At 33.0% G+C, this 71,170-nt stretch overlaps 10 protein-coding genes, 1 non-coding gene and 1 pseudogene across 11 annotated transcripts in view; 2 read left to right on the top strand and 10 right to left on the bottom strand.

Annotated features, from left to right (window-relative positions):
* LOC134231656 (ubiquitin carboxyl-terminal hydrolase isozyme L5-like) overlaps positions 1-7,450 on the bottom strand; it is a 27,447-nt gene extending 19,997 nt beyond the window's left edge. Inside the window, exon 1 of the mRNA XM_062713640.1 lies at positions 7,335-7,450. Coding sequence (XP_062569624.1) covers positions 7,335-7,410 — 76 coding nt within the window. The 5' untranslated portion in view covers positions 7,411-7,450. The remainder of the gene's footprint in view (positions 1-7,334) is intronic.
* Positions 7,451-7,466: 16 nt separating this feature from the next.
* On the top strand, positions 7,467-9,188 carry LOC134231641 (CDGSH iron-sulfur domain-containing protein 3, mitochondrial-like). Its single transcript, XM_062713623.1, has 3 exons — positions 7,467-7,523; positions 8,088-8,178; positions 8,494-9,188. The coding sequence occupies exons 1-3, from the start codon at positions 7,467-7,469 to the stop codon at positions 8,724-8,726; spliced, it is 381 nt and encodes a 126-aa protein (XP_062569607.1). The 3' UTR covers positions 8,727-9,188.
* A 379-nt stretch (positions 9,189-9,567) lies between these two features.
* Positions 9,568-18,245, bottom strand: LOC134231655 (AP-3 complex subunit mu-2-like; annotated as a pseudogene).
* On the bottom strand, positions 10,408-10,480 carry Trnay-aua (transfer RNA tyrosine (anticodon AUA)). Its single transcript has one exon. It is a non-coding gene; the product is annotated as a tRNA-Tyr (tRNA).
* A 4,129-nt stretch (positions 18,246-22,374) lies between the features above and the next one.
* On the top strand, positions 22,375-29,814 carry LOC134231665 (uncharacterized). Its single transcript, XM_062713647.1, has 3 exons — positions 22,375-22,576; positions 27,007-27,069; positions 27,255-29,814. The coding sequence occupies exons 2-3, from the start codon at positions 27,044-27,046 to the stop codon at positions 29,035-29,037; spliced, it is 1,809 nt and encodes a 602-aa protein (XP_062569631.1). The 5' UTR covers positions 22,375-22,576; positions 27,007-27,043; the 3' UTR covers positions 29,038-29,814.
* A 1,578-nt stretch (positions 29,815-31,392) lies between these two features.
* On the bottom strand, positions 31,393-31,794 carry LOC134231640 (complement C1q-like protein 4). Its single transcript, XM_062713622.1, has one exon. It carries the CDS (start codon positions 31,792-31,794, stop codon positions 31,393-31,395), a length of 402 nt encoding a protein of 133 aa, XP_062569606.1.
* On the bottom strand, positions 31,789-32,404 carry LOC134231664 (uncharacterized). Its single transcript, XM_062713646.1, has 2 exons — positions 32,003-32,404; positions 31,789-31,862 (listed from the first exon to the last, which is right to left on the bottom strand). The coding sequence occupies exons 1-2, from the start codon at positions 32,373-32,375 to the stop codon at positions 31,801-31,803; spliced, it is 435 nt and encodes a 144-aa protein (XP_062569630.1). The 5' UTR covers positions 32,376-32,404; the 3' UTR covers positions 31,789-31,800.
* Positions 32,405-34,087: 1,683 nt separating this feature from the next.
* On the bottom strand, positions 34,088-36,463 carry LOC134231663 (complement C1q-like protein 4). Its single transcript, XM_062713645.1, has 2 exons — positions 36,102-36,463; positions 34,088-34,736 (listed from the first exon to the last, which is right to left on the bottom strand). The coding sequence occupies exons 1-2, from the start codon at positions 36,349-36,351 to the stop codon at positions 34,285-34,287; spliced, it is 702 nt and encodes a 233-aa protein (XP_062569629.1). The 5' UTR covers positions 36,352-36,463; the 3' UTR covers positions 34,088-34,284.
* Positions 36,464-39,694: 3,231 nt separating this feature from the next.
* Positions 39,695-40,819, bottom strand: LOC134231659 (uncharacterized). The gene is made up of 2 exons (XM_062713643.1): positions 40,419-40,819; positions 39,695-40,208 (listed from the first exon to the last, which is right to left on the bottom strand). The coding sequence occupies exons 1-2, from the start codon at positions 40,807-40,809 to the stop codon at positions 39,757-39,759; spliced, it is 843 nt and encodes a 280-aa protein (XP_062569627.1). The 5' UTR covers positions 40,810-40,819; the 3' UTR covers positions 39,695-39,756.
* Positions 40,820-42,715: 1,896 nt separating this feature from the next.
* LOC134231639 (uncharacterized) lies at positions 42,716-44,668 on the bottom strand. The gene is made up of 2 exons (XM_062713621.1): positions 44,278-44,668; positions 42,716-43,317 (listed from the first exon to the last, which is right to left on the bottom strand). The coding sequence occupies exons 1-2, from the start codon at positions 44,666-44,668 to the stop codon at positions 42,866-42,868; spliced, it is 843 nt and encodes a 280-aa protein (XP_062569605.1). The 3' UTR covers positions 42,716-42,865.
* Positions 44,669-45,522: 854 nt separating this feature from the next.
* On the bottom strand, positions 45,523-48,034 carry LOC134231660 (heavy metal-binding protein HIP-like). The gene is made up of 3 exons (XM_062713644.1): positions 47,650-48,034; positions 46,877-47,346; positions 45,523-45,601 (listed from the first exon to the last, which is right to left on the bottom strand). Exons 1-2 carry the CDS (start codon positions 47,951-47,953, stop codon positions 46,895-46,897), a joined length of 756 nt encoding a protein of 251 aa, XP_062569628.1. The 5' UTR covers positions 47,954-48,034; the 3' UTR covers positions 45,523-45,601; positions 46,877-46,894.
* A 2,585-nt stretch (positions 48,035-50,619) lies between these two features.
* Positions 50,620-58,258, bottom strand: LOC134231658 (acetylcholine receptor subunit alpha-L1-like). Its single transcript, XM_062713642.1, has 8 exons — positions 58,190-58,258; positions 53,490-53,647; positions 53,079-53,123; positions 52,802-52,911; positions 52,373-52,603; positions 51,923-52,142; positions 51,708-51,804; positions 50,620-51,419 (listed from the first exon to the last, which is right to left on the bottom strand). Exons 1-8 carry the CDS (start codon positions 58,233-58,235, stop codon positions 51,004-51,006), a joined length of 1,323 nt encoding a protein of 440 aa, XP_062569626.1. The 5' UTR covers positions 58,236-58,258; the 3' UTR covers positions 50,620-51,003.
* Between the last annotated feature and the right edge of the window lie 12,912 nt (positions 58,259-71,170).

Here is a 71,170-nt window from a genome sequence, read left to right as displayed (position 1 = left end):
TAAAACAAGTGAAAATAAATTTCTAACTTGTCTAGGCCTTTTTCTGATAAAATAAATGGACAACGCCAAAATCCTCGTATCTGATATATATCTCTTATAGTCATTTCGGTGAAATCTGAGACAGAAGAGCTTGGAATTTTATGCTTCATTTCAAATGCATTTAAACTGTAATCAACAGGTTGGGGGGAAACGTAAATTCCGCTATAATAGTGGTATCTCACTATTATAGTGAAATTACGCTATATTTCCTGCCTTGGATACCCTCAGTTTCATTCGATAACTTGCAAGGCGTTGGAACCGCAAGTCATGGTGGGTATTAAAATGAACAAAAACTGTCATGCTTTCATGTTTTGAATTTTAATAAATTTTCTACCGTTGCATTTAATAATGCGAGCACTCTTTTTTTTACCGGAAGTTGCATTTTTAACATAGCAACCGATGATTGCGGGGATATTTAAGCCTGTTTAAATCTCACTTATTGCTCATAAATGTGCACAAATTAATGCTTGTTGCAATTGTCAACTCGCACTGGAAAGGGTTTATGGAATTATAGAAGAAAAAGATTATTTTTGTCTGCATGGTTACAAGTATGGAGGGCCGTTATGGTAAACGGAAAGACACATTATGGCAAACATAAAAAAGGGTATATTGATTAACTCGATATCTATCCTTTTAACAAAATCAATTTATTATAAATAATAAAAAAATACTAATATAAACAATCCTAGAAAATCTATCGAATTTTTAATTTCCGCTGGTTTAATAATTGCTTATTTCAGAAAAAAAGTCAATTTATTTCGGGAATATTTTACAAGAGTGCCTGTAACCTTATTTTAACACATGTTCAAATAATTATGAATTAACAATCTTTTTAACTCCGCACAAATGTATCTTAGTTATGCAGTAAGGCAAGAATGATTTAACTTGGAAATCTGACAGAAATAGCTATAATAGTTTTTTTCTTGTTATTTGAAAAATATTTTTATATAGCAAAAAATCACACTAAAACTATTAATTTTTCAGACTTTTAGATTTATGCCATTGTTTTATTGTTTAAACCACAAGGAAACTTCAAATAACCAATCACCACTGCTCAATATTCAGCATAAGAAGTGCCTAAAACATCCTTGACTCAGTTAATATTTTCCACAATTAAAAATTGATGTAAAGCATCAAATCGGCCGCAAACAATTTAGCATTTGAAAAAGTACTTTCACAATTTTGAAAGCATATCCATGCAGTGGAAGTACAAGATATTCAAAGCTGAACTAGAATCTTGAGAAGCGTATACTATAAACGTAAATAACTACATTTAGCTGTGTATTCTACTGTATTTAGCAATTTTGGTAGAAAATAGAGTCCGCTAATTCAAGTACATCGCTAAATGTCTTCTATATTAACTTTTATAACTAGCAACTTCAGACAGCGATAAATCAAACCTGCTTTAACTTGTTGAAAATTGAATTTCCGCCAAATATTGTACATGCCAAATGTAATACATTCACAGTATTTTCATTTTCAATCATTTCTTTTATCATTGACTTCATAGGCGTCAGAACCGGGGGAGGGGAGCTGGGTGGGGGGGGGGGGGGGTAAGATAATTGAAAATTGGGGTTTACCTTTTCTGTTGGTTTAACCCCCCCCCCCCTTCAATTTGCTTCTGACTCCTATAGACTTTATTACATCGATGAATTCATCTGATGAGCAAATGCACTAAAATATCTATGTACATCCTTATTTTAAAAAAATATTTATTTATAATGCTTTGAAGACAGTCTGAAATAAAAATGACCGAACCACGTGCATCCTGGATCTTGATCATGTGATAATCCCTATGGTTTTGCAGAATAGGCTATGCTGCAAGGCGCTGGGCAAAATATGGAAACGAAATATTCCTTGTATCAGTCGCATCATTCGTAGCTGTATCATATTCAAAACAATTTTTACGAGTTGAACAGTTTTTGATTTTTTATTAACCCCCATCCCCGCAATCACGCATTTTAACGCATATACCGTTGCCCCGCAATCACGCATTTTAACGCATATACCTTTGCCCCGCAATCACGCACTTTAACGCACATTTCGTTTTTGACGTTTTATGCCCTGATTACGCGTAAAGTTTTGATGGTATGATAATAAATTATTAGATAATAAATTTTGTTATTCCATTCTAATATATTTCGCAAATAATATTATTTTTCCTCAATTTAATATGTCCGAGTCGTTCGATTTATTGGACGAAACTTGGGATGCCAGACAAATTAAGAAGGTTTTTCTCTTGAACTAAATAAGCTCACCATTCACTGGTGTGGTGATCTGGAAAGGAAATCACTCAATCTTGTGTGAGATGGAACCCTTGATTCAGAATTTATCGAATTCGGCGAATGATTTTTTTATGTAAGTTTTTGATAAAAACCTGTGCAGAAATCGACACAAGGAATGTATAAAATTACAAAAGAATTGTTAAGTTTATACATACTCATACAACCGTAGAGAAAAGCAGTTTTGTTCATAGAATATAGCTTGTTCCAGTTTACATGTAATCTTATGCTACATGTAGTCTCATGTTGTCTTATTTCTTGTTCTATTTGAATTCAAATTCGTAAACCTGATTATTTTCCCACCTTACACATGTTACACAGCAATAAAAAAAATACACATACACAAATAAAAAGGAACAGAATAAAGGAACGACAATATCATGTTGAAAAAGAGGTTAATTTAAATTCGAATTATTTCATTATCAAGTCAACGTTTCCGATATTGTTAAAAAAAACTTACTCGATCGTTCGTTTGATTTCTAAACAAATACGTACACATGTATACATAAAACAAGGTATTCGGGAAAATTTTATGCAAGTATACTGTATACTTGTTTGATATTTTTTTTTTTTAAAAAGGCAGAACAAACAAGAAGTCTGTGAGCCAATGCTCACCAATATTGCCCCACTCTGATGTGAATTTGCACATGTTCAGTAACAGGCAGATGCACGGAAAAAAATATGAAGTTGACATCAGATTCATATACAAAAAAAATCCCATTATATGACATGTCTCAACAAAGATTGTGTTAAAATTTAAAGAATCTGAATAGTTGCCTAGAAAAATGCGATAAAAATTTGTTACATGTATGTATGCATGGTGCGGACAGACGCACGGAAAAACAGGAAGTTGACATCGGATTTGAACAAAAATGAAACCACCGTATGGCATGCCACAGTAACGAATGTGCTAAAATTTTAATTAAGCATCTGTAATGAGTGCTGCGTACTTGCTGAGAAAACTGCGACCAAAAACTTTGTTACGGACAGATACACAGCTAGACAGACGAAAAACACACAGAGTTAAACAGTATACCCCTTCTCCTTCGCAGCGGGGGTAAAGTTAAAAGACATGTCTACTGATTAGTTTTATCAGTGGGTATATGGTCCCTAATAGGAATATTCCTTGACCCGCCTTGAGTACGTTTATATCGTCAGAATATTATTTGAAAATATTCACTAAGTCGTTTTCACATGTTTAAGAAAACATATATACTCTGTAGGTTCATGTATGTCAATACTGCATACTCTAGAAATAATAAGTTTTGAAAAATCTTAATTGGCGAAGTAAACTTTCAAGAAGAGGACGGCGATGTGGTCTGTTTGATTCTTCCACTGGATATATTTTTTATGTTATACACAAAAAATAATTTTGGCATCCACTTGTGTATGGACAGTTAACTCGTGACTGTTTCAAAGGGTAGTACAGCTGGTAAATACATGTACCATGAAGATACATAAATGATGAGCAATGCTTTTGGACGCTTACAACTTCATTCTTTCGGGGGCAGGGGGTGTTATACATCTTTGACCAACAGCGATCTAATTTATTCTCCCCATTAATTTCATTTCCGGAATTATTTTTTTACATTCAAAATTTCCGGCATTTTTTTTTTCTTCGATCACCAGCTAGCTTGTTAAATAAAGGGACTGATTATAAATTATATATGCATTTCATTTTACCACAGGAATGCTGTTTTTTTTTTTTTTTTTTTTTTTTTTTTGGTGGGGGGGGGGGGGGGGGTGGTTATGCATCTTGTCTACTAAGTTATTGAATAATCGATCAATAAAAAAGAAAATCAGCTACACTTCAACAATATTATGTCAGTGATGTCCGACACACATGATACTGATCTCAAATTTTACATCCATGTTTTTTTTTAAGAAAACAAAGCATTTGATGTCAATGATTTGCCGGTATTGTTCGAAGATAATAATTTCAATTTTCAATTAAGAAATTCTTCGGTCACAGTTTTATTTCCTGAAATTTACTCTTCAATAAATGTCTGAAAATAAAACTATAGTTTGTCAATAAAACACTTATTCAATGACTACTCGGTGAAACAGTCAAACTGTTGTCCCTCGGCTGAAGGCCTCGGGCAACAGTTTCCCAGATCTTCCCCACTACCTCAGGACAACAGTTTGACTGTTTACCTCGTAGTCATTAAATAAGTGTATAATGTAATGTCGGAAATAAAAAGTAGAATATAAATAATTTTTACTGGAAAAAAGATTGCAGTCAAATTATTGAGATAATCTGTTTATTCTCCTGTCTGATCTATATGAATATTTATTTCGGTCAGAATTGTACATCTTTTACAAACACAATCAATTAATTTTCTCTGTCGTTAACTTGTATTTTTTAATGCTATAGTAATATCATGGGATATCACAAAAGTATATCGTGAAAAAATTGTATATCCACTACGCACTAACTCCTGATAGATCCTGAGTACTAGTAATTGATTAATTTTTATTGTATACCATGTTATTAATTTGACTTTTTTCTGCAAGTTTGATTAAATTGATATAAATACGTAATTTTCTTAATTGAAGCGGACAGGTTTTCGTGTACATCGACGCTGCATGTTCATAAAGTTCATCGTGTCATAGAAATCTAATATAGCAACCCTTGGAAAAATTGTGGAAATGCTTAATATATTTCTCAATAAATAAAGCTATAATTAATGCATTTTCATAGAAACATTTTTAAGAGTACTGTCTCATTTGCTCCACAAATAATCGGAATACTTATAGGACAACATCGGGAAAATGTCGAGTACTGATCGCTTCGTCCTAGGAGTTCATGGACTCGTTTGTAAACTATTCTATTGTTTTTAAAAATATGTAAAAATTCCATTACAAAGAAAAACTTCTTTTCGATGTTTTTTCTTTTCTTTTTTATTTATTGCAAATTCGCCTACAGCCCCATATCTCCCAAGTTTTGTTTTTTATTGTTAAAGTGCTATATTTTAGTAGCCCACATGTACCTGTATGTGTAAAGATTCTGCAATCTTCACTATAGCCAAGGGGTTCCGATACGCTTCACATCTCCACCATGCCATGCACTAGAGTTTGGATCGGAAACCCTTGGCTAGCAAGGTTTAGATATATATTGCTAATTTAAGACTGATTATTTTAATGCCGAGTCCCATGGCAGTATTTCATCCGTAAATCGGCCAAAATATTAATAAGAAGATGCGAGCAGTTAAATTTTATCACATGTATTTTAATAATTAAAATATTTTCCATCGACAATGCGCTATTGTATTGTTCAATAGAAATTAAGCGATATTCCAACAATATTCATTAATTTAAAAAAATTTACCTCTCGAACAGATAAATCAAGTTAAATGTGCTGCAAGCTACAAATCCTTTTTGTCCTAAAAAATTTATTTAAAAAATTTTCTCAAGTGATTATCCTTCTCTTCTAGACCTCATTTCTATTTTTATTTATAATTGAAAGATTCTGCAAGTTTAGATATGATGGTAATGCATGTAACTAAAGAAATTAAAAAAAGGGGGGATGTCCGTCATTTTAACACGAGCAAAAAAATGACACCCTGAATGGAAACTCAAACAATTATTTTGAACGAAGTTTGCGATTTAAATAGATTTAAAATTGATAAGAAATTACTTGCAAGCTATGATAATATATCAAGTCTGTAAAAGTCCACATAAAAGAATTATTTAAACAAAATAAACAGGATTAATTCATCATCAAAATACTTGAATTCATTTTACAAATGATTGTACAAATATTAGGGCGATGTATACGGCAACAGTTCCTTATTATACACCGTGTTAATGCATCCTCAAAAACACGTTTTTTCAGCACGTTATCGCAAGTGCGCTGCGGGGAAAAGGATAACGTCATCCAAAAGTAACAAATGTAATGCTACTATTACGTCACAGACAGCGCAAGGGGCAAAGAGTTAACCATGCACTTTATTTACTACGTCATGATAATGCGACCGGAAAATCATAATTTCCCTATATCTATACATATTAGTACTTTTGTAAACTCTTTTTATATCGTCAAAAATTATCAAATATCTTGATGATCAATGACAATGAAATTGAAACATTACAACAATAACATTTTAAATTTGTTTCTAAATTTAAGCGTTTATAAAAATATTTTACTTATGATTTTCTACATGTTATCAATGAATTATTATAGTGAACGATTAAAAAAATAATTTTTCTCAGTTCCCATGTTCACTATCTAACACAACCATGCACAAAAAAAATCGGTCGCGGTAGCGTCGGATGATAATGGGTCTTTCCGTTTACCATAACGAGCCTCCATACCCGTTACCATGCAGACAAAAATAATCTTTTTCTTGTTTAATTCAATAAACCCTTTCGAATGCGAGTTGACAATTGCAAAAAGCATTAATTTGTGCACATTTGTGATCAATAAGTGAGATTCAAACAGGCTTAAATACCCCCGCAATCATCGGTTGCTATGTTAAAAATGCAACTTCCGTTAAAAAAAGAGTGCTCGCATTATTAAACGCAACGGTAGAAAATTTATTAAAATTCAAAACTTGAAAGCATGACAATTTTTGTTCATTTTAATACCCACTTTGACTTGCGGTTCAAACGCCTTGCATGTTATCGGATGAAACTGAGGGTATCCAAGGCAGGAAATATAGCGTAATTTCACTATAATAGTGAGATACCATTATTATAGCGGAATTTACGTTTCCCCCCGACCTGATCAAGGTAAAATGCTGAAGATTAAGTTTGGTGACACCGTGTTAAATAAACATTTAAAATAATTTGTTTATTTGTTTCATTTACAATCAAACATATTCATGTACATTACAATCCAAACACCTATGTACTTGAAACCTCAATACCCATTTCAAATGCATTTTTTATACTGCATTCGAATTTCCTCTGATCTAGATTTATACTTTAAAATAATTAGGAGTAACTTTAAGAATTTAAAAATTCACTAAAGATAATATAAGAATAAAAGTTGGACCGCTCGTCATATCATACCGAATCCCTTGATAAGTTCCGTAAATACGCCAGGGTCACTCTCGATCAGGCACCAGTCTCCTGCACTTGTCGCCATTTTCAATTTTCAAACCGGAAGTAGCACATGTTTCTTGACAACATCCGGAATTGCAAATGACAAACAAGACAGGTGCGGAAACTGACAATAGACACTTGCCCGCTGTTGCAATGGTAATTTGACTTATATGATCAATGCTATGTGTGTAGATCAAATATTGGCTGAGACGTTAACTAAAGTGTCAAACAGTTAAGAGGTCGGAGACTGTTCGCACCTGTTCATCTTTCACAGGGGGTCTTTTTGACCCACATGAAATAAATGTGGTCCATATTAAGGTCCTCTTAATGAACGTGTGTTCTTTTATTTTAATGTGAAGGCAATTGAAAAAAAAAATGAAAATACTGATTTTTTAATTTAAAAAGAAATTTTCAAATTGAATTAATTCATCTGCATGGGCCTTCTTTATGTTTCATGCAAATTAGGTCAATAAAATCTATTTGCTCTCCTTATAATAAAGCTAAAAATGTAAAAAATTATGTGACCATTCAGCGGCATTGTCCCTGCTACTATGTAAATGTTCTATACATGTTTGAGTTTGCTACGATCATTTATCAAAGTTAAATACAGTTAAACTTTATTTTGCTAAGCCCCACCCACTTTTCTTCTATATTTATTTTGGCCCTTGACATCTTGAATCATTGAATATATCAGTTTTTCTTCTTTGTTCCAATTTTCAGTATGGTCCTTGCACAGTCTCGGGCGTCAAGAAAGGCGATGTCAAACTTTGGTGTGCTTGTGGACTGAGTAAAAATCAGCCATGGTGTGATGGTAATTATTTTTGGTGCTGTAATGGTTTGGGCTGTGGAGATCAGTCTGGGTAGCTCAGTTGGTAGAACAACTGACTAGTGATGTAGCATTCGGCAAACCTTGGCTGTTTCTGTGGCCTTCAAGTATGAATCAGCTGAGGTGTGCCGAGTGGTGATGCAGGGGTCCCATGTTTGATTCCTGGTCCATCCACACATTTACTCTTTCCCTGTTACACTGAATATTTATGAAGCTCACTGTATTATACACTGTATCATTTTAACAAGTACAAATAATGTGTGATACTCCTAGATAGAATCAAGCATTTTCTTTATTTAGGATCTCACAAAGGCACAGGGATAAAGCCACTGAAGTGGACAGTGTCTAAAGAGCAGAGACTTTTTCAGATCTGTGCCTGTAAGTACACCAAGGACCCACCCTTCTGTGATGCCACCCACACCAATTTACCTTCTCAAGTCCTACACCAACAGGAAGTGTGTCCACGGCAACAGGACAATCACCATAGCAACAATAAACTCTGTACAGGATGTGGCTGGGTGCCAGATTTCTGATTTTAGTTACACTGATTACATGATACAAATTGTGAGGCTGTGATATAAACTGGATGGATGGGAGATTGGGAGGAAAGGGGATTCTGAATCTCATTTAATTTTAAGTCATATTGCCTCTCAAAATAACATCATTCAATTTAAAAGTTAACATATCATAATATTTTTCATCAGTGAAATCATGGTAAATGTTTGGGGGCAATGAAGTATAGCATTCACATATTATTGCTAGTGAAATCACTGTTGTAAGCAAGTATGAAACGTCAAGTTGACCTACATTGTAAATGTGAATCAATTTGATCATTTTCCTGTCAATATTCAGTTTGTGAAGAATTGTACATGTATGTGAAAAGGTATAATAGAAACTGATTACAAACCAACTGTACATTTGCAATTTTTAGTTCTAATACATGTATTTCTATGTGCCAAAATCTTTGCCAAATAAAATAAAATAAATTCAATATACACTGTAAATTGTAGAACTTGATCCATAGATTGAAGATGTACCGGGTACATATTTATGAAAGGTTTCCCAAGTATCAAAGTTTTTTTTTTCCAACATTACTTTTCATGACAAAATCGATAAAAATGTTGTCAATAAGAAATACTAATAAATGTGCACATGTAAACATACTGTAACATATTATACATGTATTTGGCTGTTGCAGAAAGTTGTGTTATTATTTTATCTCCTCCAACTCTGTTGTGAGGGGATAAAAAAGCAATTGCTATTAAAACCATCAAATCTATGCTAACTTGTTGAAAATTTAATTTCAGCCAAATAAAATACATTTACAGTATATTACACCTTAATAGACAATCAATGTAAAATAATTAAGTCAAATTGATAAATATAAGATTATTTTAATGTCTAAAATTTAGCACTTGCTCCTTTTATCTTCTATGCAATAACAATTCATAATTCAGTTAGCCATATTTTGAACATAAACTTTGGTAATCTTCCATATACAGTGTATTATAAATGTCAATTTAAATATATATAAACAACAATTATGATAATAATAAAAAGCTCACTTGAGCTTTCAACTCTGGTGAGCTAAAAAGACTAATGCACAAGAATTCATTTCTGTAATCCAATACATGTATTATATCCATTGCTGAATTTTTCCTGATGAAATTATTATTATGGTGTGAACATAAATTGCACAACAGCAGGTGAGTACCAGTATAAATAATCATATCATCGACTCCTTTTTGTCACTTCCTTCAATTAAAAATTTGTTCTCCCAAGTCCTATCACCGACATATGTCATGGCTATGTCCTGAACTGAAACTTTCCAGCTCGTGTGATGTATTTGACTCCTTTAAATGGTTTGTATTTCTACAAATATTGAAAATGAGAATATGATAGAATAACCCCTATGTATAATTACAAATTAAAGGTAAACAAGAAAACATAATTACTTGTAACGGGAGAGGAGAAAATGCTGAGGACCAGACCGGGATTCCAACCCGGGCCCCCTGAAACTCCGGTCAGGTGCTCTACCAACTGAGCTATCTGGCCACCAGTGATCAAGCCCGGCTGACCACCACATTCTTCCCTCCTTAAAGGTCTTTGGTCCTCAAAAGACCCCAACCCAGGCTCATCCCTAGCAGGTCTTTCACCTGTCAATTCCAGGACATGGCACAGCACCAAATGTAACGGGAGAGGAGAAAATGCAGCGGACCAGACCGGGATTCGAACCCGGGCCCCCTGAAACTATGGTCAGGTGCTCTACCAACTGAGCTATCTGGCCACCGGCGATCGAATCCGGCTGACCGCCACATACTATTACATGTACTAGTATACACATTGCAGTCATAATTTGGTTATACATGTATTCAATAAAATTAATTTAGTGATTTTAAAATTAAAACAAGCAAACCCTAATCTAAGTATACATGTACTACAATCTAAACTAAAGATACTGATAGTAAACTTTAAAAAAAATTAACTCTGTTGTAATTTATTTTCTGAAATCAAACTTTCTCTCATTGAAAGCTTTAAGCCAGATAAAATGTTAACCCTTTTTGGTTACTGACCCTGAACTTTCTCAAGTCAAGGTCATAGCACAAACAAATTCAAGTCAAAGTCACATCACACCTTAAAGTAACAAGCAATCATTTTCTCTCTATGAGCTTCCAATGTTTCTTTAACAAAGTTATAGGATCAGGCATACATGATAAACTTTTCTGTAAGTGACCTTGACTTTGGCAAAATGACCTTGGATAAAGATCATGACTTATCCTCATGTTATAAGTAGAGTTTCTCTTACAAGATATGTCCAGGACATGAATTATAAATGATCCCGAACTTGTTCAAATGACCTTGGATAAAGGTAATGGCACAAATTACTTTGGAAAAACTATGAATTTCCAATCTTATGGTTCACTATTAAAAATCTTAATATACACTTTTCCTGCTAGTATCTTGCATAAATAGAAAAGGGTATTAAGAAAACAAAACCTCAAGTACATGTAGTAAGTGATTTTTTGTAAAGAAAAGCTTCCACTTTTTCTTCATTTATACAAAGTTTAAGTATAAACAAGACAGACAGAAAAGGTCCCCAAGCTTTTTTGTTATCAAGGAGTATGTGTAATAAACAAATGTATTAAAAGAAAATGCAAAGTGAAATATTTTAAGAAGTGAGTATTTATAGATTCCACAGCTTGACCTACCTCTCCATACATGTCCAGCCTGTTGACCTTGATCCCAGATATAGCCATCTGACTAATGGTGAAATTTATCTGCAGCAATAAGGAGACATTAGGCCAGAACCAAGCAAAATACATAATTACATGTGTTTAAAAAGATCATTGCTCAACATAATGCAAAATGAGGAACATGTACGTTCATTTAAAAAGGCACCATTTACAATTTTACACATATTATGGAAATAGGAGGCTTACATTTATTGTAGGGTTTGACTCTGGTATGGGATGACCACTCTGCAAACTTATCTGTAATAATTAAGAATGTTTATGTCACATAAAAAATTGTCACAAATTACCCTTGTAATCAAAGTGCCACTTGTAAAAGTGGTATACCTTTTCGAAGATGTGTTTACAAATGACAAGGAAAAATAACTCTGGTCAGAGATTGGAATTTGAAGGTTACTTACATTGCCTTTTATACTTGGGAGTTTGGTTGGGTCCATTCTACCTACATCCCAGGTAAGCATTTTACCTACAGGATCAAAGGTGTACTTCCCTTGAGAGGGTGTCAGGGTGAGATTTAGGACTGACTTAGGGAAAGGTACCTCCATTGATATGTTTTCTACCTACAACCAAAGTAATACAAATGTTAAAGTACACACAGGTATATTTACTTTTCATTATTACCTGATCATTTTACCAACAATGCTTTTTTAGAAGTGATATTACAAAGCAGTTACAGTCCATTGACTTTTGACTGCTGCATTCCTCAAGACAAAGACATGTACATGTACCGGTATGTAAGATATGTATGTAGACAAAGAAAAAGTATGATGCCTTTGGAATTAGCCATTTTAATATTATTATTGGGTTCAATCAATGTAGTTTAAGGTTGTTATTAAAAATCAATTTACACCTGTACATCACATACACAATGGCGGTGATTTCATTCCATTAGATTGGGGAAGGAGTGTGTGTGTTATGTCGAGCAGTTAAGTTTGTCTTACCACTTTTCCCATGGTTTGTTTTGGTCCAATTGTGACTTCAAACCTCCCTCCACTCCCTTCCCTGTACTGAATGTTATGTCTTATATACAAGGGTACACCAACCATACTGTCAGAAAAGTCAGAATAAAGCAATGAGATGTAATAATATGTTGTGGGTCATCAGCCAAACTTCATAACCTGCATTTCATTGTTCAATCTATAGCATTTTTCTTAGATAGTATCATACTTACTTATTTGATCCTATGTGATATGATATTAATCTAACATTGCCATCAGGGGGAACAAATGACAAAACTTTTTCACTCTGAAAATCACAAATTGGAAATAAACTGAAGTATTTCTATGTTTAAAAATTATAATTACTATAGAATATAAAAAATTCCTAGAAAAATTCATTGTGACATAAATTTTCACCATACCTCCCATCTTTTATACCGAACACAAGGATGAAAGCTGATGTCATCTAGAAGTCGGGGGTTCACAAAGGACAAGGTCAAATCTGGCATCCCACTTAACTTAATCAAACAGTCTATCTGTAAATATATGCAGATTATGTTGTCTTAACACTAAAAGGATATCATTTTTTATGATTTTAAAAATGTTGACAATATTATATATATATTTCATATCAAATGTTGACAATTTCACAATGTTCAAATATCACATACATTTACCACTCTACCATATATGAATGACTAGGTATATATCTTTACCAATTCAAAGAATAAAACTCTGTTGTTATGCTATACACAATGTTTTTCCTTGAATATCATCAATTTCCTGCACCATCCTACCATTTTTGTGTATGACTGGGTGTTTATCTAAATAAATGCAGACACCTCACAAGTAATATATATACTCGTATGTAGTTGTCATTATTCAAATACAGAAAAGAGCTCCATGGGGACATATTAAAGCCTGTGTTTCACCTCTGCAATGACTGTGTTTCCTTGTTTATCAATGATTGCATCGATTTCCTCAATCACATCAAAATAGGCTTCATTGTTTGTGTGAATTATGTATTTGACACCTGTTATTCTCCAGGGTACAAATGGACAACTGACCAGTGGGCAGAGTTAGCACTGACCCTGTCAAGATCAAATGTATACAAATATATATACCTGTATGTAATTATGACTTGTTGAAACAATTATTCAAATACAGAAAAGAGCAAGAGAGAGAGGCCGTCCATGGGGACATTTTTTTTATTAAAGCCAGTGTTTCAGTGTCTCTTTCTGACAAATAAAAATGTGCAATATAAATGTAGATAAATGTTGAAATCATCTGCATTTTTAAGTCCATTACTTCCAAGAATTTGAATTTACAACATACATTTTAAAATCTTTGTAAAAACGGCCACAAGCTAGTCCCTTAGACTATGCTTTGAGCTTTGAACATAGCAGATTTAAAGACAAATGCTGAAGAAGCATTGATCTGAAAAGCTCACTTGAGCCTCTAGCTAAGGTGAATTATGTATTATGAAATACTGTATATTATAAAATTAGCTCTTTTTCAAATGGAAAAGAAGCAAACCATTATGCAGGTGATCTAATTAAGAAGTCCTCTTAATCTAACACTTGATAAGGTCACCCTTGTTTCATTTTTAAATTTGAAAATAATAGGTATAGCATTTACTGGGATAAATTCTGAATGATCTGTGCACTAAGCTTATCTATACTCTGTAGTTAATTTTGTATTACCCTGTAGATTTTCCTGTGACAGTGTCTGTGATGGTCCGTAGGAAGTTAGGAGGTCGGATCAGTTCCTTCAGGATATTAGACTCCACTGCCAGCGGGAAACCATTGTCCAACATCTCATCCAGTAACTGTTAAAACATAAATAGTATTTCACTTGTTCTTTAATACTGGAAAGTTCATTCAGATTTATGTGTATTGTATGAGAGAGAGAAAGAGGGAGTGATTCAATAAATGGTTGTTGCTTTTGCCACCTATCAGTACATCCATAAGAAGACGGATCAGTGGTATTAAGGGGAAAAAATAAGCATGTTCCTCAGAGGGAGTGGAAGTTACTTGCCATGTCATCAATAACATGTGGTTACAGACTGTCAGCATTTGTAAAAAGAGACATTCCTTTAGATGCCAAGTGTCTATTAAGTAATGCTTAAATGTGAGGTCTAATCAGCATATGGTAGAAACCCACAAACATTTTATAAGGAAGGATGAGTTATTTACCTCATACACAATAACAAAGTGTTCCTTCAGTGTAGTCTCTGAACATTCTGTAAAGTAGTCCTCAAATGTGTCAAAAATCCTGTGAAGAAACTCGATGACAAACAGTGGTGGTACTGAAATCAAACAAAAATGAATGGAAAACTGCAGAAATGTAGCTCTCTTCATGCTCTAGGAAAGAATGTTTGCATAGAAAAACATATCTCATTTATTCATTTTAATAATTGCTGAGTCCATGCAGTCACATATTCCATCGACCATCATGTAAATTTGTACATGTAACTACTGTTTTACTGTATTACATTTTGGTAGGTAGTATTATGAGATGTCCATTAATTTTGAAGTTGATAAAGTGTTCTCTTCAAAGCTGCCATTGCTAAAAGATGCATACTTTCTACTATTAAAAGTGAATAAGATCATGAGATGCCTACCCTCTGCAGTGACTATTGCTATAAATACCCATGTGATAAGAAGCATGAAAATACCAACCTTCCAAGTTCACTATTATATGTAGTGTTAAATCTAGACCCTAAAAAGGGCATGGTAGTCAAGGAATCAAAAGGGCACTTTGCGTCGCGACAGGATTCCATGGGGGCACTTTTAAAACAAATGTTAATGTGTTTAAAATTATATTAAACGTTTATTAATTTTTACATACTTTTACGTGTTTATTATAATAACTTTTAATATCCTTTCATATAATCTTTTTTTAATAAAGTAATTTAAAGATATCCACATATCTGTTTTCATTCATTTTTTTTAAATACCAACACATGAAGCACACCTGGGTTGACATGACAATTATTGAAACAAAAAGAATATAAAAAAGGCATTTACATCCAATTTCTTTGATTAATTAAAAAAGAAGGAAGGTTACACTTGAGAAAGGAATTGTATTAATCTATCAGAAATATGTGCAAAAATTATTAAAGTTTAGGAAGGATTTTTTTTTTACCTGCTTGGACTGTGTTATTTGTGTACTAGTACAGTATTTGTGTACTAGTACAGTCAATTTAGACTTTAAATGAAAAAAAACTTTTTTTTCAGGGAAGGGGGGGGGCATTTTGAAAAAAAATGAAGAGACCATTCTCTTTACTTTGAAATAATTCTACCAAGATGATCCAGTGAAAATTATAATCTTACTCCGAAAAAAATGAATGCCAAGTATAATTGGCTTTAAAAAAAATCTGGCTTTAATTAAAAATATTGACCCTCAGATTGTCAAATCTAATCAAAGAAACTATCTTTGTTGTTTTTAAGCCTTTTTATCACATTAAATTAATTTTTTTGTACACTGTAAGTATTTTATTCAGGTAAAATATCCGTTTTCTCTTCAAGTTCAACAATGTGTTTTATTCTACTTTCGGTTTAAAAAAACGATCCTCATTTTAATTAGTTAATAATTTACAAATTAATTTACTTTGGTCTTTGGCTAATTCTTGCGTAATCAATGCAATCAAATGATAGTTTCTGAAGTTAAATCCTCTACCCTGACAGCCTGGGGCATGTTAATTAGCCAGGTGGCTGTGAGCGTTTTGTTCAGGCGTGAAGTGATTTCGTGTCGTTGTATACACAAAGGGATTATCAGCATGCACTGAATAAACAGAACAGCAAAGGAATATTGCCAAAAAATGGCCATATTTATTAATTTTGGGTTTGGAAATAAGGGCATGGCGCTTGAAAAAAGGGCATGGCGCCGAGAAAAAGGGGCATGGCGCCGCGCCATGCTAGTTTGCTTCAGATTTAACACTAATATGTGTTAGCCACCTTATTTACTTATACCCAATATAAGGTACCACATGTATACATCAAAGAGATCTACAAAATTCATAGACCATTGATGTGATTATGATATGGTTATGAAGTACCACACTCAGAGGTAATCTTATTTTGCAACATCCAGCTCTGTAGTCACTAATGGCTATGAAGTAACCATTTTCTTCAGTGACTTCAAATAGAATATATTGTTTTAGGGACCAATGGCCTGAGGTATACCCACCTTCTGTGGTGACTACTGCCACAAAATACAGCTGGTTCCTGTAGATGTTAAGGAGGTAGTGATGAGGGGTGGCAATGACTGGAGGTACATCTTCTGGATTCCCTGCCTTTATATTGAAATCAAAAAGGCATTAAATATTTTCAGTTCATGTATACTTTATTTTTGAATTGATTTTGAATTTAAGCTGATTGAAAATAAATGTAAAATGGATCATTGAAATTAATGTGTTGCATACCTTTCCTTGTTCTTCAAAAAAGTAGTCACATATTGATTTGTGTACAACACTCTTCCAGTGCTTCTCCATAAACACATCTCTGTAAAAATTTCAGATCATTCAGATTTATCGATAACTCTTCAAATATTATTTTTATCCTTTATCCTGTGGCATTCTATCTTTTATGTATCAATGAATTTCATTTCTGTTTAGGTCTTACAATGCAACATTTTTGAAGAATTTTTAATTTTAAGGATAGATGATACAAATAAAGTCTTTTCATAAAGAAGTCATGAAATTAACATTTAAATGTATGTTCATATAAGTAAAACATAAGCAATTGAACAGGATTGCCCCTTAGAAACTGAAATAACAGGGGATTTGAAAAAGCTATAGGGGGTTTGGGGTTCTTCCCCTGAAAGGTGGTTGAGTGGGAATATCAGAGTAACTGGAGGATTACATCAATAAAGATGGATAAATTCTCCAGCCTCCATGTTCTAGGGACAATCCTAAATAGAGTACATAGCTGGCCTCATCAAATTTTGCGTGTATCTTCAAGATAAACTAAGTTTTACATTAAACAAACAGTGTTTTCCCTAGGAACCAACTGCCGACCACTTCCAATTGACAAAAAATTGGAATAAAAATTATAATTTAATTGCTGTACGGTCCACAGAGTGTTTGTTCATAAATCTCAGTCTAAAGCCTATTACAATTGATCTCTAACCCTTTAGTAGGCTTTACATAGCAATAAAGGGAAAAACAACGCTTACAAACATTCTGGTAGTTTGCATCCCTATAGGTGCAACATTTAAGCAAGTTTAGTCTGGGTAAGTTTTTTAAGTTAACAGTGGTTAATTGGGAATAACTGGGTTGCACAAAAATCTTTTTTAATCAAACATCTGATAAGTTTCAGCATCCAAGCCCAGTTTACATAAAGTATTATTATACATATTATATGCATCATCCATGATTATTGATATTGCATTTACATTTCTGTAATCCAGTCACTCAGTGGAAAATGAGCATGTCGAATAAAATTCAGCATCTGAAACAAGTATTGCAAGTGCAGACACTGACTTTGAACACAAAATAACCTGTTAGGAAAGCAACTTTGAATTCTTACTTGCCCCGTTCTTAAACTAGGTATCCAGCAGCTTTTGACAGCTGACTGTGTCACACGGCAATAAGAGGGGTAGATGCTGGAGGGGGTTCCCTCTTCTGCTTATGTTGGGGGAGGGGGTAATCGTACTACCAGGTTTCCCCAAGCAAATTTTTGAAATCAAAGATGCCAACCCCTGCATTTTCATTAAAAGACATAAATCTCATCAGTGGGACGAGAATTAAAAATCATGGTAATGTTATCTAGTGTACTCACCCACTACCGTTGATAATAAATAAACTGTGTATCATTTTGAAGTCATGAAAATAGTAGAACTACAAATTATCTATACACAGCACAGGGGTGTACACGAAAGACCTTTTATTTTTTTTTAACTTCGAGCCCGATTTATAATGATAAGTATATCGCCCGATTTATGACTGATATTTTTTAATTTTAAGGAATAATGATAAGTATATCGTGCCCGAGTTTATGACTGATATTTTTAATTTTAAGGAATCAAGTTGCATATAGTTAGTATAATACGATAGTTGGAAACTTGGTATACTTTACATAACGGACGAAGCCTGACTTATAATAATAATTTGAAAGGTTAGCAAAATGAAATACTTTTAAGCCCAAACGTCACAGACAACTGCAACGTCACAATGACAATTATGACGTCATTATTCCTTAGACTATTAGCAACAAATGTCAGAATATTGTTTACATCAGAAGCAAAAGCGTGTGCTTTGAAGCAATGGATATTCATAATCAGGTGAGTAGATACTTTAAACAAACTCAGGTTAGGAAATTATGACAAACAAATTGTTGTACATAAACTATACCTAGTGCATTTTCTTTTGCATCAATTAATTTAAATACTATTCTACAGTGATATCGACGACAGTAACTACTGTACAAAATAATTATTGAAATAATTTATTTGAAGAATTTTTAAAGAAACAGCTACACAGATATGAATTATTGTAAAAAAAAAATCACAACTTATAAATCTAAAACCTCGTACTTGGTAAAAGTTCCCCTTTCAGAATATAACTACATGTACATGTAATATGACTTTAAAATTGTATTTAAAAAATCTTCTTTTATGCTTGCAATCTTAAAAAAAAAATCTCTCCGTTGTATTTCAGAGTAAAGTAGATGTCCCGGTAGCAATTAAATCCTCAACAAAAGAAATGACCAATTCTAAGGTAGGAAAAAATCAAAAATCAAATATCTTACAATGCAAAATATAGTAATACTGATACTATGAATCTTCGACAAACGTTATTATTATACCGGGTACTAGTGCATTTATATAGCATTCTTATTGTTTCTAAAACATGCATTTGCAATTGAAGGAGGAAAGCAAAAACTTCTTGGAGTCAAAGAAACCAAGTCAGTTACTGGAACTGGGAGAAGAGCTCGAAATTCAAGGGACTGAAGCCAGCGCAAGCGGTAATGGATTACCCGAAATATCGGAAGAGGAACCCCAAATCGACAACTCTGTGATACAACATATGAAGAGACTGACGCCCATTTTTGATGCAAAATCTGGGATTGTTATAGGAGAGATACACGCCCAGTACCTTCCCAGTGGATCGGACGAAGACGACAGAACAGCGATAAACACAGCTGAAACCCAAACCAGTGGAACAAACAGTGGTACAAAAGTACCCAAAGGGTCACAGGTTAGATAATATCTTTTTAATAAAAATCTTTAGTAGATGTAAAATGATCCCACTTAATGAATTATGTTTGAGAATTTTTAAAATTGATAAATACCTCTTTCTAATTATAGAGCTCAAATTTTCGCCGGAAATTCGAACACCACCACGAGGGACGGAAATATTCCGACATGCAGCGACGAGAGTCGAACAAAGTAAGAATATTTAATGTGTTAATATTACAAACACTTAAACAGATTAATAAAATATTTACTTCCGTAATCTGTAATTCAAAAATCTGAATTATTATTTCTGATACTGAAATTAACACGGTTAATTTCTGTTACAGGAATATATTTGGATTGGAGGTCATTGACACGGAGGTCACTCTTTTGTCAACGGAGGTGAGGAAAAAAGTAATTCACAGTTTTGCTGTTTGTCCATACAGCACAGTATTTTTCCCTATGATATATTAAAAAGTTTTGAACATTGAAGAGAACAAAGAGAACATAAATGCGGAGTATTTTTTGTATATGTTTTAAATTAACATGTCTATTTACTATAAATAACATTATCATTATTTTCCCCTAAAATATTTTGCAATAATAATTTTTTTTCAGTAAATCGAGTGCCAGGCCCACAAATCAAAGTCTGAAAGTGACCTTGAAAACGACTATTTCACCAGACATCCACTGATGCGACTATTCCTTTGTGGAGCATGTTGTTGTCCAGTGAGTACAAGTTCCCGAATACTTTATAATTATAAAAGTCATCTCTGTTTGAATGTCCTATCTGTGACCGAATACTAGTATTAGATTTGAAGATTTTCATTCTTTTTATTTTTAGAAAAAAGTGAAAACCAAGAAAACCGAGAAAGTTGGACTGTGCCAGAGAATAAGGAAAATTTTCCACAGGAATTAAACGAATAAACCTGACTTTTTCATGTATCTGAAAAAAGAAGCTACATGTAATCTGTGATATTTTCTTATCAAAGTTTATTAAAATCTTATTTTTATGTTTACATATATTTTGTTGTTTATTTAGATTCTATTGACTCGATGTTTGGAACGTTTACTGCTAACATGCTTTCACCATTGACCCGGACTTTGAAAAAGTTTTCTTTCTGGTAAACTACAAATGTATTGTACAGGGACGTCGTATATATATACATTGTAATATGAAATATTGAATACTCACAGTACTAGTGTTTAAAAATGAAAACATTCAGATTAAAAAAAAAATTCTAACGGTACTCCATGATCAAGTATGTATTCACCCATTTTACTCTGTGTTTCATCTATTACACATGTAATGATATCCGCTCTTCAGTCAGGAAGGATAACCATAAGCAGTAGTTAATTAACAAAGATTATATTGAAGAATATGGGAAAACGATTTTTTTAATTAAATAAACATTCAAATTATAAAAAATATCATAAAATACTGTGGTGGAAGATGCATTGAAACATCATAAACGTAATGACTTGTGAAATTAATTTTTTTTTACCAGATAATTATTTTATTAATTAAAAACAGAGGGAGATACATGTATCTTTTACAACAATTAAAGGTCATAGGACACTATGCACCCTTACATGCTTATAGTCATAAATGGGAATTATGTCTAAATAAACTGAATATCCCTCATCTAAACATCTGTTATGTATTCAGTTTTAAAGAATCTGTTGCTATTAGGGATAGAATACCTTAATTAAAGAAGTCTCAACATTAGGCTTAAAATTCAAATCTTTCGTGCAACACTTTTTATTTCATCAAAACAATATGATTCAAGGTTCTCTGGCATTTAAAAAAACTGTATTGTAAAAACTGTAATTTAAATTTCATACCCCATAAAAGAATAAAATAAATACATCTTTAGATAAATCAAATTTCCATCAACTCTACCCAAACTTGTTAGCCATGATACGAAATCAAAAGTCTTCCGATGATAGAACATGATATTTACACTATGCATAATACTATATACAGGGAAATTTCCGTCCCGTTTTATTTTCAAGTTCGCGCTACCCTCATTTGGGCGAATTTAAAACGGGGCGAATTCAAAGAATACTGTATAATTTCATAAACAAAACTATGACAGGGCGAATTTGAATCGAGGCAAAATTGTCCACAAGTGTTATGTAATACAAGTGTTATAAAATAACCATGTTTACAGTATAATGATGGAGGAAAAAAACTAAATTATCATATAACTATTTAAAGCATGTATTTCCCCCCAAATGTCTGGATACCTATTATACTGTTATTCCAAAATACATTTGTCGATCAATTTACAATTAAAAATTACGTAACTGGTGCTTTCATTTGTATTAATATCCTAAAAACAAGTAGATTAAGATTTGATAACATCACCAATATAATATGATTAGCTATATAGTGATGAGCTTTGAAGATATATCATGGGTAAATACATATATTGTAGCTGTACATTTTGAAATAAGATTTCATAAACATTTTCAATTTCAGAACCCGAGGATAAGATTTATCATTACCTTAAATGATTGTACAGTTCATTAATTGTCAGGTAGGTATAAATCTTAGATCCGTCACCGTTATATTTCAGGACCGTTTATCGAAAACGAATATGAATCTAGACTTCTTTATTTTATTTAAATTAAACGATTGCAATACAAATGTTAATGACAACATCTTATAACTGGAGTGAGCATGAACTTAAGCTATTTACGCAGGCATTTGTGGGGTTATATGTACGTGCAAAAAATATTTATTTATAATTCATGATGTAATATATAACAACAAATTTATAGCTAATGCTGATTGGATGATAAAAAAGAGTTAGGTTCAGTGATTAGAGTGTACATTGTAGTTATTACCAATGTCAAAGATTTTATGCAGAATGAATTTTCCTTTGATGAAAAGCTACCGATAAGTGCAACAAACAAGTATTCTTTCTCGAATTGAAAATTAAATCCCACCAAGTGTTATCATTGGAACATTGAGGTCAATATTCACGGAACGGAAACTCCCCAATACTGGTAAGACAAATCCGATAGAGAAGAAACAATATACTAAGTATCATTCAGATTTTTTTTTTTAAAGAAAAACGAATTAAACAGTTGAGAATAGAAATGTCTATAATTATGGTAAGATACGTAATTCAAGATATTTTAATTCATTTTTAATAATGTATCTACTTTCGTTTTCAATTATATTTTCTTTCGGCATTTATCTTCATTTTTAATTTTTAAAAAAATATATGATCATATATTTGTTTCGATTATTTTATAGGTAAACTTTGATAATATTAAGGAATTATTGGACTTTAAAAATGATCTATTGGAAAGACCAATTTCCGAGAAAAAGCCAGAAATCAAATTCATCAATGTTCCTTGTTATTTTCTGTGTTATGTGTCTAAATTTTTCGGATTTTCATTTTGATCCTAACATTATTTAAGTATTGTACCCCCACAAAGGATGTGTTTGCATTTTAAAAGATGGCCTACCGATTTATGTAGGAGAAAACAATGTCTGAGAAAAAGTCAGAATTCAGAATCAATGTTTTTTTTCTACAATTTATTTGTTTGAATTTGTTTAATTTTTTTCAGATTTGCATTTTGAACTTAAATTTATTATCTACAACTTTAAAATCTTACATTCAGATTTGGCTTATTTAATGCATAAAGTACCGATTTTTTTTGTCTACAGACCTGCATGCAGGCTTGTTTAAATAAACTGGTTAAGAGAATAGTAATAAACAGTTTGCCAGTGCATTTTGTCAAAAATTGTAAATATCTGTCTTTATTGGGAGGTACATGTATGTGGTACTCCGTGTTAATTGGTGTGAATAATGGTTAATAATTAGATACTAGGTTGTATTTGATGACAAGGTTATTCTATCGACCATAAACCTTGCCTAATGAGGACTTCAAACAGACTATTTCATCAACTTGTTTGTCAATAGCTTGTCTCATTTTAGATCTTGCTCTTCGAATCAACTGAGAGTATGGAACGCCATCACTGCCTTATAGCATACAACTATGCATTTATTATGTCAATTTACCATTACGTGATGTGAACATATCTTTACGTTATGTCCATTTCTTATGAGATGATGTAAATATATCTTAACATCATGTCAATGCTGCATTACAGGAAGTAAATACATCCTTTCATTATGTCAGCACTTCATAACTTGAAGTAAAAAATTCATTTTGTGAAGTGATAATGTGTTTACATTGTGTTAAAACTTTATTGCGTGAAATGAATTTTTCCACAGGTGCTTGAGGACAGGACCCCCCCCCCCCTTTCGATATAGACCCCTGGGCTTTTTCGATTTTTTTCTCATAAAAAATCTTTCATTGCCATATTTGTGATAAGATCTATACCAGCAAATCGAAAAATTACCTAAAACAAACGTTCTATTAAATCTACCCTACATTCTCTATATAAAAATTTATATAGAGAGAGGGTAGATATTTTTATAAAATGTAAGTTTAAGCAAATTTTCTGAATTGATAGGATAGATTCTATCACAAATGTGTCATCCATATATAATTTATGTGAAAAAAGTCGAACAGGCCCGGGGGTCTATATGGGGGGGGGGGGGGGGGTCCTGTCCTCAAGCACCTGTGAATTTTTCTTTACATCATTTCATTTCTTTAATATGTGAGGTCAAAATTGTATTACGTCAAGTAAATTGTGTTTTATAATTAAACTTATCATTACATTAACAAAAGCCCATTCCTTTTTGAGAGTGTATATTTCTATTATATCAAGGCATTATTACGTGATATGGATTTATCTTTATTTTACGGCGAGGGCATCATGATGTGAGGTGAACACATCTTACCTTTATGTCAGTGCTTTATTACGTGGTGTAAAATGTGTATAACATAATGTGAACATATCTTTATATTATATCAACACTTTATTACATTATATCAAAACTCCATTCCTTGATGTGGATATATGATTACGTTATGTCAACTCTTTCTTGTGTGATTTAAAAATATCTTTATATTGTGTTAATTCTTTATCATGTTGATTCCAAAAGTTCATTACCTGATGTTAAAAAACATTTACATTATCTCAAAGCTGTACATGTCTATCTAGTATATAATGAATGTTGATGACAGTGTTTTAATGACTGGTAAGAAGGGGGGGGGGGGTCCTGATTGATTAGGACAAATTACAGGCAATTGATATCAACCCCCTCTTTTCCCAGACATAACTTTACTATAGAAAATGCAATGTTCATTGAAACAGTACAGCCCCCATCCCCACTTTTTGTTGAAGTATAATCCACTGAGGGTAATGTTATATATCTGGAAAAAAATAGGACTGACCGAAGTTGGACGCCTCTCCCCGAAAAAGGATTTCCGGGCTTGGACATTTTTTTTCTTGGCTTGTCAAGTTTTTTCGGGTAAATGATTTTTTTTCTGGCTGACCTCCTCTTTCAAAAAAAGATGCTACGTCATTGGAGTTAGTATTTTTTTTTAATCATTCCAGAGCCAGAAGTCTATTACAAAAGTCTACCAGTCGCTCATCTAAATCAATTGAATATGCCTTAGTAAGCATGCATGGGCACATATCAGTGGCGGATATGGGAATCTTGAACAAGGAAGGGGGACGGTATATGGTTGGAGACCAAGGGGGAAAGCGGAGAAGCTCTCAGGCTTTATAGTTTCATAGAAAAAAGTTTTCAACTTAATTCAGCTAAGCTTATTGTGAAACTAATGCAATGTCCTACAAAATTTAAGACTTTTATTTTTAAAAAAATCAAAATAAAAAGAAAAAAATGATTGCTGCACGACTCCTAATATTTGATTTATTTAACTATGAGATTAAAGTAAATTAACACCCTTGAATTTCGACGTGACTTTAATTCACGGTCGCAGTGTTAAGGCTTTGCACGTTTCAAGATTGTCCATTATTTGTCGCTTAAAGTTTTCATTTAAAGATCCCAAATCGCTGAGAATCACTTCTACGACAGTTTTCTCTCCCGCCATTTTTTGCGCTTGCGGAACGCGGAAATAACGCTATGCTAATATAAAGGCCGAGGATACCCGTGTTCGCATAACGTAATAGTGAATCGACATAATGTAGAAGAGTACGCACAGTATGGCATAAGCTTTTCACATTAGTTAATAAAAACTAAGATCTCATGAAAAGTAAACACAACGAAATGCAAGTTGACGAAATATAATTGTACTATGTGTAAATGTCATAAAGAGTTGACATCATGTAAAAGAAAGTTAACACGATGTAATAGTAGTGTGGGTTAATATCATAAAGAGTTGACATCATCTAATGCAAGGTTGACACAATGCAATAGTAATGTGGGTTAATGTCATAAAGAGTTGACATCATGTAATGCAAAGTTGACACAATGCAATAGTATTGTGAGTAAATGTCATAAAGAGTTGACATCATGTAACAGAAGGTTGACACAATGCAATAGTAGTGTGGGTTAATGTCATAAAGAGTTGACATAATGTAACGGAAGGTTGACATAATGGAAAAGTAGTGTACATGTAGATTAATGTCATAAAGAGTTTGCATCATGTAATGCAAAGTTGACACAATGCAATAGTAGTGTGGGTTAATGTCATAAAGAGTTGACATCATGTAATGCAAAGTTGACACAATACAATAGTAGTGTTGGTTAATGTCATAAAGAGTTGACATCATGTAACGGAAGGTTGACACAATGCAATGGTAGGGTGGGTTAATGTCATAAAGAGTTGACATAATGTAATGGAAGGTTGACACAATACAATATTAGTGTTCTGCTATAAGGCAGTGACGGCGTTCCATATGAGAGACTAATCCCATTATGCAGTTATGGTGTGTTACTCCATAAGTCCATAAGTAATGGACGTTGGCGGTTGAAAAGTTGTAGTCATCACATTTACCTAAAGCCTGGTTGCAGTTACCTTTTAATAACCCTTTTTTTTTCTTCAAAATATCAAAATATGAATCAGGTGCGTCAGACTCTCTTGTATCTTTTTAGTTCACTGGTATATAATATAGAGAGTCGACATATGAATGAAAGTACTAATGTTATTTGATAATACATGTATGCCGATGAATCTAAATGTCTAATTGAAGGCCAATGCATGTGATTTATTCCTCTCATGTAGAAGGTTTTGAATAAATTCTACTTCATATGAATACACAAATAGGTCTGCTCATAATGGGGCGAAACTGGTACCCTAAGAAATAGAAACTGATTGTTTAAAGACCCGGTCTCCAAAAACATCATGTTTTTGTCATTCAGAAACTCAAGCATTTTTTAAAATGAGCCTTAGCGTATTCATACTTAGTATGTACAATCAGAAAGTTTTTGACAAAATGATTTTTCAAATGATTAATGAAAAAGTGAGTATACATGTATCTGCGAGTGTTCTAAAGCCTTGGGTCTCAACTCGCCATATTTTCACAAAAAAATCTCATGGTATTGTAGATTTTTCACTGTAAGAAGTCACTATCCTTCAAAAGACATGGAGGAAAACACTTTGGATGAAAGGTAAATTTATTTATGGAAAACATTAAAAGTTGATGATGAATGCCTTTTGAAGAGATAAAAAAACAACAAAATCATATGCACATCATGACATGTATTTCGTAAATTTTATTCTACATATGTTTTATCATTTTGGATTAAGCAAATTATCAAAATGTATGCTGTACAATTTCAACGATTTTTCTCAGGCTCTCAGGCAAAGAATTGGAATCATGCAGAATAAAAAAGTGCAGTTGCTGTTTTAAGGAATCGCTTAGTTATTACTGTACCTACTGTGAGGATAATTTATGCGAAGAATGCAAGTTGCCCCATCTTACTCGAAATGCAAAGACTGACAAAGGCCACAATGTTGTATGTTACCGGGACAAGAATCAAGGCATTGTTCAAAGACGGACATGTGAAATTCACACAAACATTCCAAGTACAGCCTACTGTAAAAAATGCAACAAATCTGTGTGTAAGAAATGTGAAAGGCGTAGATGTAGATCCCATAAGACTTTACAAATAATTGAACTTCTGAAGATAAAAATAAATCAAATTCTCAAATCACGTGAAAATCTTACTTTTTTACTACATCAATTAGAGGAGAACTGCCATTATTTTCACAATTGTATGGACAATTTGGAGCGCAATCATAAGATAGTAAAAAGTGAAATTTATAATTTTGCAGATAAGCTATGGGATGTAGTGAAACAGTGGAAAAGTGAAATGTTGTCTCGTCTAAATAAAGCAAAACGGAGTTCTGAAAAGCCGATTAAAAATTCTCTTACAAAAACAAGAGAAAAATGTAATGACATAGAAAGAAAAATAGAAGAGAAAAGAGAAATTCTTCTCGACATTGAAGCATTACATAATCCTGAACTGTTACCTGAACCCGAGGACATCGAGTGTCTCCCTGAAAAAACAGACTTGAAAATACCAAGAATAAGTCTCTCCACTTCAGACATTAACACGGAATTCTTGAGTAACTTTGCGAACATAACTGTGTCAACCAGTAATATGAATAGTTGTGACGTACACGAGGTAGAATCAAAGCATTTCAATAATAAGATACAAGACATGACTTGCAGTAAAGATGGAAATACCTTGTTTGTTACAGAGCAAGGAAGAGGTAAAATTTCAAAAATCGATCATGATGGCGAGATTCAGACCGAGTTTGGGACAAAATGTAAGAAACCCCTGTTTTCTGCATATTGTACCGGAGGAGTTATTTATGGTAACCCCGAAAATAAAACGATTGAAATATCCACTTCCGAGTCTACGGATGAAGTAAGGACTATAATGTCTACAGGAAAATGGTATTCCAGAGGAATTACAATTACGCAAGAAAAAATGCACGTTTGTCTTCGTTCATATCCTGAAAAAAATAAAGAACGACGCGCAAAGGTTTCTACTTTCGAAGTACCTGATAATCTCATAAAGTCTTTCAGGAAGGTGAAAAGCATTGAATTCCATGAAAATCAATCTCTCTTTCAGGATCCAAGATTCATTGCAGAAAATAATAAGAATGCAGATTTGTGTGTAACGGATACAGCAAAGAAACTTTTAATCGTAGTTGATAAATGGGGAAAATTTAGGTTTACATACGAAAGAGACCTACCGAGCCACAAGTTTAACCCACAAAATGTTTGTGCTGATAGTGAAGGCTTTCTTCTTTTACTAGACGTTTCTCAGATAACAGCAAACATTCATGTCATCAACGACGATGGACAATACATCTGCCATATTGAATCCGAATACCTGAATAGTCCCACGGCTATGTGCATTGATTGCAACGATAGGTTGTGGTTAGCGGACAGAGCAAATGATAAGACTAAAATTCTTTGCATGCAAAAAAGTGATGACATTCTGAAGACATTGGAAGAGTTTAAGAATCATTCAGAGAAAGAACCGAAAAACAACAAATTGACAACTGCGGGAAATAAAGTTGTTTTACAACACTCACAAGCATCATCATGTACAATTCATTAAAAGCAACGAAAAACCATGTATCTGAATCTAAATAAAGAAACATTAAATATATCAATCATATCTGAGAACAAATTTACAACTCGCTATAAAAAGAATGTCACTGGCCTTTTGTATTGACTGAGTACGACGCAAACAGTGTCGCAAAATCCAAAAACATTGATCATATGTGTGGGAAGAACAACACTAATATTCCTGAAGTTTACTGAAGAAATGGAAACAGATTTGACTGTGAACCGTCTTTGTCGTGACGAAGTCATCTAAGCTTCGTCTTTTGACCAATCAAATATTGGGTGAACGATTCTTTATGCACTTTCAGATATATCCAATTGTATTTATTATACCCCCCGCTTGAAAAGCGGGAGGATATATAGTAATCGTTATGTCTGTCCGTCTAGCTGTACGTCTGTCTGTTACGCTTTGGGGTACCCATCTCTTATCCGAAACTCCTCTCATACCACTGAATGAAATTTGATGAAACTTTCACAGAATCTTTGTTACAAATTGCCATTGTGCACCTCTTATGTTACTCTTTGATCCGACACATATTTTGGGTTTTCCATAGCAAAACATAGACACTGCCATTATATTCATGTGGGAGGTGCGAGTATCATTTAGTGAGCTCATTGCTTACAGTACCTCTAGTTTTGGTTCATGTTATTAAAAAAGAAAGCAATAATTGTATATTAGTGTAATATTGATATATAAGAGGGACAGTATAATTTTACCTCCAAGAACTGCCGATGTGTTCTCTGTTTATTTTTCAACTTGAAATCTGTGATATACATGTATTTATTTATTTTTTTTTAATATTTTATATAAAATAAAAAAAAAATATCTGACTCATGCATTATCAATATTTGTTTTTGATTAGACTTCAAAGTTGAGCAACTTTTTTACCATCAGCATACACTGTAAGCTATAAAAATGCCAATCATAATTGATATATCACTCAAATATCATAACTATGGTTAGAGTTTTATTTAAAATTAGTTCAAACTCAAAGATCAAGGTCAGACATATTTATTCAGTCATGAGGTCAAATAAAATAATTTCATATTCAAAAAGGTAATGTCACAAGGAATGCATTGTCACTAATCACGTTCAACTCTTGCTAACCTTTGTTTATATGCGCAAAAATATACCCAGGCAGTAGCTTTGCATAGATTCATCTTTTCTGGCCCAGCGGTTTTTAATTTTTATGCCCTGTGACCGATTGATTGATTGATTGTATATTGTTTAACGCCTCATTCGATAATTCTTCACTCATACAGAGACGTAACTGTGTGCTGGTGAAGGGCTTCAAATTTAGACCTATATTCGGCACTCAGGACCTGTGACTTTCACTTCTAATACCGAGCGCTTGCGCTTGGCGAAGGAACAGTCACTACCTTATGTTAACGTCTGAGGTTTGACGCGAACGAGAATTGAACCCGTGCCTCCCGATCTCGAAGGAAACGCTCTACCACTAGGCTACCGTGACCGATACTCCCCCCCCCCCCCCCCCAACAGAGGATTTGAAAGTAAATAGTTTTCCCCCGTCCGTTCGTCTGTCTGTTTGCAAAAACTTGAACCTTGCCAATAACTTTTTGGTGGGTGAGACTATGGCTTTGATATTTAAGATGTATATTCCTTGTGACAAGACCTTTCGTTTGATACTGCCAAATTTGACCTCTTGACCTTTGAGTTTGACCCACTTTTATAAAAAAATTCCAAACTTTTACATCATTGTTGCGAGGGCTTTCATATTTAACATGTGTATTCATTGTGACGAGACCTTTCAAAGGGAATGATTTTTTCAACTATTAACCTTGAAGTTTGAAAAACCTTTAACCTTAGCCATAACTTTTTAACATTAAGTACTATGGATTTTATATTTCACAGTTTTATGTGATAAGATCCTCCTTTGGATACCATTTATTTTTACCTTTTGACCTTTACCTTGTAGATTGACTGGCATTTGAAAACTTCAACCCTCGCTATAAGTTGCTATAATGTAGCATAAGTGTTTCACAACCACATAGTTTTTAACGACCCAACCCGGTTTACATTAATTCTTAACAATCTCCCCTTGGGGCATTGATTTTCATTTGAATAAACTTCAATTTCCGTCATACAAGAATACTTGTAGCAAAGTATGGTTGATGTTTTGACCATTGGTTTTGGAAAAAAAGAAAAAAATTGGCAAAAACAAGAATGCTGATGCCAACGACATTGAACGGACAAAAAAAAGAGCACTTAGATCTTCAGAGCGGATGAGCTAAAATATATCACAGTATTTTAACAAGTTTTAAATGTGACCTTAACTCGATCAAAACTTGAGAACGAAGGCTTAATAATTGTATTTTTATGATATGTTTAAAAATCAGTCAGAGTCTGTTGGAGAAACCACCCGGAAAATGACGGTTTTCCATGTATATTGCTGATGATATCGCCGCTACCAGTGTATCCATTATAAGGATACACACGGACGAACACAACATCCCCTTTGTTGACATGCGCAACAACGTTTCCGCTCACAGATCCATCATCATTATTCATAGCGCGTAGGTGAGTTGATCCAAACTCAACATTGTTGATCATGAGTTGCGTAGAATGTTGAGCTTCATATAATCTTATAACCCAAATAAAAACGTAAACTCCATCTTTTGGGGCAGTAAAGATACCGTCAACTCCATTGTATCCATTCCCAATATTGGTGACCACGTTGTCGAAGACAAGGATATGGTGTCCACTGGGAACTTTTTCCGTAGCTGACATCCTGGCCTAAAAAGCAACATGATCTTGCGATGGAGAAGGGGAGCTTGAGGCTGGGATAAGAAGGCGTTCTGAAAGATAAAATAAAAAAAGGTGTTTGAAAAAGAACATTAGATGCAACTGTTTTAAATCCTTGCAGGTAGATTACAAAATAGTGTGTACGCGTTACAGATTTTGATTCCACAAAATAAAGGCAATTAATATTATTTACTTATCAACGGATTCTTTTCTGTTCCCCTCCTCTGACGATTTTGATGATTTTCCGTTATCGACTTATTTGTAGACTCGTTCACAGAGTTTACGTCATTGTTTTCCTTAATGTCACTATTGTCACAGTCCTGAATCACCGACAACAGTTCTTTGATATGTTCTTCCTGTCTTCTATTGTCTTTCTCAAGTTTACTGATGCGGATGTTTTGACGTTCAACTGTTTCTTGAAGAATGGATAAAGTTTTTTGCATTTTAGTCATTTGAGATTGTAGGTTTGAATCTCCTTTCGCGTTTGAAGCGCAACAGTAAGAAAAAGCAAACAAAACAAAACAAAAGGCAACTTCATATACATGTTTAAACTTTACCGGTGCCATTTTCCTGTGCTTGAACTTAGATGTGAGGACACCTTATCTTATCGCCTAACACAATTACAAGTAAGTGAAGTATATGGAGACAATCACGGTGTACGTAAAAGAATCTTAACTGACCCCAATCTAAACTAAAAATTAATTTGAAAAAAAAAATTGCAGACCCCCGCCGACAAGTGAATTCTCAAAGGGGAGTAAAACAAAAAAAAAACAAAATTACTTAAGTGCATGTGTACGCTTTAATTTTTAACACGCACAGTCTGTAGTCTTCAGAAAATAACAGTGTATAGTTGACAGAAAAAGGAACATGAGTACACATTCAACATAATAACAGTAAATCAGTTTTTCCTTACACCATATAAAAGGAACATTTCTCGATAGGTGCCAGATAGAAAAGTAATTCATGCAGATAAGCTGTGAAATGTAGTGAAACAGTGGAAATGTGAAATGTCTCGTCTGAATGGAGAAAACAGAAAATCGAAGATTCTGATTAGAAATTTTCTGCTAAAAACAAGAAGGAATTTTAATGAAATAGAGAGAAAATAGAAAAGAAAAGACAAATTCTTCATAGAAGCTTCACATACATGTAATCCTGATCTGTTACCTGAACCCGAGAACACCGAGTGTCTCCCTGAAAAACCTTTCTTCAGTTTCATTCAGAATGTTTGTAATTCGATCAAAACAATTTCTGCACTCTTTCACGTAACCCCGTCTAAAAATCGATCCAGATGAAGTTTGGAACAAAATTTGATGAGCTGCTGCTTTCTGCTTATTGTGCAGAGGTATAATATATGGTAATATTATCTAGGGCCTTCGTATTATACATGTTTGTTTCTTGTGAGAAGGCCTTTCTTTGGATACTAACAATTTTAACCTTTTGTCCTTGACCTTCGAGTTTGACGTGAAAGAGTGCAGAAAGTTGTTATTTTTGCACAAAGAGCAAAACTACTCATGTGCAGTTCATAAAAGCATTCGTTTATATGCGCAAAAATACACCCTAGGAGCAAAATTTGCACATATTCATCTGTTTTTTTTATTTTTTTAAATCACCCAATCCGATTTAAATTAATTTTCAAATATCTTCCCTTGGAAGAGACATTAATTTTCATTTAAGCAAACTTCAATTTCAGTAACAAAAGAATACTTTTAGCCAAGTATGGTTGAAGTATTGACCATTCGTTCTGGAAAGAAAAGTTTTTCGAAAACGACAATGCCGATGACAATAACTACAACGAAGGACAAATGTTGATCAGAAAAAGTTCACCTGAACCTTCAGCTCAGTTGAGCTAACATATATCACAGTATCATAGCAAAAATTAAATGTGACCTGAAGCAATCACAGTGGCGGATTTAAGGGGGGGGGCGCACCCGGTGCGCGCGCCCCCCTAAAATTGTCAAAGTTTAATAGCATAAAACATAGTTTTGTCGAGAAAATGTTAAATGTCTACTTGGTAAACCTCATTTTTACCCTCTAAAACCTCTAGAATCCATGAGCATGACCTCTGGAATCCCCCTGGACCTCCACTGGGGGCCTCAAGGCAGCACCCAGCCCCCCGGTCTAAATTTTGCGCCCCCTAACTTCAATTCCTGGATCTGCCTCTGAATCAAACCTTGAGAAAAGGCTTTATAATTGTATATTTATCAAAATACTATAGATTGCAGTGTGAGGTTGTACGTTACGTCACGATCTAGTTTGACAGCCGCAAGCTTTACGACTGGAACTTTTTTCTAATCGCTGATTGGTTGCTCGTACAACAGACTATTTTTGTGTCAATGTTGATAATATGAGTTGACCGATCACGTGAATTGTTTACGCTGGATGCATCTGTCAAAAAAATCGTGAGGTAATGCAAAACTTTACACTGAACTGAAATTGATAGTAATTTTAAAATGTTTTTCAAAGACCAATCAGAGTCTATTGAAGAAGCCACCCTGAAAATGACGGTTTTCCATGTTCATTGCTGAGAATATCTCCGCTACCAGTATATCCATTATAAGGATAGACACGGACAAACACAACGTCTCCTTTGTTGACCTGCGCGACAACGTTTCCACTGACAGATTGATCATCATTATGTATAGAGCGTAGGTAAGTTGATCCGTGCTCAACATTGTTGATCATGAGTTGCGAAGAATGTTGAGCTTCATATAATCTTATAACCCAAATAAAAACATACAGTCCATCTTTTGGGGCAGTAAAAATACCGTCAACCCCATTATATCCATGCCCAACATTTGTGACTACATTATCGAAAACAAGGATATGGTGTCCTCCTGGGGCTTTTTCCGTAACTGACATCCTGGCGTAAAAAGCAATCTGATCATGCGATGGAGGAGGTGCACTTGAGGGTGGCGTAAGAAGACGTCCTAAAATAAAAATAAAAAAAGATGCTTGGAGAACATCATAACATTACACATTTAGTATCTATTTTGAACATGTGAAGAAAAAATATGGTTAATGTACACAAAGGATAAATTGTCTTAACCAAAACATTTATATTGACACCTATATCAAGATATGTGAAAGATAACGCTGATAAAAAAAAAACAAAAACAAACATTTTTACAAAAAAAAAAACAAACCTTAGATAAACGATATCTCTGAGTAAATTCCAATCATTTAGAATCAAAATGATTTTATATAAAAGTAATTTGGTAGATGAGCAATCTTAAAAGTAATTTCATTTTCTTGAGGAAGGAGTTGCCCATAATGTCAAAAAGACTTAATTTACCAGAGCAATGGTAGTATAAAGCGTAATATAAAGTCAAATGATTTACTTCCTTTGATGTTTTACAGTTTTGATATTTTTACATTTTCCTTTGAAAGTCCTTTGAAGTAACTTTCTTTTTTACCACATATAATCTTCTGGTGAAGAGCAAGGGTAGGAGATTGGTTAAACATATACTGGTCACTGCAATATATCGTTAGTTGTTGAGATGTTAGCGTAGTTTTAGAATTCAATATAGGTACGGAATCAAACTCATTGAATCATACTCCCATCGACCGGTATGTTAAATTTATTTAAAACTGAAAGGTGACGTTGGAGTTTTTTTTAAAAGGGGGGACTGTGAATAAAGGCTGGATTACCAGGGTACCAAATATGGAATAAAAATATTTTTAAAGAGCCGAACAAAACAAAAACTTTATAGTTTCAAGCTTGTGTCAGTTGAATCCAAAAGAAAATTTTAAAGTAATCTTTCTACGTTTATTGCTAATTCCCGTCTGCTGCAACAGAACACTGAAAAAAACTAGTTAAAGTCACTAAAAAGACTAGTAAATTTACTGTCCACACAATCACTACCTCAAACGTAGTTTTACTAGGTATTGGGTATATTTACTAGATAACATTAGTAAATCTAGAATTTATAAGTAACTTTCACTAAGTTATCTAGTATCAATACGACCGCCGCTCCACGAGACACCTACTCAGAATGATTGCTTATCACGACGAACGCTTTACGAGGCACACTAGTTAAATAACTAGGTATTTCTTTGCGTGAAGTATATATCATTCACTTTTTACCTTTATTTTTCTAGAGCAATTCTTGGTATGATTTTAATCCTAAACACTTTTTTCATTCTAATAGAATTCTTGTAGGGTACCCATTAATCCAGTATAAATATGAATGCATAAATCAAACAGGAAAACTGTTTTAGATTGAAATATTCGAAAATAACGAGCACATGCATATGTAAAAAGATCAAGAATTTTAAAAAAAGTTAATATTTACTTATCAAAGAATTCTTTTCTGTCCGCCTCATTTGACGATTTTGATGGTTATCTTTCATCGATGTAGGTGTAGACGCGTTCACAGAATTTACGTCATTGTTTTCCTTAATGTCACTTTTGTCACAGTTCTGAATCACCATCAACAGTTCATTGATATGTTCTTCCTGTATTCTATTGTCTTTCTCAAGCTTACTGATGCGGATGTTTTGACGTTCAACTGTTTCTTGAAGAACGGTCAAAGTTGTTTGCATTATGGTAATTTGAGATTGCACGTTTGCATCTTCATTGGCATTTGAAGCGCGGCAGTAAGAAAAAGCAAGCAACAAAATAAAAAAGACAACTTCATGCACATGTGCTAACTTTATCGGTGCCATTTCGGTGATTGAACTCAAATGTAAGGACATGCATGTATTATCTTATCGTGTAATATAGAATTCTAAATTTGGTGAAGAAAATAGAATTAAATTATCACGTTTCTTGTAGATCTATATTAGAGGCTCAATTTACCCCGAGCTGATCTAAAGTAATTTGAAAAAAAATTGCAAGGAAATACTTTGCTATTATTAGCGATGCAATCAATAACGCTGAATAGAAGCCCCTTATAATTCCCATACATTGTCTAAATAAATAAAATAATTAATAAGAATTTCAGTATCTTATTTTGAAAGGCTTGAATATGCAAACTTTTTTGCTTGATGACTCTATAAAATACGCGAAGAGATGCCAGTATATTTTTAGGATTTTCTTTTTCCTGTGATAAGAAATCAGGTTAACTGACATAGATTGATTGTTATGAAGGATATGGTGATAACGAACAGTATTCAATATCAAAGCCCAGAAAAGAATACAAAATAGGAGCAGAGCAAGCACGGGCCTTCAAAACATCAGAGGTGGGATCAGGTGCCATGGAGGAGTGAGCATCCCCTGACGACCGATCAAACCCGCTGTGCGCTCCTTGTCATGTCGGGAAATAACGGAAAAATCCGTCGTCAAATAATTTGTATTTGCTGACAAGGTCATTGTATCGGCCATTGAACTTACGAAATGAAGACTTTAAACGAGACTGCTGATATTCTTGTTTCATTAATTTGTTTGTCAATAATTTACCCTTGGTACCTCGTTTTAGAAATTGTTCATACGTAGAACATGCTCTTGCGTATCGAATCAACTGAGATATATAAACTCCGTACGCAGATGATGAAGGTATATCGCTGCATAAGTAAGGGAAGTTGAAGATAGAAAAGTTAGTCATCATGTTTATCATAGAGCTTGGTTGTTAGATTACCATTTACTCTTTTTCAAGTTAAATATCCAAATATGAAACAGATGTGTCAGACTCTGTATTATCTTTTATCTCAAGCTCACCGGGATATATCGTATGACAAAAGGATGAAAATTACCATTGTTAATTGACAATACGTCTCAATATATCTAACTGTCGGGTTGAAGGCCACAGCAAGTGTCTTCTTCTTTTCATGCGTAAGATTTTGCACAAATTCTGCTTCATATAAACACAAAAATAGACCTGCTAATAACGGAGCGCAATTGGTAGCCAAGGTGATTCCAATAGATTGTTAGAAGACCCGGTTTCCAAAAGCTACATAGATATTGTCAATCAGAAACTCAATCATGCGTATAATAGCAATTTGTCCCACGACTTCGTTCGGGGCGATTAAACAGACAAATTACAACCGTGGCTTAAACATGTTAAAATTCCATAAATAAAGTAAATATAAGAGATCAGTGTCTAGTTTGTTTGGTATGCCAAGGACATCAACAGTTGAAAACTTGGGATAGTTTATTCGCCCGTTATGCAAATTATCCTACGTTGTCAACTATCTGTGATGACCCTTGTCCACCCAACAACCTAGAGAGTCAGTGATTCTTTAAAATAAATTAAATACTTGTAACACATAGGAAATACTGATATGCATATGATATTTTATTGTAAAATATTCAACGTTTTTGTCACAAAAAACCCCCAAGGAATCTCTTGAACAAATTTAAAAACATCCAAAATCATTTGCTTTTTTGTTACAGTTACACCGCGACGGAAAAAGGGGAAAATTAACAAAAGCAGAATTTTAGCATGACACATGCAAATTTTGTTCAGTTCTTTAAAATACTCGATTTTTAAGGTTTCAGAAAATTTCAGGTTTCAGAACCTTTGACGAATTTGATATTGTGCTTTTGCACTCTTTAAGCAAATTATGTATAAAATCAAACTGATTAAATATATACATTGTATTTTGTATTTATTGTTCCGAATAAATTAGTGTACTGTTGCGAGAAGTACTGACTTTTACAGTCGATGGCTCACTTTGACATTTAAACTTGTTTTATGTACGAGGTACGGAATTGAGGATAAGATAACTTTAGAAAACCTCTCTAGTGGTCATAGGTGTGGTGTTAATGGTAGCAGTATGATTTACCGGTATGCACTCAACACAAGAGATATTACATTATTTATCAATGACAGATAGTGTTTCCTTTTAATGAAAAAATCAAATAAATCACAAATTAGCTTTCGTATATTTTTAGTGTAAAAGTAAGCCGTCGATTTTAAAAGTCAGCATTTATCGCAAAAGTCCACCAGTAGTTCATAAAGTGGTTGATAAGCATTGATTACATTTATGGAAGAACTACAATGTTTATGTCTTTGAGGACTTAAAGGTTTCTGGTATGTGAAAGAATCATGCCAATTATAATATGATGACGTCATCTGCCGGTCTGCCGCAAAGAAGTGTTTCGGCTGATTGTTTTAGAAAGAGGACATTTCGTACCGTGACACAAATAAAACATAAGTCCAAAAGTCAGGTTTATTAATTTAAATTTTGCAATACTGTAGACGTACTTTTTTCCACGGGGTAATAATTCCGCGGAATCTAAATTTCTGGTAAATCCGCGGGTAGAAAGTTACGCGGATTTCTTAGACTGTCACTAAATGCCTTACATTTATATTAAGTACGCTTGGACAAATTTCCGCGGAAAATTTGTGATCGCGTACATAGTGTAAATTAATCCCATGCGGAAAAATGTACTTCTACAGTACTTGGATTAGCGAAAATGTCGGCTCAAAAGTTGAAAAGATTTTCTGATCGGCGAATCTCTTCACGCAGAAGGAGGATAGCAAATCAAAAAATCTTGGCTGGCAAAGATAAACTATTCAGAGAAATCAAAACTATTCAGAGAAATTATGGATTCTGACTTTCAACGATTACAATGTATGCACATTATACATGTTTCGCTGAATCCATTTCATTGATGATCATGAATCTACACTTAATAATCTGTATAGTATTATTCACTTTACCCTTGTTAAATGTTGTCTATAAATGTAAAAAAAAAAAAAAAAAAAAATGGAGAGGCTGGTATGTAAATGTTCCTTTAATGGAGTGAATCAAAGATACATGCCAACTAGGAACCAAAGAATTTTTTCTACGGAAGAGATCGAAAATTATATGAATTTTTGTTAGCTATGTGCAGTATGCAAACTCAACAATATCCCGGATTTAAAGCAAACGTTCAAATTTTGCTAAATTTATACCTCATCCTAATGCAATTTCATACCCCCCCCCCCCCCCAAAAAAAACAGAAAAGAAAAGAAAGACATTTTGAAATATTAAAATTAACAAAAAAAATAATAAATTTACAAACTAGTGCAGTAACCACCCGGAAAATGTTGGCATGCCATGTACATTACTAAGGACGTCGCCATCCCCAGCATACGTGGAATGGATGCGCACAAATACAACATCTCCTTTTGCGACATGCGCAATAGCGGTGCCGCTCACTGATCCGTCGTCACCGGTTTTGGCGCGCAGAAATGTAGCACCCAAGATATCGTTGTTAATCATTAACTCTGTTGAATGTTCGGCCTCATGCATTCTAATGACCCAGATAAATGCATAGATTCCCTCTTTTGGTGCAGTAAAGACCCCTGTGATTCCATTATATCCGTTGCCAACATTAGTGCGTACTTTATCGAAGATGAGCGTATGGTGAGTGCTGGGACTAACTTCTGATGAGGACATCTGTGCATAAAATGCGATGACTCCCTCCTCACACGGAGGCATCCCACTGCTCCTAGTATTCATCAGTAGACGTCCTGTGTCAAAAAAGAGACATGTTGAGAGATAGATAGAGGATTATTATATAATTAAAAGAGAGAGACTTTTGTTGAGAGAGAAAGCGATTGTTTGTATGTCGTTTAACGTCCCTCTCGAGAAGAGAAAGGGAGAAACTTGTTCAATGAGAGAGAGAGAGTGCAACAGATAACATTTTTTTTTAAATTCCATCTCTTTAAAGTAAAACTTACCTGATCTAATAATTCTTTTTTCAGGAATATCTTCTCCAGTTGATTTAGTTGTGATGTTGGTAGGACCTGAAGACACAGAAAAGTGGCTGTGTAATCTAGATTCTGTTTTCTCCAGGTGGATTTTCATCTCATCACAGACTTTGTCTTGTCTATGTTGGGCAGCTTCTAGTTCTGATATTCGTCTTTCTTGGATAATATTTCGTTCTTTGAGGTCATCAATAAGGTCACTTTGGTGATGAACCATGTTCTCGAGCGCAAAAACAGTCTTCCTTAATGAAGTCAATTCTTCTAAAATCAGATTCATTTTACTTTCTTCCAAACCTGTCTCCGCGTCGCACATGAAAATACACGTTGTAGCGAAGAACAAGAGGAAACTTTCAAAGACCGCCATGTTCAATGAAATTATTTAGACGTTCTTATCAGAAATCTGACATTTGACCGTTATCTGTTATAACGATTACGGTTAATTCATTCAGTAAAGTTCAATATTATATTGTTGCCAATTGATAACGTGTTTAAAAAGTAGTTTTTACTACGTAAATTCAATAATCATTATTAATCAATAATGGAATGACACGTTCCCCCTCAAAAATGTACGACTTTTCAACCCCCCCCCCCCGACAAAGTATCATATGTCAGAAATTCACATGTAAATATTGACACCCCCTAAGCTGCATCGTTCAAATTAAAATTGTACACTTCCAACAGGAAACTATATTAATCTCGTTAATACAGGTTCATTTTTTAAAATTAATTTCATGCCACACAGTTATGTTTAATTATTATTGCAGACTGGGATAATTGTTGAATGCACATGAAATAATTTAGGAATCTTCAAACCATTTACAAGCATTATGATTTATTCTTCCCGACTTAAAACCAAGACTATTTAAATTAAAAACAAAAAATAAACTAAAAAATTTCAAAGCAGTCGACAGCATCTTTGTAAAACACATTGTACAAATGTAGGCTAAAGCGTGACTTCGAATCGATACTGTTTTGTACATCCATGCATATGTCATGAACGTTTACAACACATTTAAATTTAAAACAGTTTTTATTATTTACTGTTTTACTGTCATATAATTACTTTATATTTACAGTTTAATATAAATTTGATATCAAAAAATATGGAAGAATTCCATTAATTTTGCTATTTTCCAACTAAACATATGAATACTAGTAATCTGAAACATCGATAACATAAAATTCCCCAGCATCATTATAAATAATTTTCACTAAACGATACGACAAATGTAATGTTGTTTTTTCATCAGAAAAAATTGCAATAACTGTTGAATCTCGTCACATGACAAATAAAAAAAATATGAAATCATTAGCGCACAAACTGTAGGACCAGTTATTTAGAACAGTTGTAAATGAATCTGTTTTTAACTGTATCATTGTACATTTACTTAAATATTCATATGCATTTCCTCGGTAGTATTTTGAAATATCATTAAGGTTTGATAATATTATCACAAAAGAAAAATCAGTTTGTGCCATTGGAAGTCCATTGAGGCATTTCAAAAATGATTGAAGTGCATCTTTAATAGGGGAGTAGACAAAGTAAATGACACATTTCCATAACTTTTATAATAGCTCCCGGTTGAAAACAAGGGGTGTATATAGTGATCAGAGTGTCCGTCCGTTACTCTCTGGGGTATCCATCGCTTGGAATTTAATGAGACTTTCACAGAAATTTTACTAAGTAATGACATTATGCAACTTCCATTTTACTTTTTGATCGGACACATATTTTGGGTTTCCCTTTACAGCCGATTAAAAACATTGTCTTCCCAGAAAACAAACAATGTATGCATCGTACAAATGACTGACATCAATAAATGGTTCGAAAAATTTTTGCCATTTTATTTTAATGTTATACTGTACAACATAGAGTTTAATTTAGATTTTGTAAAATCACAATGATAAATAAATTAGGAGACAAGTTACACCCTTACACCTCTGCAACAAAAGGGTAGGCAGGTCTGCAGTTAGCAATATTTGCCACAAAAATCTGGCAGCATTATATGACCCATAACATAACAGTGATAACATTGAGTACACAGTGACAAACGTTGGGAAAGATTGATACCTGTATGCATATTCTATTTTATTGTATTAAACTGAGGACTTATGTCACCAAAGAAATCCTAGAGAACTCCTTTCACAAATATAAAGAGTAAAAATTTTTTTTTTTAATTTTGTTTATTTCAGAGTTTAATGTTAAATCAATAATTGCTTCACCCAATATACAAATATTAAATTCATTGCTAAGTAGATAACACTTATGTGTCCTTCAGATAGACAAAAACAAAGACCAATTCTTCAACCTCTTCCGCCAACCCTGAAATATATATTCTGAATTGAATGTTAATAAAAATTAAGAATATTGAAGTTTATTAAAAGTTTAGTCACAACAAGCAAATTATCGTGACAACAATCTAGTGCAGTAACCACCCGGAAAATGTTGGCTTGCCATGCAGATTACTATGGATGTTGCCATCACCAGCGTACTTAGAATGGATGCGCACGAATACAACATCTCCTTTCGCGACATGCACAATAGCAGTACCGCTCACTGATCCGTCGTCACCATTTTTGGCGCGCAAAAATGTAGCCCCTAAAATCTCGTTGTTAACCATTAATTCAGTTGAGCGCGCGGCTGTAACCAGTCTAACAACCCAGATAAATGCGTAAATTCCCTCTTTTGGTGCTGTAAAGACCCCAGTGAAACCATTATATCCGTTGCCAACATTAGTGCGTACTTTATCAAAGATGAGGGTATGGCGAACGCCAGGACGAACACCTATATAGGACATCTGGGCATAAAAAGCGATGACGCCTTTTTCATACGGAGGCTTTCCACTGTTCCTTGTATTCTTCTGCAGATTCCCTGTCAACAAAATGTGTTTGTAAAACACTGATGGCAGCTTATGGAGAGGGTTGAATCTTCTAAAATGCATGCCAAACTCTAAAGGTCAATGTCAGGATTGTTGGTATCCAAAGGAAGGTCTTCTATGAAAGTCCTAGTTCTAACTGATCAAATGTTATGGCCAAAGTTAAAGTTTTTAAAAATTTGGTCAAACTCTAAGGTCAAAAGTTAAAAAAAAACAATACAATTTTCTGTCATCCTTGGACTTTCATTAAGGCGTGGCATTCTCGACCTACGTAATTAGCGTCTCTCAAATGGCAATAGATTCTCATAGGTTAAGAAATTAATAACATCAACAACTTTAAAATATTGTTGACAACGATGAGATGGCTTTAGCCCCACCTCTTTTCCATAGAAAGCTGTTTTTGGATACTTGCTACACTCGTTGACATTCGCCCGAATTTTTATCAAATGTATACTAGTATTTCAACAGTGAAGAAACGATGTGTAAATTTCAGACGCTGAATGTAACGAGAATGCGTCGCCTTACTGAATGTCCAAGGATAACAGGAAATCTACTATTTATACTCAATGAAAGGTCTTGTCACAATGAATACACATGTAACGTATGAAAACCCTAGTTTTAACTGTTCAAAAGTTATGGCAAAGGATAAAGTTCTTTTTTTAATAAAAGTAGGTCAAACTCCAAGGTCCAGAGGTCAAATTTGGTGGTACCCAAAGAAAGGTAAAAGCCATAGCCCCACCCACTCAAAAGTTATTGGCAAGGTTAAAGTTTTTGAGGACAAACAGACAGACAGGACAAAAACTATTTACCCCTGAAAATTCGTTTACGGTTGGCATTAAAAGGCTTATTAAATGTCAGGAAGAATTGTTTTAATTTCTGAATTTTCATCTAGATCTGATAGGCGATATATTTTTTTGGATGTTCATGCCATTCTATAAAAAATAAACATAACTTACTTGATCTCACTATTCTCCCTTTATGGTTTTCTTTCCCAATTAATTTAATTGTGGTGTTCTTGGTGTTCGAAGAAGAAGAAAAGTGTCTGTTTAATCTATTTTCTGTTTTCTCCAGTCGGATTTTCATCTCCTCGCAGACTTTGTCTCGCTTGTGTTGGACAGCTTCTAGTTCTGTTATGCGTTTTTCTTGCAGAATACTTCGTTCTTTGAGGTCACCAATGAGGTCAGTTTGGCGATGAACGATGTTCTTTAGGGCTAAAACAGTCTTCCTTAAGGAAATCAATTCTTCCGAAAGCGAATTTATTTTACTTTCTTCAAATCCTGTCTCTGCGTTGGATGTGAAAAAACATGAAGTCAAGAGTAACCAGAGTAGATCTTCAGAGAACGCCATGTTGAATGCAAAAATTATCACTCTGGCGTTTATAGCCAAAAGGTAGCTTTTGACCGTTATCTGTTAACGAAATCAAATTGACACTCTCCTCAATATATATTTTAAGTATCATATGACGAACATGTGTTGCAATTTTACGTGTATATAACGACTACGATTTGTTTATACAATAGAATTTTAAAAATATTATATTACTAGTCGACAACGGACTTGATAATAATATTTGTTGATAATTCTTTAAAGTATAGGACTATTTTCCCTCGAAATTTATGACACGGTGCACTCCTTTATACTAAAAGGATTATAATTTTTTAGATGTTTTAAATGTTTATGTTTTGTTAAGCTTTTCTGTCCACATTACGATTTAATATATTACTAACAGGATGATTTATTATTTCAGTTTTGTTAAAAAACAAATGATGACACGTTTCATGGAAAATTGATAGCCAGAGGTAAAGTTCTGTGTTCACAACTTCATTGTGTTTTTGCATTCTTTTAACACATTATGTATTAAAATAATTAAACTGATTAATTAAATATATATCTTTTATATTGCTAATTCCAAACAAACTACTCGTAGTCATAGATGATAACTATTGAACACATTTATGGAAGAAGAAATAAGTTTCTTTGAAGACTTCAAGGTCACTACTATTGTGAAAAGAACCATACAACTTATCATAAATGATGACGTCATCTGCCAGCCTGCTAATAGGTGTGTTTCGATTGATTGTTTCAGAAAGAGAACATTTCAAACAGACACTTCAGTCCCAAATCATGTTTATTGATTGAAATTCTGCAATATTCAGATAAACTAAAATTCAGGCTCAAAAGTTACATAATATTCAGCATTTTTGATGGTTAAAGGCCTAAAGGTTTCTGATCGGCCAGGAATCTTTTCACACAGTATGGTAGCGGACCAGAAATCCTTATCTAACAAAAATGACTATTCAGAGAAATCATGGATTCTGACTTTCAACAATAACAATGTATACATATAATGCATGATTAACCGATTTTATTTTATTGATGGTCATGAAGTAACACTCAATCATCCGTATAGTATTATACATTTAATGACTGAGTTCGAGGACAATATGTGTTTTGTCGGACGCAAGAACCAAACTGTCCGACTGAGGTCGTTAGGCCCAAGGCATACAGTTTGGTTTGATAGTCGACAAAACGCATGATGCACGATAACACAGTCAATACTAGTGTTTTGTTATACCTTTCATTTCATTTTTTTTTTTTGCCAGACATGTATTTTGTACTGTTTTTTGTAATGTAACCTCAGGTCCGTCACTGTTGAACACCGACAAATGAAAATATGATTAAGCCCCGTCCATTCTTTAACGTAAGCGGTCCAACATCTCATCTACCGGTCCAACATATCACCCAGCGGTCAAATTTCGATCTTTTTTATGCCCGTTCATCAAAACATTAGGAATGTTAGGCTTTTTTTTCGTATAAAAAACACAGAAACAAATTTTTAAAGATAGAACATTATTCATTATAGCATGTTAAATGCTGTCTGCTTAATGTCCTTACGTATATATATTGGTTAACGTCCCTCGAAAATTTTTGAATCATATGGAGATGCCACCACTTGCCGGTGGGGACCTGCAAATTTTGTCTTATATTCAGCACATAGGGCCATTGAGCAGGGAGGGATCATTTTTCGTGCCAGAACCTACTGCGATACGGGACCTCAGTTTATATCGTCTCATCCGAAGGACCGGTTTCCACGGCCCAGAATGCGATTCGAACCCGCAACGTAAGGATCAACTCCTTACTTCGCAACTTCAGAGCAGACGCTCTATCCACAGCGCCATGTGATGTATCTAGCAAATTCCTAATGTGCTTCTAGAACTTTGGATGTATTTACATTTATATCATGTGGCCCATAAAAGGGATATTAAGTAAATGACACAAATGGAGAGATTGGTGTGTATATGTTCTTTTAATGAAGTGAATTTAACATCTATGTCAACAGAAATGGAAGAATTCTTTCTGCTAAAGAGATTTAAAATGACAAGCATTTTTGTTAACTTTGTGCAGAATGCAAAATCAAACAATTTTTTCGGTCTAAAGCTAACGTTAAACATTTTATTAATACATCACGCTATGGCAATTCTTTACCAACACCCCTGAAAAAAACAATTTGAAATATTAATATAATAAAAAAGTTATCTTAGAAAAACAAAGTACCGTGATCCCATTTATAAACTAGTGCAGTAACCACCCAGAAAATGTTGGCTTGCCATGCAGATTGCTAAGGACGTTACCATCCCCAGCATACGTGGAATGGATGCGCACAAAAACAACATCTCCTCTCGCGACATGCGCAATAGCGGTGCCGCTCACTGATCCGTCGTCATTGTTTTTGGCGCGCAAAAATGTAGCACCCAAGATATCGTTGTTAATCATTAACTCTGTGGAATGTTCGGCATTAAGCATTCTAATGACCCAGATAAATGCATAGATTCCCTCTTTTGGTGCAGTAAAGACCCCAGTGACGCCATTATATCCGTTGCCAACATTAGTGCGTACTTTATCAAAGATAAGCGTATGGTGAGCGCCTGGACTTATTTCTGATGAGGACATCTGGGCATAAAAAGCTATTACGCCCTCCTCATACGAAGGCATTCCATTGCTAATGGTATTCATCAGAAGACGTCCTGTGTCAAAAAGAGACATGTTGAGAGACAGATAGAGGCATGTTAAAAAATAAAAGACTTTTGTTGATATATATATATATATATATATATATATATATATATATATATATATATATATATATATATATATATATATATATATTGATTGCTTGTATGTTGTTTAAAGTCCATATAGAGAAGAAAAACAGAGAGAGAGAAAAAAATTTGTTCAATGAGAGAAAGAAAGGGAAGAGCGAGAGAAAGAGAGAAAATGCTGTAAATAAGACAATTTTTAAATTTTCATCTCTTTTAAATAGAACTTACCTGATCTAACTATTCTTCTATCAGGGATATCTTCTCCAGTTGATTTAGTTGTAATGTTGGTAGTAACTGAAGACACAGAAAAGTGGCTGTGTAATCTAGATTCTGTTTTCTCCAGTCGGATTTTCATCTCATCGCAGACTTTGTCTTGTCTATGTTGGGCAGCTTCTAGTTCTGATATTCGTCTTTCTTGGAGAATATTTCGTTCTTTGAGGTCACCAATAATGTCACTTTGGTGAAGAACCATGTTCTCGAGCGCAAAAAAGGTCTTCCTTAATGAATTCAATTCTTCTAAAATCAGATTCATTTTACCGTCTACGAAACCTGTCTCCGCATTGCACGTTAAAATACACGAAGTAGAAAAGAACAAGAGGACACTTTCAAAGAACGCCATGTTCAGGAATTATTTTGATGTTCTAATCAAAAAGGTGACCTTAGACTGTTATCTATTATACCGTATACGGTTTGTGCATTCAGTAAATTTTCAGAATATATTAAAATTGTTTCCAATTGAAAAGGTGCATGAAAAATATTTTTTTCATAAATGAATGCATAATAATTTGACAATGTTCCCTCAAATTTGTTGACAAAGGATCATATATCGGATATTATTAATAGGATTAAATTTTTTGCACATTTTTTTGTATTTTTATATCGAACTCATCAGAAGGTTTAAGTTCATGACTAAAAAAAATTAAAACTTTTTTTGGAAAAATTCCTTTAATTTAGTTATTTTCCAACTTAACATAGAAAATTAATAATCTGAAACATCTAGAACATAAAAAATCCACCAGCATCATTTAATTTACATATTTAAGACAAATGTAATAATTACTGCATTTTCATCAGAATACATTAATTGTAATAACTTTTGAATGTATAAAAGTTCATATATTCTGCCGTATCTTTTTTTTTTGACATATGTTATCCAAATTTGGTAGATATACTTAAACAATAAATCCAAATGATTTTTATTATTTTTTTTAATATCACGATTTATTCAAAACTTATCAAGTTTTAAACAATGCAAAATTCGGATCAAGGCAAAATTTAGTAAGTTACAAACAATACACTAAATGATGTCAATTTCTTGTAAAATGAAACAAAACAGAAAAAAACCTTAAATTCAAAGTTGAATTGTTACATCGATTCTTATTCCAAATTATGTTTTAATATTTTGCTTTGTTGAAAAAAAAAATCAACTTGAGAAGATAGGCAGTCCTCAACAAAACGACAAAACCGATGACGTTTTAGAACGTCACGGAGCAGCAGATAACGATGCCATTTTGGAAAAATCCTGAATAAACTCTAAAAAAAATATTGGAGGAATAAAAAAACATGTCACAAGGAAGTTGTGTCTGTGTGTACAAATAGTATACAGACTATTTGAGTGACAGAGACTCTGTATCAGATGAGGACAATCTGTGAAGAAACGGTTTATCTTAAAATCTAATCAAAAACTTAAACATTAACGTCAAAAAGACATAGGCGCTCCAGTTGCTTATCCTGTGAAAGCAGAGTTCAGTGATAAAAGAAATAACAACCTTAAAAAGGAAATTATACAAGAGAAATTCTTTAAACAATTAATGTCAAGTATAAGAAAAAGGATTTAATGAATGGGCATTGGATTATAATGTGTGGAATGTATGGGGATAGTATTTTTTTTAGAAATTCTTGACTCTATGTTTTGACGTTACATTGGCATTAAGTGTGCTCCGCAGGTACAAAGCATGTTGATTTTAAAATGAAGTAAATTGATTTCTGCTAAATCGAGCGGAATGAAACTTCACACATCAACAATACATTTTTACACATTATATTATGCTTATTTGAAATTTCTAGTGAGTATATACCGAAGATTGACATCGAAAAACCTTCGTTTAAATTCATAGATCCATCTGACAAATCGAAAAAAAAACATAACTTAAATATGAAATCATTAACGCACAAACTGTAGGTCAATTGTAATTATTTAGAAAATTTGTAAATGAACATGTGTTTCAATTGTATCATTGTATATGAATATTCAACATGCACTTCTCCATCAATTTTTGAAATACCATTAAATGTTGATATCAATATTATTATAGTAAAAGGTTTGCCTCATTAGAAGTTCATTAAGTCACTAACAAAATAATAGAAGTGAATCTTCAATTGAGAAGGGTGAAAATGATGGTGGACTTCAAATCATGGATGTCTAAAAGAACATATCAGAAGACATTTCACAACACGTTATGATTATAACTTTTTATAACAATTCCCCTCAGCAATGCTCATCAATTATTGATTCTATTCTAGTTAGTTTAAGTAGTATTTTATTTATGTCTTCAAATGCTCGGCAGGCTCACCGCAGCTAGTTTTTGCTTAGTTTGCTAAAGATTAACTCAAACAATTCACACAATAATGTCATTTATTTAAATGACGATATAAAAGAAAATACTTTATACAAAAGAATGGGGATCAGACTCACAAGCTCCGATTGAAATTACGTAAAGTATGAAAAATGTCTGATCCCCCAAAAAATGACTAGAAAAAATTCCTATAAAACAATAAGATCAAACATTTAAAGAAAAATATAGCAAAAAGATGGCACATCAAAACAAAAGGGGTGACACATCAAAACCAACTGGGCCATATTGATAATTACAAAAATCCACCTTATGCAATTTATAAAAATATATCAGGAGCGGTGGCGGGTTTCAAATGTTTGATTCCAAAAATACTGTGGACAGCGCGGGAATAAAAATACAAGTGAACAGCTGTTTCCACTTTCCTAGCCCGCTAATCATTGGCTGGAATTTGTATACCACCGGCGTAAAATCTCAGCCTGCAATGTATATTACATAAACCATCGCACACATGTAAATACAATGTATTTAATACATAAACAACGCATTCAATACATAAATTCAATTATAATCATAATTGCTGTTTCATAATATACAAAGAAGTATACAGTGGGAATATGGATTGAACAGCCGGCCAAGGACTTATAATAGTTTTCTCCATTTGAGATCAAGGTACAAAAGAAAATACTGTAAATATTTGAAGTTTTACAAAGACACGTATTATAAACTAATTTCGAAAAGGTTACAGAGTTTAATATTCAATTCTAGTTACTCTTTTGCAGATGACAATTTAAACATTTATCAAAATTCACCCTGCAAAGATTGAACAAAAAGACTATATTGAAGAAGCTTCGCAGATGCGAAAAATGACATTGTAGAAAAAATGACAATGGTACTATAGGAAATAAAATCTGGGAATCAGCCTTAAGAAGATTTTCCCCACTAAAGTCATTTCTACAAAACTATACTTAAAAAATGGATGCCATGATTATTACCGGTATGAATTCGGTTATGTGTTGATTTTGCCTCCAGCTGCCAGTGATATCATAAATATGATGGATGATATTGTTGTAATTATAACCATTACAATCAGGAAAAAATGATCTAAGACAGCAGACAATTCCGTCCATTTTAATTCACCGGAAGTACCAGATTCATCGACGGTAGTCGTATCATCCTTACCATCCTCATAATTTACGACAACCACTTCATTATTGGGAACTGTCGGTTTTACATTGTTTTTGTCTTTCCTACACCGACAAAGACAACCGTTCCAACAAGAAAAAGGCACAAGTAGTTTATCGTGGAGGGACTTCCACCAGGCTGAGACAGGTGTATCTGGGTCCTTAAAGTGAATCCTTATAACTAGGACGGTCAGTAAACAACACAGAACTCCCAGGCAAAGGGTAACGGCAAGATAGACAGCTAAAATAATTAATAAGTAGAAGACAAATTTCAATATATATCACTGTACATGTTATAAAATATTTAATAACTTTGCGATTCTATAGGGGAAAAGGATACATTTGACAGTGTATTACTTTTCAATGCGTTTGTTATTAATTGTAATAGGCTGGAAAAAGAAAGAACATTGATATAGATTGTGCTTATTAAAATATAATAGTGGTTGTCAAACAATTCAACAGTAAAATTATTAGAATATCATAATTATTATATTTCTTTACCATTAGAGTTGATAAGAGTACTACTTACATAAAACACTAGTGTTGATGGACGTAGATGGTATACTGTCACTGACCAGAGTAAGGAGAACCGCTAAGGCCAAAAGAACGGTAAGTATAAAACCAACCTAGTAGGTACAAACCATCAAAGTCATCAAAATTATATATACAATGTAGTTAGGAGAGAAAACAAAGCGTACAATCAGTACAAATAAGTAGTGTTTACTATTACTTATAACTGTATACCTTTTCTCCTGAATCAACCGGAAGAATGAAGACAAAATTGTTTAAATACGAGGTCAATAAAATTGGAAGCAGCACACTGGATATGTAGTAATTGGACTTCCGTTGCATTTTTATGCTGAAGTGTAACTGTGAATACTTTTCCACGTCACCATTTACTTTTGTTTCTTGCAATTCCTTTTCTGCGACAGATGACGAGAGAATACTCCACTCACCATGTGGTCTGTATAAAAAAATTACATTGGGATTGTTTTAAATAAATTATCTTTTACATGTAATTGATTTATCAGAGAAGGGGTTATATAATTTTGTAGTAAGGAAAAACATAATCAAATGATTTTTAAAAGCAATAAATAAAGAAATAAGATCTTTTCCTGATTATTAAAGGAAGAACGGAATATTTGATTAGCTTATTAACGTCAAGAAAATGCCTTTTTTTAAAAAAAATCTTACTTGATGTCCTCAATGTTTACAGAGCTCCTAGAAGAATTCATGACCAACTCATCGATAGTGTACGCCCAGCTAGTAATTTCTATGACACAGTTTTGGGTATCAAATGGATAATACGTGACGTCAACGTTACAAAATGTAGTGAAGATCCGAGGTAGTTTCCACTCCACCACACCATCACGACTTATTTTAAACATAACATTATCGTCTACCAATATTGATACATCAGCAAGACTGAAAAACAAATTATTTTCAAGCATGCAAAAATAATTCAGTTAAAAGGCAAATATTAGGTGAATGAAATGATCATGTATATCCTTGTAGTCTGTTCTCTACCCACAAGTCCGTTCGTATACTCTCTCAATTGTAGGGAATTGTGGGAAGGAGACCAGATTAGTTTTCACCCTGTTCATTTCAACTTCATGTACTCACGAGTTATCGATGAACAGTTCTGGTTTCCAAACTTCGGAATCTAGTGAGTACACATGTGTCACATCCGGGTACGTGCCTGAGTTCCATGTCAACCGGTTATCAACCCATTCCTGTTATAACAGAATAGAACAGATGATAAATTATATAATAGTGATTTTAGGATCCAAAATGGATTTTTTTCAAAGAAAACCGATTTCTTAATGGTGTTTTATTTATCATATCCTTAATTAATCTGATTAAATTTTGAGAATAAATCAAAGAAATATAATTATCTTACAATAGTCAACCATCCTGTAGTGGACAACGTTTGTGTCTTTACTTCCTGTAAACATGTAAAATATAAAATAAATAAAAAATTTGATTAAAAAAATAAGAATTTGAACTCTGTAGTGTGTGGATCAGGGAATAAATTAAAATGCTTTGCAAAAGGCATTTTCTTTTTATCAAATTATGAAAAGAAGATGAATGAAAGATAATACATATGTACTAATATGCATGAGATACATGTATAAGAAGAATTATAATTCGATTATAGCATGTAAGTTACATATATGTAATTAAACAAAAAAAAAAACAAAAAAAAAAAAAAAAAAAAAAAAAAAAAAAAAAAAAAAATTAAAATTCAGAATTTTTGCCAATTTGACATTTCACCTTAAAACAATTTTGGTTGAATATAAAATTTACTCACTAAATTATTGATCGTTAGGAGATTCAGTGAAACGTTGACGTTCGTTGTCTCCGAGGGGCGGATCAATTTATGATACGTGGCGGTAGCGAGTATAGTCCCGCGTATTGTATGGACATCAGAGTGACTCCACGCTCCTTCTGTCACTGGTATCATGCTTACTGTGTAGAAACATCCAAATTATTAGACTTTTTACCAAGTATATTAGAACGGTTGTCTTTTGTACACAAGTTAGGTAGTAGTTACCCCATATCACACTGTTGGTTATGTGTAGATACCCGATGGGCGTGGTCATAATGACACGAGGGAGCGTAGCTCCCGAGTTGTCATTATGACTACGCCCATCGGGTATCTACACATAATCAACAGTGTGATATGGGGTAAATGACTTGTACCATAGTTTTCAAAAATCATTCATATGTAGTCAGCTTAGGAATCGGTCAGACTGGTTTGCATTATTGAAACATTAAGTGTTTGGTTTCAAAAATGCATTAGGATTTTATATGATTTTACGCTCCTTCGTGTCCTTCTGACCACGTCCACAAAATATAGGGTAAGTGATTTGTATACAATACTTTTCAAAAATTGATTGTATGTTGTTTTACATTCTTCTCAAAGAATTTTTCGCTCATATATATTGAGACGCAACTACTTGCCGATGGAGAGCTACAAATTTTTCCCTATACTCGGCACTCAGGGTCATTCAGCAGTGAGGGATCTTCTTCCTGTCAACACCTTCTGCGACACGGGACCTCTGTTTATACTTTATAGGTCTCCACGTCCCAAAGTGGGATTCAACTCCTTACTTTGTGACTCTAGGGCAGGCGCTTTAACCACTGGGCCACGCAAGCGACATAAAAATTAAACATATCTAGGCTCGGTTAAAAAGTCTGATTTATGTAATTGAAAAAATAATGTTTGGTTTCAATGATATCAGTTAAATTGATATGATTTTCTTTTCTCGTAAATTTTAATCGTCAAAATTACATACTAGTAGTTTAAATTTATTATGAACTTGGTTTACTTAAATTTTTGTTAACCTGACACAAACTTTGCCATGCACAGTGACACGTTGATTGAAATGTTTGTTAGGGGTTGTACGAAAGCCCAGAAGGCTCATTCGAGATTCGAGATTCAAAATACGAGATTCGAGATTCAAAATACGAGATTCGAAATTCGAGATTCGAAATTCGAGTTTCGAGATTCAAGATCCAAACTAACCAATCAAAAGGCGATTTGAGATTCAATTATTCCCCTTTATTATTTTTTACTATTAAGAAATCGTTAAGTATTTTAATACCAAGAAGATCATTTGATTAAATTTCAACGCAAGAAAAAGTTTTATATACATGTGTATTATCAAAACGAAATTTAAAGACATATTGGATTTTGGTCTGCAAGATATGCTTAATTAATTTATAATAACTTCTTAAATGTCATAAGAGATTTATATAAAGAATATAAATATATTTCGTGTTAACTAATTTGGATACAGGGTTGTTGACATAATAGTATACTTAGATTAACTGTACATGCATCCCCCCTTTTTCCAAACATAATTTTTTCACTATTGAAAATGTTCGGTTGCCAAGCCCCCCTCCTCCCTACGCTTTGGTACAGTGGTGCAGTATAGTCAAAGAAGTTTAAGTAGTAGTGTATTAAAAGAAATTAGGTACTAAATGAAGTTCGATCCCCCGCCCCCTTTCATGCCCCGAAATAGGATTTTCGGGTTTTGACAAATTTTTCTGTCAGTTTTTATTTTCAGGTTTGAAATAATATTTTTGTCTGGCTCCCCCCCTCCCCCCACCCCACTTTCAAAATCGACGCTTCGTCTCTGTAATAATTAGTACTACGGGTTTCAAGGTGGATAGTGTTTGTGACACGGTATTAGAAAGTGCATGGCCAATGACCAAGTTTATGACAGCCCCTTAAATACGGATGGCTGAAACATGCATGCTTAATAAAGATAATGACCCATAGGGAATAATAAATTTAAAAAAAAATCATTGTTAATCCCCCTATTCCCACCCCAACCTCGAAGAATAGGGGTTATCATAGTAATTGGAAGTTATTTTTGAATGGACATAAGCATAAAGTTACTGTTCTATAGTATATTATATCGGAAAAATATTACGGGAATGTCCAAGTGGGAGGGGGGGGGGAATGTGTGGTTATCAACATTCGTTGTTAATCTTGCGATGCATGGATACAATAAATATATATTCGATAATTATTTAAAAGGAAACCGCTCGGGTCTCGCAAGATACATAACCAATCAATACACAAGTTCATTCATCTTCAAGATCATCGAGTTCTTGATCTTTATTTTCATGTAGATCTCTGTTAGGTCTAAAGAAACTAAACAATATCTATAAAAGTAACTTAAGCTACCTTTCACAATTGTCATTTGCTAAAATTTTCTGACTTCTTCCAAGATCTCTTGTTGTTAGTTTACATATTTGCCATCATTATTAATCAATTGTTGATATTCTTATTTACGTTATTTCAGGGCACAAAAATATTTTGTAGGTTTCCTAATAGAGGAAATACATAAAAATTTAGTTTTCAATTACTTATCTTGGTCTAAGGCTTTGATAACTTTAATTAATTAAAAATCATAGATACAATACAGACTGGAATTTAATTTATTTTATATCAAATAGTAGATGAGTCTAGCTAAGCTGCAGACCTGTGGCGTTATTGTTTTATATTTTAGTCTCTGACCATTGTGTTATGGTCAAAGACTCAAATATACTAGTAAAACCATAACGCTAATTTCATTGGGGGGAAGGGGGCACAGTCACGCATTTGCAGTTTTCAACTACCAAAAATTTCTTGACAACCAAAAACAAAGCAAAAAAAGTCATCAGATGTTTTTATTGAGGGGGCACAAGCATATAGTAGTTATGATTTCTATAGTATTTCACATATCGGCAAAATTATTGGGGGGGGGGTTGGCACAATATAAGGAAATGTATCCTCATTAATAATTTTCTCCCTCATCAATGTTCTTATTCTAAAAAAATGTCGACCTACTTATTCCGCAATTCAACGATAAGACCATGTAATATTCTATATACGTATCTATTGTTTTGTTTAATGAGGAAAAATAAGAATTTATATATATTTTCCAAAATGGAACCCAAAATTCCTTTTTATTTCGTTTTAATACATATATCATTTTTTCTTGCATTATCATTTAAGCAAATGACCCATTTGTTATGAATATATTCAACGATTTCTTGATAGTAAAACATAATAAAGGGGAGTAATCAAAGTTGAACCTGCCTTTTGATTGGTTAATTTGGATCTTGAATCTCGAAACTCGAATTTCGAATCTCGTATTTCGAATCTCGAATTTCGAATCTCGAATCTCGAATGAGCCTTCTGGGCTTTCGTAGGGTTGTGTATACATGTATTTCAATTAAATGAAAATTAGATCTTTGATCGGCTATATGCGCAATCGAAAAGATTAATTTAGTACAGTAGTGTACACTTGTTTTTACGTCAAGTATGTACCGTGTTTACTTTGTTGGTTATCAAAACAACGATATATTGGAATCTACTAAGCTAACGTCACCCTGGTCATTACATTACATGTTTAAAAAAATGTTTAAAAAATCAAGCGATTTCTGAAGTTTTTTTTCTTCACGTCTTTTAACTAAAGTTAAATTATTAATGGCAGTTTTTAACTGTTATTTATTACAAAATGCTATATACATGTAACATTGAAATTTTTTACTCCATTTTACTCTCCTAAATTTGATATAACAAGCCCATATGATTGTTTCATTTAAAAACCGTGTATAATCGTTTTATAAATAGTTCTTTTGTCCCGACTCGATGGGCGGAGTTATAGAAAAGTGTGGGTTATGTACAGAAAACCCACACTTCTAACAAAAGAAATCACACCTAACTATGGTACAATATACCTATACCCATCACACATTTATTAGAACATTTAGAAGTGTGTGTGTTATGTATCCTTTATGTCATATATCTCAAATTCAGAAGTGATTTTTTTTTTCTCATAGCTTGTCGTTTTTAAAATAAGTTGAATTCATTTGTTACACAGTTAAAAATACGAGTATTTTATATTGAAAAAGATTTCACATGCTTTTAATATAGAAATAGTAGGAAAGATTTGAGAAGAATTCAATTATAAAGCTGAATATCTTGATATGAAAATTTCGATTCAGCATCTAATAATATCTGGTTTAAAAAAAAAAATGTATACCATATTTTTTAGCATCATATTTCCTCTTAAAGTACACGTACCAGTAAGTTGTTATAACTTGATTCTAATCCGTTGTATTACCTCAATATCATGTAAATGTGGTCGAAATCAAAATCCACAAATCTTTGTGCATATATTGATAAAATACACTGTCATTGACTATTTTTTTATATCCCCGCTTGAAATGGCCGAGTAGTTACGAATGAACTATATGGAGGCGGGGGGTATCATTTAGTGAGCTCATCGCTCACAGTACCTCTAGTTTTTATTATTTTTTGTTCAGTTCCATGTATTTCATTTAAAATTGAATCATTGAATAAATTTAATCTGACAGCAGAATACATCAAGTTAAGTGAAAAACATGTCAATTTAAACTTTTGCAAAACCTAAAAACAATTTGCAATGTTTTGTATAGGCCTGCATGTCATTGTTTAGTCAAAGTTTATGAAAACAAAATAATACTTACATGTTATAATGAAATAAAAAACAGCCCAGTCAAATATAGGCACCATTTTGATTCGCTTAAGTTGTCCTAATGTCTTATTATAAAATCGTGATCATGTTATAATAAGCTGTCTATTCAACAATGATGATTAACACAGAGTTAAAACACAGAACGATCTAAGACAATGATTGTTAGTTACGTCGTATTTAAAAAACTCAATGAAATAAGAATAAAATTCAAAGCAAACTTAACTGTTTGAAATATCGACAAAAATTAACAAACCATTACTATATAGGTCACAAAAAGGAATCGCTCTTTGTTTTCAAAACCAATACAGAACTGAGAAGTAGGACCCAAATTATCATTAAATGAAAGTTGAACTAAGTTTTCAGAATCAATTGCTATTCAAATAAATTTCAAGTGAGACACACTATACTCTTGAAAATCTTCAATAATCTATAACAATATAGTCTCGAAATAATTAACACGTTTCAATTTTTCAAACGCCTTATTGGACTATGGATATCAAATGACCAAAGTAACAACGCATATTTTTTATGAACAATTCAAAGCATTAATTTCATAAATTTGATCACAGTAATCAGGAACCGAGTATTGACTTTGGTTTCCCGTCAGATCATACAAAATATTTTTAAAAATGTATTAATTAAATGTATTAAAGTTAATTAAATCAGCTTTGCAATTCATTAAAAATTTGATAGCAATTTCTCAATCAAACACACACACACACACACAAAATAAATATATGAATAAATTAAAAACATGGTCATCATCTACTTGTAAAAATTTCTTAAGAATTAGATATGCTTATTTTAAAGGAAAACTTAGTTTCTTTTGTTAGAGGTTGGTTAGCTAGAAAAGAAATTAAATAGGAGTCGGAATTTTTTTTTCTCCAAAATTCCCAATCTTAGTGCTAAATCCAAAAACGAAAGATACATGTATACAAATATATGTTTAAAAAGTTTATCTACCTATACATAAATTTCATAAAATGATATAACGACGTTTGTACAATTTTATAATTATTCAAGAACTATATGCATCTCTTAAATATTGCTTTACATTTTCCATATAACAAGTTGGAAAAGCCAAATTTAAAGCTGAAAAAAGCAAGATTAAAGTTGGAATTACTTTCTTTCTTTGTGCACGTCTTGGGAAGATGGTATTTTATATTCACAATAATAACCAACGTACAGTGTAAACTTTAAATTAAGTTCCAACACAAATATTTGAATACTCGACCATCACTGATGTTGATTTGTGATGAAACTTTTGGTGTTACACGTGTACCACGGTATCTTCATAGCTCCCCCGATTTTACAAACTGCTTGCCAATCAAAACCCTATAGCCATGGGTCACAAAAGGTATAAACACAAAAAAAGGTGTTGCTTATTATCTAAGGAATATGGATTTGAAAGCTACCCAAGTTATATGGTACAGTGTATATGGTAACCTGATTTGGAACAGTTTACGCTTTTTACAAACCACGAAGCGAAGCGGTTTATATATAAAAAGCGGTTTTCCGTAAAACTTGAAAAGCTATTCATTCATCATTTAATTTTTTAACATTAAATGTAAACAAAAAAATCATCTTAAATAATTTGATTCTGCAAAATTTAAAGCGGATTGATACGTTTTTGAGGCAAGTCATTGTGACAAAAGCGTCACAGATGATACAATTTAAACCAATTTTTCAGCCAATCAAAAACAATGATATAATATTTTTAAAAATAGTTTTGGCATTAAAAAGTTAAATCAAAATTATGGTTTAATTATTTTGAGAATTTTTTTTAAATACTAGTAAGAATTTGGTTATTCATTAAGGAAATGCAGAATGTGTTGTTTCTTAATAATTATCTAGTTGAAATATCAATTTCTACCCTGAGCGTTCTCTCCATTTTCCATACTAGTTGTCGAAAATAAGTATCTGTTCTTTTTCAGTTTGAACTTTCTAGGGAAAATATGAAAAATCTTAGATCACTTTAGAAAAAAAAAAATGTTCCTAATAATATAAAAAGTGGTGTAAACTTAATTATCCTTTTATTAATATAAAACAGAATGTTGCATTTTTTCTAAAGTTGAACGTTCTATCTGTCTAAATATAATTGAAAAAATAAATTCTTAAAGTCGTTAAAAAGCACTTCATTCCATATGATAAATAGTCTGTGTAATTGTGAAATTGAGTAATACTCATCTGCACAATTAAGATATCAAACACAAAAACATACAGTCATAAGAAATCTAAATATTTGTTACGGTCATGTCAACATTGTAAACAATTTGTTTTTAGGCATTAAATAAATAATTAAGACTACTTTTCTGTTTGATAATAGATATAAATCACGAGTGCCTTTTGAATAATTGTGTTATGTTTGACCACGGGCTACTCAAAGTAGACCTTAAAACATTGTCCCGTCAAAATGGTACATGTCATTCTACACAGCACGTGAGAAGAGGGGGGAGGGTGGCAGATTAACAAACCGTGACGAGATCATTCATGCATGTCAGCAGCCAGAAAAATGTGTATCTGCACAACATGTCACAGTATAAGGTGTCCTAAAAACAATTAGCATGTAACAACGTTAACCGTTTTAGTCTACGACATTTTCATTCGGTTTTTGGACAAAGATGAAGATGTACGTACTCTTATGTGTTCTTATAGGAATAACAACTAGAAATGTGAAAGGTATATGTTTTGTTTTTTTAGCTTATTTTATTAATTTTATTTTTATATTTTTTTTCTTTGGTTTACCACGATATCGAATTGTTTCATTTTTTTTTATATAAGACTGAGTTTAAGACTCATTTTTGTATAGTGCAAAGTTCTACGACTTCATGATACATAGAAAATTCCAAGCTTAAATCACTTAATTTTAATATATTCTTTTTCAAAAGTATTCAAATTTTAATTGACTACATATATAGAACAACATTTATGCATTTATTTTCAAAAGGTATTTTAATGAAATTATATTAATGTTTTACAGGTCAAATGTGCTCGGACTGTGTACATTTAGATTACACAGTGAAAGGACTTCGTACAATTTCCCGAACTTTGTTGGATTCTCTCCTCCTTGATACTTTTAATCCAGACTGTCTCCATGACAACCAGAAGCTTCACATTACGTGTCCACGTAATGACAGTGCTGATTTGGTGGTGAAATGTAAAAAGACCCACGTTATTGTACAGGCTAGAGGGATACAGAGGGTAGAAGCCGGTAAGCAATATCAAAGTGTATGTTGTATCAATTTTACAACCTCTACAAAAAATTGATATTTTTAGTTCAAAATTTCAAACTAAATATCATATTTTTTATAAAGGACAATATGATGAAAGCTCCTATCTTAAACTTTCTGCCTATAACTAATTTGAAACTTTATAAAGGAAATAAACAAATGAATGAATTCAAGTTATTTGAAAAATTGAAGACATAAATGATATTTTAAAAAAGTTATTTTTAAAGTATGATTGCATATATTTTATTCCTTGTTATTAGATGCCGAGGTTAATTTGGTAGCGGTTGAGCGACGTTGTGCTCTGGTTGATGCATCACAAGAAAACAATTGTGTCAATCACATGGAGGACAATACTGTATCCTCGTATATTTCCAAAACCCTGGCACATCTAACGGACACATGGACCACGGTCAATTATACAGGCGCCAACTGTTTTTCTGACACCCATCATGACGTCACAACAGAAGCACCAGGTAGAACGAAAAAGTATACTGCGCAATATGCCGATTTCACAACAAAGACCAATGTAAACAAATATGCCGAATTCACAACAATGAACAATATAAACAAAGATATCGATATCACAACACTGACCAATGTCAAAGAACCAATAACTGAAGACATATTACCTGAAAAAATAAAAGCTGTGAATTCTACCTCAAGCTTTTTACTGGAAAATGTCCAGAATTTGAGCACTACTGCAAACAATTTTGTTGGAAGTACACAGATTGAAAATGTAACATTAGCATTTTCAGCAAACGATTCCATGGATCTTTCTACAGACTCAAGCAGTGACAATGATTTTGGAAGAAAACAGGAACTGAGCGAGAATGTGAGGAAATTTATCCATTATATCAGAAATTACAACGGGGCACCTGTCATGAAATGCAGCGAACTTATATTTGTGATGTCACTTTTAGCAGTATATCTTATTGATAGCTTTCTCAGAGCTGCAACAAACTGAATAAGTAGAAAAAAATACACAATTACAATGTATCATGTTTTTATTTCTCAAGTTTCTGTATTTATTAGTAATGTTTTATAATATTTGTTGTTTTACTTTTTAAATAAAAAATATTCAAAAACCAATTTTTAGGATAAGATAGGCATTTTTGGGGGGCTTTGGAGTTCATATTTTCTAATATTTTCAATCTGATATCATGACATTTCCTTTCATCTAAACAGAATATAAAACTTTACAGACAAACTTGCATATATAAGTTGGGGTTCGTTGTAAGTACTTTAGTCTAGTAACCATTATACATAACAGATTCGGTACGTGCTGTGGATGGCGCATATATTTTATATCCATCAACGTGTCTGTAATCATAGGTAGCATCAGTTAGAGAAAAATATAGTGAAGAATCAGTTTCCCTATATTTAACGTGATTGCTTTGTTGTATTCTGCTTTGCTCAAAGGGTGGAGGTCGAATTGTACACTCATCTTTTGATTTGTTTCTCCTATAAATGTCGTCTCTTCTTACATATTGAGGGAGAATTGCATATGGTTCGGAGTACAGAGTAAGTTCTTCAAGTTTAATTTCTTTTTCTGAAAAAAATCAAAAAACAATTCTATAACCAATACTGGAAGGACAAGATGGCAAATTGCATGCATGTATGGCCGATCGTTTTGGTATTTACTCGCAACAAGTGATATCACCTATTTAAATAGGTGATATCACTTAATCTAATTAAAATCAGACTTCTTAGATCCGCGCCGTATTCACTCTTACGAATTCCTATTCGAATTGATGATATCACCTATTGGGTATAAATAGGTGATATCACCTATTCGAATAGGTATTTTCACCTATTTGTACTGAATAGATGATATCACCTATTCGAATAAGTGATAACACTTATTCAATTTGAATTGGTGATATCACCTATTTGAATTTGTTATAACAATAAATAATGGATGTTCCCTATAACATAAAGATTACCACTGGAACCAAGAAAATTCGGACTACCCAGTTTTCCTGCGTTTTTCTAGAATTTTCTTATAGTACACATAATAGATAAGTGAGATAAAATAATTTGTGAAACAAACTACAATTTCAATTTTGGTTGCTTAAAATTAAATGCAAAACTGTTATCCATTGTCTCCTAGAATGGTGAATTGTAAAACGATAGTGAAAGAAGATTATGGAGATAACAAACAGTATTCAATATCAAAGACCATAAAACAATACAAATGAGGAGCAGAGCAAACACGGACCTCCGAAACATCAGAGGTGGGATCAGGTGCCACGGAGGAGAGAGAGCATTCCCTGTCGAACGGTCACACCCGTCGTGTAATCCTTGTCATGATCGGAAAAAAAATGTTAAATTTTATTTGCTGACAAGGTCATTGTATCGACCACAGAACTTAAGAAATGATGACTCTAAACGAGACTGCTGATATTTTTGTTTCATAAGCTTGTTTGTCAATAATTGACCTCGTTTTAGAAATTGTTCATACTTAGAGCATGCTCTTGCGTATCGAATCAACTGAGATATATACACTCCGTATGCAGGTGATGAAGGTATATTGCTGCATAAGTAAGGAAAGTTGACGATAGAAAAGTTACGGCTCAACGCACTTTTTAAGCTCTCATGGTTTTTCGCACAAACTAAGGTCACATTGTTATGATATAACATTGTGTATCGAGACAACAAAATACATTTTAAAAGTATTTGTGTACATAATTTGAGTTTTATACTCATTTACTAAACAGAATTCACACAAATCAATTGGTAGAACTCTGATATATTCATGGCTGAAAAATAACAACTATTCTCATTTAAACTTTTGTAATTTCTTGCCAATTGTAACTGTCTTTTTATCCGTCCTTTTGAAAGCAATAGCTCTTGGCAGAAACGTAGACATGGGTACAGTACAGCTACTGTAACTTATATTTTCTGTACATTTTGACTCTTTAACTCGGGATGGTACATGTAATATTATTTTTCATTTGTTTGACTGCTTTCTATGTTAATAAGGTGGGATTTTTAAGAGTCAACTTCTAAAATCTAGAATCATAAAATTTTAACGTTTCGATTCGTAAATTCAGAAGAGTTTTCCTTTTCATAGAAGGAATTTACTATTTAAAAAAAAACAAAACAATACTTCATTATCCTACCCTTTAGTGTGGTTTCCTTTTGCAATAGTATCCCTTTTCGGCGCTACATGTCGACGAAACCAAGAGGAGTATTGTAAGTGAGCAAAAATGTTTAGAAAATAATTATCTTTAAGAAGAAAATTTAAAAATTTCAACTACATGGGATCAAGGAAAGCTCGTTTTATACAATTTGTATAAACCTATGGTAGAATCGTATAGTCGAAACATACTACCATTTATTTATATTTTTTTCGTTTAAAACATCCACTTTGGAAACTTAAGATAATAATTTTAAAAGACATTTATGCTTGACATTATATATGTAATATAACGAAGGGTTATGCCATTGTACTACAGTTCGAAAATGGTAATTTTTATTACAACAATGTGACCTTAATTTGTGCGAAAAACCATTTGAGCTTAAAAAGTGCGTTGAGCTGTAAAGTCATCACGTTTATCATATAGCTCAGTAGTTAGATTACCATTAACATGTTTTTAAAGTAAAATATCCAAGTATGAAACAGATGTTTCAGACTCGGTGGTATCTTTTATCTCAAGCTAACCAGGATATATCGTATCGACGTAGGAATGGAAATTACCATTGTTAATAAGCATTGTAAATAAGATTTAATGACCCATAGTCTTGGGAGCTGTTGTTATTTTATAATAAATTTAAATAGGTGATATCAACTATTTGAATAAGTGATATCACCTATTCAAAATGATATGATGATATCACCTTTTCGAATAAGTTATAACACCTACTTAATTTGAATTAGTGATATCACTTATTCGAATGTTTGATGACACCTATTCGAAAGGAAAAGATGATATCACCTATTCGAATTAGTGGTATCACTTATTCTAATAAGTGATGTCACCTTTTCGAATACGTGATATCACCAATTCAAATCAAATAGGTGATATCACCTATTCAAAGTCTGAATAGGTGATATCACTTATTCGAATATGTGATATCACCAATTGAATAGGTGATATCACATTTTGGCAGTAAATACCAAAACGGCGCCTCATACGATCGAATCTTTTAACTTTGTCATTATAATGCCTTATTATTGTTATCTTCAGCTCTATGAAAACATACATGGAACTGCATCCAAATTTGTTTTACTATTTAGAAATTTTACCTGCTTTTGCGATTTCCTCGGCAATATCATCATAGTTCTTTTTTCGCAATACACTTAAAAATATATTGAACCAGTTTTCGTGGAGTCTCCATATTGAATCCATCAGTTTATATGTTGCAATACTGTTTCCGTGTAGTTTTTCCTCGGCTTTTATACTCTGGCATCGGGTTTCACTTATCACACCCGCACTGACTAGATCTGGACATACCTCGTTTACATCAACACGGTAGTAAATCAAGTAACATAATCTTTGGATGCACTTTATTTGTTTCTCATGATTGGATTCTTGTTGACTGACTAATTTTCCATTGATCTTTTTTGTTACAAAGTCATAGCCTGAGGAAAATATAAATTATTGAAAGCATTTTTTAATTATTTCGATATGATAATCATGTATACGTAAAGATTCAAGTTGAACAGGTCTGGACGATTTCCAAATGTGGAAGTCAAGAACGATAACCGTAATTGCTATAAATACACAAAATAAACAAAGTGCTAATCCTTTTGACCAATCAGATAACGGCATTTAGACAAACCCATGAGAAAATAAAGAAAACACGTAGTTTTTAAGTTTTTTGCCCAAAAGATTTTTTAGAACACACTTTTTGTAAATTTTATGCACAATTAGAAATTGTATAGTATATATAACAATTCTACCGTGAACAAACACGACTAAAAAGCTTAGAATAAATTCTTAGTGGGATTAAAATTCTGTCACTACGAGGTAACATCTTCGAAGTTAAGCTTGTTTTAAGAAATCTGATATAAAAACGGCAGATTTTCAGTTTTTAGAGCCTGGCGTGAAAATGATTTCGAATGGAAACATAACAGTCTTACATTTAATTATATCCCTAGTGTTTATAAATGTGTGCAGTTTCTGGTATCCGAGGCAAGTATCATAACGGTGATAAGAAGCATTCATGTACATTCCTTTTATTAACGTTTTATACCTTTCCTGTATGTCCATTTAAAATGAATTCAGTGCTCATGAAACCCGTGTTATTTTAACACTACACGTAGTGAATATACTTGTGTGCAGTAGATCTACATACATGTATACGCGTGGAAATCGGACGGCTAAGCAAAATTAAATTTACCAGTATTTAGCATGTTGATCTGTTCTAGTAAATGTCATAATTGTGCTTGTTGGTGTGAGCTTTTCCTTCGTAAACCATCGCATTGTTACATGTATTTTTTTTTTTAGGATGAAAATGTCAAGTTTGTTCACGGTAAATATGTGGGGAATTGTCACAAAGTAAATGTTACCAAATTTATTTAAAATGTAACAAAATTTTAATTTATAACAAGAATTATTTTTAATGCCTGTTTTTAACATATGTCGAAAATTATTTATCAGTCAATTAATGTTTAGACAGTAAAAAGGAATTTGTCACTCAATATTTATTTAAGGAATTAGTGTCAATCCTCTACCTCAAAGAGCGTCCGACTTGTATGTGTGATAATTGCGTAAATGTGTTAATTGAAGTTTGAGTGAATCCCTTATGTTGTGTGAGAGAGTTAGTTTTAGACCCGCCGTGGACTATCCCGGACGTGAATATTAGATGTACTGGACATTCCGTCATCAAGCAAAATACAGTTTTTACTCTGGACTATTCCGAGTTACCAAAACGTTTGTGTGTGTGTCCGTGTGTGAACGTTATAACCTGTCTTTGTTTTATGTGTCTTCACTTGATTTATTTTTCAAAATATAAACTTTTACTTTCTACTGCTTGACTTTCGTTTAATAAATTTTTTATCACAAGTTCACTTGTGTTAAATACCTTATTCTTCCAAACTTTTCATCTTTCTTCTGAAGATTTTTTGTCAAAAAAATCTTTTTGACGACAAAACAAAAGCACGTGTTATCTTTTTGTTACTTTGAAAAATGTTTTGGGGTGTGTAAAAATGCTGTTGTCTGATTGGACAGAAAAAATATTAACGTGTCTATGATACGTATTTATAGCAACTTTCAGTTATCGGTCTTGACTTCCATATTTGGAAATCGTCCAGACCTGTTGAAAGCAATTTGAAAGTCAAGATAAATCTGGAGTCATTTACAGTAGTATCACAATACATTCATTAATTTTCTGAAAAATAGAGAATATTATTTTACTTTTTTACAGACATCCACAGGTTTTGGAAAAAATAGAAAGGACCAAAGCCGTTGCATGCTCGAATCCCTTTTCACATAAATAATGCCATGCTCCCAATATCTGTAAACATTTACCTCTTTGGTAATAAAAGTTAATATCAAAATGATCTGAGCAAATAGTATGACTAAACATGATTTTATCAGAGAATTACACACACCTGCTTGTTTGAGGGCCATTTCAAAGGTCGCCCATACTGAAGGTACATTGAGATGTCTATGTGGGTACCTTTGCAAGCAATTTAGAAGTTCTTTTGTTCCATTGCTGGTGGATATATTGCTCCTTTTAACAATATCTGTGATATCTAAAAACAAAATTCTGAAAAACTTTATTACATGTCTATCAAAAATTCGAATCTACAGTTCCAAAGAATGCTAAAATATCAATATGACTAATCATAGGTACTCGTATACTGTTCTCAAAAAGAAGATTTTAAAAATCGTTTTATGTCGCTGCAATCGAGAATATATAGTTTTGCTCTGTCTGTCCGTCTGTCTGTTTGTCTGAAAAACTTTAACCTTGCCCATAACTTATGACAGGGTGAAGCTATGGCTCTCAAATTCCACAGGTGTATTCCTCGTGAAAAGGCCTTTCTTTGGGTACCACCAAATAAGACCACTTGACCTTGGAGTGTGACCCACTTTTACAAAAAAAAGTTGAACAGTTCGTGCTAGGGCTATCATACTTCACATGTGTATTCATTGTGACAAGTCCTTTAAATGTTTTTTTACCTTGACCTCAGAGTTTGTCCCACTTCGTAAAAAACTTTAACCTTGGCCATTAGTTTTGAACAGTTAGTACTAGCTAGGGCTTTCATATTTTACAAGTGTATTATTGTGTGTCATTATTTATTTTTAAAATTGTCCTTTTTTTTAAATGAAAGGCAGAATTTGTAGCTAGCAGTATTTACGAGGGGTGATCACAAAGTTCGCAAACTATCTCTATATCTACAAAACCACAATTCAGATTAGAATGAAATTCGGTACACACATAGCCATACACAAGGTCTAAAAATAGCATATGCTGAATAAAGTTTCTCTCCTTGTTTGTGACGTCACAATGTGAAAATGACGTCACTATTTAGGTCACTTGTGACGAAAAATGGTTGTCTCAGTCGAACTCGTTCAACAAATGACTGTACAATTTATTGCAATATCTTAGAAATCCCTCTACAGTATCATATAATAATTTGTGCACAGTTTATTGAGATAAATGAGTTCCTATAAATTCAATTGATAATTGGATTAATCGTTTTAGTGAAGGAAGGCTGATGGTTAAAAATGATACTTGTCATCTTGCCCAGTGAAAGCAATTTTGAAAAGATATGTATTTTTAATTAAGCAATTTGCTATCAAAGATCTCCAATTAGCACTTTGAAAAATAGTTGAATATTTGAACAATGATATATGTATTAAATATCTAAGATATCGTTTACTTTAGATTTTAAACATATTAGATATGATAAAAAGGATGCACCCATTCTCTATCCACCTTGAATAAAGGTCTCTCCAGAGACAGAAGATTTGTGTTTTAATGGTCGCCATGCTTATTTTTGGAAAGGATGTTATTATCCACCCTTCCGTTGCCGAGATATGACCATTTCTGACAAATTAACTGTTCTTGTCATAAAAATTAACTCACATGGGAAGAAATATAAAACTCGGAAAAATCTTTTAACTTTTGTGACAGAACGCTACGGAGGGGGTCACGTGACCGCCAATATCACGTGATTTGCGCATGCGCAGAACGGTGATTGATGTGCATTAAAATCGAGGAGGATTAATTTAAAATATAATCAACATTAAAACCAAATATTGTTTCTTGTATGGAAGTTATTCAATTAGTTTGCGAACTTTTTGATCACCCCTCGTACATGCTAATAACTTTTTAAAAAAATAATTTAATGAATACTTCTGATAGGTTTAGTTAAGTATTGTAAAACTGTTTTCAAATTATTTCATACCTGAACTTCCTACAATGTAAACATTAAATATATATTTTTATAAAAACTGTCAGTACTGTCCATTTCATACCCCGGTAGATCTATTGTAGTTACATGTACTAGTAATAATGTTTACTGTTCACATGTTAATTTACTTAATTGTTAGACTTTCATTGTATTCCCAGTGTTGGGGGTTAGTGAGTTTTCAGGTAAGGTGAACCAAGACTAAATAAATTTTCTCTTACCATCTCTGTGCACGACATCTCTCATAAAAGGTAATACTTCTCTTGCGTCTACATATTTTTCAATGACATCTTTGCACCCTTCAATATCTTTTGGCATTGCTTTTAATTCATTTTATGTTCCTTAGTTCTCCTGCCAGACAACTGAGCTTGTTTTTTGGCTAAAGCAGGCAAAAACAAACAACATCATTGAAGTGAAAAATGTCATTTATTGAAGTAAATGACGTAAAAGTAGTAAAACATAATTCATTTTGGTACATGTAATAATGTGTCTTAATGTCTTCTTACAGAGACGCTAATTTGCAATCGTAGGAAGGGGCTATCTTCTCCTGTAAAGAAATATTATTTAAAACATAATACATGTAATCATGACCCATTTCCTTTCAAAAAATCTTAATTTCAACAAAATAAATCCTTTACATTACCTTGCCATTCATAAATTCTCGGTATTTCAGTTGAAATTCCAAATCCTCTAATTTTGGAATCCAGGGATTATTCCTGTATAAGGTTGGGTATTTTTTCCACTCCTTTTTAGCTTTCTTTTCAATCTCTTTGATATATCGTGTATATTTTTTAACTTTTTTGACATCAGCACTTCTTTCAGTTTTGAAATTATGATATGTCAAATCCTCATAGATTCTTTCAGACATTTTAAAATCGATCCGAATATTTCAATCCTTGACCTACTTACTGCATGTTCTTTCATATGCATGCATGTACCAGTTTTGTTCTTCTGATTTGCCTGACATAATAGATATTTATATTATGGTAAAATATATAATCGTACAGATATCTATCTTTACTCATTTTTCTATGATTGTTTTGACAGATTTTTTTTGAAAGACGTGTAGAATTTGTATGACAGAGAAATTGAATGGAAACTTAAATTACACTACGCTGGTCTTCATGGCAACTTCGTTCACTGGAGCATAAAGACTTGATTCTCCGAATCACAAAAAGAGCTCTGTTATTTTCTTTTAATGAGGTTCGCTCTTGAACTTTTGAACAGATTTTCATCTTAACTTCTATTTCAAAAACTCTGCATAATGATTGAATTCTTACAATACTTTGGATTCTACAATGCCAATTTATCTACTCCATGATTAAAATCCATACCAAAAGCATTATGTGAGGAACTATATTTTGTGGCGGAATTGAGG

Source organism: Saccostrea cucullata, unplaced genomic scaffold, assembly GCF_032062105.1.
Source record: "Saccostrea cucullata isolate Sc308-1 unplaced genomic scaffold, CSIRO_AGI_Scuc_v1 ctg89, whole genome shotgun sequence".
NCBI lineage: Eukaryota > Metazoa > Mollusca > Bivalvia > Ostreida > Ostreidae > Saccostrea > Saccostrea cuccullata.
This window is presented reverse-complemented; position numbering and strand designations above follow the sequence as displayed.

What these genes read in the sequence shown, in the direction of transcription:
- LOC134231641 (XM_062713623.1), top strand. Translation starts at nt 7,467, where the DNA reads ATGACAAACAAGACAGGTGCGGAAACTGACAATAGACACTTGCCCGCT. An exon ending in ACTTGCCCGCTGTTGCAATG is followed by an intron (nt 7,524 to 8,087) that starts GTAATTTGACTT and finishes TCCAATTTTCAG; the next exon opens with TATGGTCCTTGCACAGTCTC. An exon ending in AAATCAGCCATGGTGTGATG is followed by an intron (nt 8,179 to 8,493) that starts GTAATTATTTTT and finishes TTCTTTATTTAG; the next exon opens with GATCTCACAAAGGCACAGGG.
- LOC134231665 (XM_062713647.1), top strand. Translation starts at nt 27,044, where the DNA reads ATGGAGGAAAACACTTTGGATGAAAG. An exon ending in GAAAACACTTTGGATGAAAG is followed by an intron (nt 27,070 to 27,254) that starts GTAAATTTATTT and finishes GATTTTTCTCAG; the next exon opens with GCTCTCAGGCAAAGAATTGG.
- LOC134231640 (XM_062713622.1), bottom strand. Translation starts at nt 31,794, where the DNA reads ATGTCAGCTACGGAAAAAGTTCCCAGTGGACACCATATCCTTGTCTTC.
- LOC134231664 (XM_062713646.1), bottom strand. Translation starts at nt 32,375, where the DNA reads ATGGCACCGGTAAAGTTTAAACATGTATATGAAGTTGCCTTTTGTTTT. An exon ending in AGAAAAGAATCCGTTGATAA is followed by an intron (nt 31,863 to 32,002) that starts GTAAATAATATT and finishes TTTATCTTTCAG; the next exon opens with AACGCCTTCTTATCCCAGCC.
- LOC134231663 (XM_062713645.1), bottom strand. Translation starts at nt 36,351, where the DNA reads ATGCAAACAACTTTGACCGTTCTTCAAGAAACAGTTGAACGTCAAAAC. An exon ending in AGAAAAGAATTCTTTGATAA is followed by an intron (nt 34,737 to 36,101) that starts GTAAATATTAAC and finishes TTTTTATTTTAG; the next exon opens with GACGTCTTCTTACGCCACCC.
- LOC134231659 (XM_062713643.1), bottom strand. Translation starts at nt 40,809, where the DNA reads ATGGCGGTCTTTGAAAGTTTCCTCTTGTTCTTCGCTACAACGTGTATT. An exon ending in AAAAAGAATTATTAGATCAG is followed by an intron (nt 40,209 to 40,418) that starts GTAAGTTTTACT and finishes TTTTTGACACAG; the next exon opens with GACGTCTACTGATGAATACT.
- LOC134231639 (XM_062713621.1), bottom strand. Translation starts at nt 44,668, where the DNA reads ATGGCGTTCTCTGAAGATCTACTCTGGTTACTCTTGACTTCATGTTTT. An exon ending in AGGGAGAATAGTGAGATCAA is followed by an intron (nt 43,318 to 44,277) that starts GTAAGTTATGTT and finishes TTTTGTTGACAG; the next exon opens with GGAATCTGCAGAAGAATACA.
- LOC134231660 (XM_062713644.1), bottom strand. Translation starts at nt 47,953, where the DNA reads ATGAATCTGATTTTAGAAGAATTGAATTCATTAAGGAAGACCTTTTTT. An exon ending in TAGAAGAATAGTTAGATCAG is followed by an intron (nt 47,347 to 47,649) that starts GTAAGTTCTATT and finishes TTTTTGACACAG; the next exon opens with GACGTCTTCTGATGAATACC.
- LOC134231658 (XM_062713642.1), bottom strand. Translation starts at nt 58,235, where the DNA reads ATGGTGCCTATATTTGACTGGGCTGTTTTTTATTTCATTATAACAT. An exon ending in CTACAGGATGGTTGACTATT is followed by an intron (nt 52,912 to 53,078) that starts GTAAGATAATTA and finishes CTGTTATAACAG; the next exon opens with GAATGGGTTGATAACCGGTT. An exon ending in CGGTTGATTCAGGAGAAAAG is followed by an intron (nt 51,805 to 51,922) that starts GTATACAGTTAT and finishes TGTACCTACTAG; the next exon opens with GTTGGTTTTATACTTACCGT.